Consider the following 60,948-nt stretch of genomic DNA (forward strand, 5'->3'; position numbering starts at 1 on the left):
GTTTTCAGCTGCCTTCCAGGCATAAATAATGTCTTGCATCTCACTTTCGCATTTGGAAAAGCCAGTTACACATTTAATTGGCAGAAACAACGTTTCAAATGACTACAAATTTTTTATTTATTATTACTACATTTGATTTGATTGCAACCTATTTTGAAAAGAAAATTTAACCAGGGCTTGTACAAAAACCTGGAATTTCAACAATAAAGGGAGTACCCAGTGCACGAGGCTCCTGCCACTACGGGGTCTGGGAAGGGTCACAATGTACGCAGCCTTACCCCTGCTTTCGCAGAGAAGCTGTTTCCAGACTCAAACCCGTGACCACTTGGTCACAATGGAGCAACCTTAACTGTTGCACCAAGGTCCGCCCTCAATATTTAGTAAAATCCAAAATCTGAACTTTCTGCTTTTTATTGAACCATGTTCTGAGCAGGAGATTGCAATCAATATTCAAAACTGATTCACAGTCATGATGCCCATAAGAAGGGAGCGAAAAAAAGTTTCACAGAAATCAACTCTATCTCAAAAAAATATCTACACTTCACTTACATGCAAATGGCAAACTTATCAAAGAATACTTCCATGTTTATTGAAGCATGTACCAACCCATTTAAATTTATCTTACAAATGTGTAGACTTGTTAGAGGCACATGATCGAAATAATAGAAACACAAAAAGGAGTGGCAAGAAGGGCCCCAGTGAAGGCTGTACAAATCTCACATTATATAAAAACTAATAACAAATAATAACTACCTAAAATAGTGACCAATGAAATTTATCTTAATTTCACCATACCCTAAGAATAAGAGGCATCTATTGATAGAACCTAATATTAACTCTGTAATATAAACACTAGATGGAAGTAGTGAATCTCCCACCACTCTGAACCCCAAGGGGGTTAGCTCAGTTGGCAAAGACCAACAACAACAACTCAGCCTTATCCCAACAAAATGAAGTCGGCTGCATGGATCCTTACCCTTCAATCAGCTATAATTGAGGTTATAAACTATGCATGTCTTTCCTCGCTTCTTCTCCTAGGGTCATTTTAGGTCTTCCCCTGGCTCTTTTAGTTCCTTAATCAGAATCAAACCAGTCCTCCGTACTGGAGCACCCGAAGACCTCCGTTAAACATGGCCATGCCACCTTAAACGACTTTCTCGTAGCTTATCATGTATCAGAGTTACTCCCAAATCAGCTCTAATATGATCATTCCTTATTTTATCCTTCATAGTTATGCCACACATCCATCTCAACATCCTCATCTCTGCTACATTGAGTTTATAAAATGCTCAATATTCCACACCATACATCATAGCTGGTCGTATGACTATCCTAAAAAATTTTCCTTTAAGTTTTAAAGGAATACATCGATCAAACAACACTTTGGACGCACCGCTCCACTTTATCCATCCTATTTTAATTCTCTGTGAAACATCATCCTCCAAATCACCTTCTTTTTTTATGATTGAGTCCAGATACCTAAAATAATCACTTTGTAGAATCACCCTCTTGTCAATTTTCACCATCTCATTATCCATCCTAATATAACTGAAGTTACACATCATATACACCGTCTTCGTTCTACTTATTTCAAGATTCCAAGGTTGACCTACATAACTCCAACTTGACGTTAATCCCTATTTTTGTCTCATCCACCAAAACAATATCATCAGCAAAAAGCATACACCAAGGAACCACATCTTGAATGTCTCTGGTTAAATCATCTATGATAATTGCAAACAAATAAGGGCTTGAAGTTGATTAACCCAATTGTAACTGGAAATTGATGCAATTATGTGTAGGAATTAGGATTTATTTTTTGAGTTAAAATTTGTAATTTTCTTTTTATTATTTATTCTTGATAGAATCGTACGTTGAGTTAGAGCTAGAATTTGAGTCCAATATAGAGTTAGACTCTATTTCAGTTTCAGGGTAGGATTAGGATTGCTTGAGTCTTTAAATACTTTAGTAACAAGTATTTTCAGATTTGAGAGTTTTGGATAAAAATTATTTGGGTTAAGTCAATGGCTGACATGAGCCTTGCGGGCCTTTCTTCTCCCCTCTTCTGATATCTTCTTCTTCTTCTTCTCCTTCCATTCTTCCTATCATCTTCCCAATCTCAGGTTTTGTTCTGGCAGAAGAACAATTATATCTAGTTATGTTCTAGCAGAATAGTGAATAACAGAGGGTTTGTCGGAACTCCTTCGGCAGAGCTCTATCTGGTCCAATATCTTGATCGAAAGTGGGGCTTTCATAGGCGATAGAAACCCTGGAGTTTCTTTCCCCAAGCCATCCTTTGTAGTGAGCAAGTATACCAGTTGCAGATCTGGTTTTCCTTTACTGCCATATCCAGTTCTGTAGTTGGTCTTTGTTTTGGTGCTTCCCTGATGGTTTTTCTATGATCTGGAAACAATATCACTAAGGATTACGAACCTGTTCGAATCTTTTTGCATGCATTCAGAGCTTGAGTTGGAGGCCTGAATCAATCGCACGGAGCTTCCTTACCGCTGGTTCTGTTGTGCTCCAAGGTTGAAGACGATCTCTATTTCCTTAGGTAAATAAACCCCTTTAATTTACTTTTTCCTATTTTACCCTTCCTAATATGAATCTTATCCATATTTTGTTTTCCCATTCCAAAACTACCCCTTTCACTCATACGCACCTTTCCTTTATTTGTTCAAGTCTTTTGTGCTTCTAATAATTACAAATCTGCCATCTCTCCTTTACAACTTCAGATTAATTACAATACTACCATTCCTATCATAACTTTCAGTTATTTACCATTCTGTCATTGGTTATATAAACTTCTACATATTTACGGATTGCCATCAATCCTTTTATTTGAGTCCTCTATTATTCAGGTAGGCCCATAAGCGAACCTAATAGGATATACTGACCCGTGTTCCGCACCAGGAATTCACCAATAGTTCTTACACTAGTCACCACACCATCATACAAATCTTAATTATGTCTACATATTTACTTGAAACACTACTCTTCTCTAATACTTGCTGGATTAACTCTCTAAGAACTCTGTCATAGGCTTTTTTTTGGTGAATAAAGATTATATGGAAATCCTTCTAGTAGTCTCTAAATCTTTACATTAGTCTCCTAAGTAAATAGCTTTCGTCATGGATCTTCTTGGCGTAAAACCAAATTGCTTCTACGTAATAATAGTTTCTTGTCTTAACATATAGTATGACTCATTATTTTTATGCCTCTATAGTTTTTGCAACTCTAAATATCACCTTTATTTTTGTAAATCAGAATGTTACGTGCAAGGATAATCTAAAAATAAAATAAGAAAACAAAGAGAAATAATAAGGAGAACAAGAGATGAGATAGAGAGATATATAATAGGGGGATAGGGGTTTTGGGGATTTACGGACGAAGCGGGCCAGACGTTCTGGCGCAATTGGGAGGCCACCAATCCTCTTCTCAAGATAAATCTAGAGAGATAATTTAGGATAACTAATTGTGTTGTCTCTTTCATTATCATCCAATAAAGAAGGTATTCCACGTACACACAGTTACCGTAACTTACAACAACTACTAAGTAACTTCCCCATAAGGTAATCCACGTACACACAATTACCGTAACTTACAACAACTACTAAGTAACTCCCCCCTCCCCCCCCCCCCCCCAATTCTCCTACTATCTTAGGTAACTAAGTTCCCAACATCTCCTAACTACCCATACGACAACAACTCATGCTATTAAAAATAATAACTCATAATTACCCACAATAACTACATCACAATGTCTACCTATTTTATAGGCAAGTAACACAGAACCACAACACTTCTCCTCCATCCATTGGGCATTTTGTTTGTGCTCAAGCAATGACCAACACCTCACAATTAATCAACTCGCTTGGGGCCTATCTATCTTAATAATAATAAAAAAAAGATCCATCACTTTGTACATAGTAACAAAATATGGTACAGATATGTCTTGGAAGGAATAAGAGTACAACAGGATGATCCCCTAAATAGAAGTTTAAACTCATAAGCTATTCCATCCTATGCAATAATTATAGCTTTTTCCCCCCAAGTAAAAAGTGGTGGATATGCAGGAACAACATTCCATGGAAAGTAGAAACCTTACATATTGTCTACCCATGACGACGTACCATAGCAACGAATTTAAATGTCAAGAAGACAAATTGCACTCTAATGACTGGAATCATCTAAATCCATGGACAAAAAGGAGTTTTTTCTTCTTTACATGCAGTAGGGAATTCTATGCTAGCTTTCCAAATAAAACCTGAAAAAGAAGGAAAAAACACTGCAGTGTCCGAATAGCTGAAGTTTTGCCTCACGACCTTTCCAATTTCATTTACCATAGTGATGAACACACTATCAGAAACTAGTATCGCTCCTAATTGATTTAACTAAAGCCAGAATCAACATGAAGTAGCCAAGCGCAATAATTACAAACTAACAATAATAACAATAATTCCGAACACAACAACGATAACAACAAAAGCAGCATCCAGGAGAACAACAACACACAAACAACAAAACAACTGCAGATCGAGCTCGCGATCAAGGATTATACCTGCGCTGCAAGATGTAGGAGGATCTTTTTGGAGATCCTTCAGTTCTTTCAAGATCCGCTTGGAAGCCATCGCGAAACCCTAGATCAACTCAGATGGAGGGAGATGAGGAAAGAAGAAAGAAAAAAAGTGTCTTGAGCACGAAAAGAAGAAGCTGGAAACAACACGAAAGCTTGTTTGAGCTGAGTATTACCTGCGAGATTTGATCCTCCTCAGTCCTCTCTGCCTTTTATCGGAATCTCTGGAATTATAGAAACTGAGAAAACATAGGAATTATTGACATTTTATAACCTGTTCTGCTTAGTGCTCTGTCACAATACTCGACTCGACCGACCCCTGATTGGCCATGCTTTTCTGTGGGCCCTACAGTTTTTTTTTCAAAAAACAAATGGAATTTCAAACCGGCTGGAGAACCGGTTCACCCAGGCTGTGCTGTCAGTAACTCCACACTTGCGACCGGTGAATCGGTTTGCTGGTTTGATTGATTGTAGAAACCACCCACTTAATTTTTGACATGTGGAAATTGGAAAGTGATGGGACAATTCTAACCTTTGGATAGACAATGTATGGGTGGAATCGACCACTCACCCAAATTCAATAATTCGTTTTTGTCATATAATCAATTATTGTTTTGTTTGGATTTTGGAATGAATGGGCATTTTCCATTCTACTATACATGGTTTTCCATTCGCTTCTTCCATTTTTTTGAGAACCTTCATTTTTAAAGACTTGTTTTCTCATATGGTCAATTCTTTATTTTTTTGAGACGGCAAAGAAATGAAGACTTCCAGAATACTAAAAAAATGTCAAATTTTCTTCTCTTGCCAAATAATTATATTATTATTTAATTTTATTGATGCCATTGTACGTGTTCTTATTGGCCTCTACATTAATGCAAGGTCACGCGATCGGGCACCAATCTCATGCCCATCTATTTGAATCAAGTTTTGCTTGTAACTCTAGAGGTAAAGTCGAACTTCATACTTAAACAGAGAGAGAATGATGACCCTCGATTCTCTAAACCGTAGATAAAATGAAAATTTCTCCTTCCACTTTAATGTTCAAGTATTTTCGTAACTATTGAATCTAATAATTTTTTAAAGTTTTTATTGCTCCATCTAGTGATACCTTATTTGGGGAAAATCTACCTAAATGACTAGAAACCAGCATGGATAAGGAGGCTTCCAAGTTGTGTTGTGAACTAAGCGAGATCGTTTGGAAGGATTGCCTTGCATGCCACATTCAAGAAGATATAAAAAATATATATATTATAATGGTACTTTTATCAATTCTAATTTTTCAATTTTCATTGATTAAAGTGCTCTTTTATTTTTTTTCCCTAACCCTAGAAGATGGCATGCAAGAGTTATCCATGGGGTTTGTTTTTTTTTTAATGCAAAGTGGGTCTATAAAGGGGAAAATTTTTAAAGCCTCATTCGGCAATAAAGCCCATGGACAAAGCCTACATACATATACGTCCAATAGATGGAGATTTCCTAACCTGATATAAGAGGAAAGGTCCCCCCTCAATGGGGGTTATTCCTACCATATGATTGATTGATTTGGTTTTTCTTTCATTAAAGTGAAAAAGATGTTAAAATTTTAAGGGTGTCAATTGCTTTGGTTTCAGTTATTCAATTTTGTTTGGTTCAAGATACAAAATGTATAAATCAAAATCGAACCAGTAATAGGAATACATTTTCCAAATAAAAAATCGAATTGACTCGATTTGGTTTTGATTTCATATTTGATTTAGGTCCTATTTTAGGTGTTTGGGCTAACTTTTTACATTTTAGCCAACAAAGGAACCATTGGTTGTTAGCGTCATCATCCACAAAAAAAAAATTTGAGCATTTAAAAAATAATAGAATTTATCATCCACATTGATTGAAATATTAAAGAAAAATATAATTCTGTTCGGTTTCTTATTCGATTCAAAAATAAGTAATTCGACTTGGTTCAACGGTTTTAGTCATGAAACCGACTGAAAAAGGACTCCAACTTTTGAAACCAAAATCAAATCGTTTTAATAGGTAGCGCCCACTTTGGATTAGCCATGCATCAAATTATGGGGAAGAACTTCATCGTATGTGTCTCATGTTGCCTAGCTTAAAACAACACAGAGTTGCCGCTCACTCTAATAAATATTGTATCTTTTTTTTTCTTTTTTTTCTTTTTTATGAGAATAAATATTGTATCCTTGAGATTAGTTATATGCTTGCCCTTGTATTTTTATTTGACTTTTCAATCATTCTCATACCATTTTCTTATGCATGTCAAGATTCAACTATAATAAAAACATAACGTATTAAGACCATGTTTGGTATACATTCTCATAATAGACTTTGGGTCTAAACCACATTTTAAAAGGAGAAAATAGAAAACAACTAGATTCTAGAATGCATTTTTGGGAACCATTGTTCAATGGGTTTTATAATTAGTAGATAAACTATGTGCTAATTTGGGATCCCATATTTTCATCTATACCATATTACCCAATGCTTGGCTCAAATTATTAAAGTTGAATTTTCAACTAGTTTGTGGAGTTACAAATACACTTGGTTGCTCCAATAATGGTCAGAACCTTTGTATGCTACCTTGGAAACCAAGGATCAAGTAGTCGTATGGTGAAAACCCTCTTCTATCAACTAGTTTTTAGAGTTTCATATATAAAATTACAAATCCCTGATAGTGTGTAGTAATAATTTTTTAGCCAAGCAAAGTCCAATCACTGAACACATGGAAATGTAAAAAAGCAAAATGGATCATGGTAACATTTCACAGTTCACACTAATGTCACACTATCCCAAAATGCAATGGGCATAAAAAAAGATGACTACTTGTTTCAACACATCCCCCAAAAAAATATATATCACTAATTAGCCACATACTGAAATTAGCATATGATTTCTACTTATGGATCATTTAATAAACAAAAATTATAAGAAGAAGAAAGAAACAACTTATTATACATATCACAACTCAAAACAACAATACAACATTTGAATTCATCAATAAGGTGGCTTTGTGTTACGCATTTCCCTTTTTATGGAAAAGAATGTTATCTTATGTTGATCCTGCAATCAAACAACGACAATGTAAGTCCCAAAGAGATAAAACGTTAGGACTGTTTGTTTAAAATTAAAGATGTCATTTCATGCAAAGAGGGAGAGAGAGGGGGGGTGCTAGAGTACCCTCCTTCGCACGAGGCTCAAGTAATCTTTTCCCAATTTTTAGATGGTACAACTAGGTGTGTAGTCCATAAAACGCCAAGGTTGATGAATCATTTAGGAAAAATTCTAGTAGAAATAGATGTTAATATTTTATATGATTTTATAAAAATTAGTAATTTTTAAATAGAAGAGGGTCCTCTGAGCAAGTGGCATAGAGAAACACCCTATTGGCTATTGCTATGCGATAAAATAGTATCAAATATTGAAGGGCAACAAGGTCATTACCCTATCCCAGCGGCTCAGAGAACATTTTCCCTCTAATTTGGAATCGTAATGTTTCAACATCAAAAGTTTCATGAAGCTAGCAAAATCCTGTTTATCTTTCTATATACATTTGATGTAATTTACTAGATGTTGCATCAATAAACTCAACAATTTTGAGTAGGTTTTCTAGTTGGGCCACCTTAATGTCAAGTGATAGCATCTAATCAAGCCACTGGCTAGGTTAAATGGGGCACAAAGTGGACAAGTAAACCTAATGGTGCAATCAGGCCAGATTTCCCAAAACCTCAGTCCAACCCTAGGTCTCCTTAACTCAATCCAAGCCCAACCTGAGGTCAGATAAGGATATTTCAGTCAAGGCCCATCCCTATTGAGCTCAGCCCAACATAGCCTAGCTCTGATTGATCCTAATTGAGCTGGGTTAACCTTGATTGACCCTAATTACCCCTAATTTTTACCAATTCCGATTCCAATTCTTATAATCATGACCCATATGAAGTCAGTTACCTTCATTAAAACTCAAGGTCTCTATTTGATTGTGTTTCCTACGCTCTTCAATGGGTGAGCACGCCTTGACATCTACCCAGAGGGCCGAGACATCATCTCATGTAACCTTGTGAGTAGGCGTGGGAAACACCACCAAGTGGAGATCTCTTGCCCATTATTAATTAGTAAGGTTGACAGAATTTACCGAAAAAGTTAAAATGAATCATTCTTACCATTTGAAAAGGTTGACGGTGCACTGGGGTGTGTTGCCTGCGCTTAAATCCTTCAATGTGACGCCTCCGCACAAAACGTTCACCGCCAACTTCCCCAACGTCAATTTCTCCACACCTACCCCGAATCTAGTCCGAACCTCCACGCGAACCAACATACTCTTGCTTCGGAACTGAGCCTTCAGCTTCAAACCTTCGCCATCGTCTATCAAAGCGTGCTTCACCTGTGTCGCAAACTTCAAAGCCGTTATGTTCTGCTTCGCCTGAGTGAACCTTGGTATGGATACCGAACCTAAATCAACGTCATTGCCAACGGTCATCCGAACCTCACTCTCATCGTAGTAAAATGTAATTTTCTTGCGGTTCGGATTCTTAGCTTCAAGCCTCACGACCGTTTGGGAATCTAGGTAAGTTCCGTCAGATGTGACGGAGATGTTAAAGCGAGGAAACTGGATGGACTGCAAGCGATAGATTGGGAGTTTTGGATCGAACCACAGGTAGAAGAGTGCACCGGCGGCGGCAATGAGGACGATGAGAAGGAGTAGGAAGATGCAGAAGAAGCAACAGCAGATGCGACAGCAACCATGGCGTTTTCGTTTCGGCTGGAATGATGGAGGAAGAGGCTGTTTCCGGATTTGTGGTTTTGGTGCCGTGGAGATCGGGGCGTTTGGGTCTTTGTAACCTGGTGGTTTTTGTAATACCGGTTTCGTTGCTTCTGTCATTTTTTTAAGATTGATTGATTGTTTTAGCTCCCTCTCTGTCTTTCTCCCAAACTCTGGAACAGGAAAAGTAATGGAAAAATCCTTCTCAAAAGCTAATAAAGAGAGGATTTTGTATTGACTTCCAAGCAAATTGTGCAAATTGGGAAATTTCAGAACGGATTGGGGATTGGATGCGAAACCGACAAGAAACTTCCAGGTTGGAAGAACGATTTCAAATAAACTAAGCAGTAAATTAATATGAATTATTGTCGGAAAGAATGAGAACTAAGGAAGAATAAATATCAATTGAAGAGCTGAATAAAGTAAAATCTGATATAACTGGAGCTGAAAAATACTCTCTTTAGTGAGATCGGAGGAACCTCTTCTAAAGAGAAAAAAAAGAATCACGAGATGAAGAATTTCTTTGCGGTTTAAGTGAACCTAAATAAAACTGAAGAGAACTACTAGATAATTACAGGATTACAAAGAATTCCGCCATGAATGAATCCTGTAGGAAATGAAAAAGGCTCAAACCTCGTAAGGAATGCAACGCTCACATTTCACCTTATCCCCCGCAGACCGATCAGGTATTCCCAAAACCGCTTAAAAATCTCATTTTTCTTGCCAAGATCTGAATCAGGAATAAGCAGATTCTCGTGGCTGCTTCGGATAACAAAAAAAAGAGTTATGCAAATGCAATTCAGTTAGGATCGGACTGGAATGAAAAGTCTGGTAAGTTTCAGAGCAGTTCCGCTCGAGAGAGAGAGAGAGAGACAGAGAGAAAAGCAGTTGCTCTGAAAACTATAAGAGGGAAGGATGTTTTGAGTGGCAGAGGGACCTGGTATTAATCGCGACATTCACGCGCGGCTCTTTATAGGTGACGTGGCGGGGATCTTTTGGACTCTTTGTCTTTGTCCCTCTACTCGACTAGACCTGGTATAGTGGTATGTTCTCTGCCACCCGTTGCAATATAATTGAGGCATTTTATTTTATTTTTATTTTTATTTTTAAAAAATGAAATATATATTATTAAAATATTCATATTAACTTATTTTCGTAACATCAAAGATGGGAAATATGGGATCACCTAATTAGGGCAAGAGAAGAGAATCACTTCTGGATGACATAGTCCTACATTAGTGCAGGAGGCAGGAGCCACTGAGAGTGCGTGCAATGGCATCAACATGGATGGGATTTATAATTTTAAAGAAGATGTTGTGGTAATTTTACGTGCTTCTGTGTGGGCATGGGACCATGCAACTAGGGAGTTCAGATTTGCTACCCACATGGGGACGGGGGGAGACAGATCTGAACCCTCCATGGGGGTGTGGGTCTTGTCCCCATGTGGATAGCTGATCCGGATTCACAACTAGGCGGTGATCTTTTACCCCTTAGAATCCCTATCCGAATGATAATGCACGCCCTCTCACATATTGATCATATGGACTAAGGGTATCAATTGGTCAAGCCTAATAAGTTTTGGTCAGGCTTAAATAGTCCCCACCAATTTAAGGCTCCACACCATTTGTAATCGAGCCTTGTAAGCTAGGGTATGAACATATTTCTATGTGATAGGTTGGTTATCAATCCATAAACGAAACAGGCTGTGCGAATAGACATTTGACACTCATATACACTAGACATATACCAACATTATCTCTCATCCATCATCATGTGATTCCTCTTGTTGATGAAACCCTTGTAAACGCCGTGATTGGTGTAGCATGAGAGATGCCTCTCACACCGGTGGCGTGTAGTGAACCCTCTCCATTATTATTATTTTTTTATAAGTTTTAGGAGTGGAAATATGCAAGCCACGTTGTCACAACATGAGCTGGCACTGAAAATGAAGCACACTACTAACTGACAGACAGGGCCGGACGGATAAAATTAAGAGGAAGAATACCTGAAACACATGTTCTTTCCTCCCTTACAAAAATACTCATTCTTTACTTGGACTTGGACTTGGACTTTGGTTGGTGATCATCAATTACTAAAGACATTGCCTAAATGTCTCTCTATTATTAAATATTCAAATTTTTTGGTGCTAACAATTCAAAAATTGATACACTTGGAATCTTATGTAGATTTTATTCTGATAGGGTGGCAGCCCATTTGTCCCCCCCCCCCTCTTGGTTGTCTTGTTCCAACGTGCGTCCATTTCCATATAAGATAGAGAGATGATCTTGATCTACTTGGACTAGGTTACTATGCTACAATGCTAATATCCTTATCAAAGATTTCCATAACTTTTTTTTTTCTTGTGGGTAATAAAAAGATTTCTATATAAATTATTTATGTAGCTAATTAATTTTAAAAAAAAATTGGGAGGGGGTGGGGGGTACTAGTTGAATATGTGGTGTTACATGGTTATTAATATCGAAAAATCGGTCTTGGTTAATATCGATATCGATTCCAATATGCATTGGTTGTATTAGGTTAATATGGGATGGTCTGTCAAAATTGTTTTTGGACAAATTTACTTTTATTAAGAACTGTTTCACCTATGTGTGATTGGATAGGTACTGATCGATATACCCGATTAACTACCAATATTAAGTTTGTGCTCGAATTCGAAGTTTTATGAATGACTCTCTTTTAGTTTAGCTTCATAATAGGAAAACAAGAAGGAAAATGAGATGGTTTAATAAAGGGTCACCTATAGTATATAAATAGGATATCTCATACAATGTTTCATAATCTAATAAAATGCAATTTTTGCAAAATTTGGCTGATACACCCCCCCCCCAAAAAAAAATGTGCTTCAATGTATAAAACATGCGTGAATTAACAAAAGTCTTATGTAAAAGGTGTCTTCTTCTCTTTTCCTTTGTTTTTTTGTTTCCCCTGGGAGAAGGTCGTTAGAGAATTCTTTTACACTTAAAAGCTATTTTTGTAAATTTTAACCAATGAAAGAATATTAAAGAGAGATTAAATTAATTGCTTATAACAAATTTAGAATATTTACAAAGTATAGAGCACTCTAGTCTGTGGTGACTTGTACTCTCCAACTTCGAAAGTTCGCTTCCTTAGTAATGCAAGAAAATTATTATTATAAATTAAAAATTTATACAAAAAAAAAAAAAAAAAAAAAAAAAAAAAAGGCAAGGGTGCAAAACAAAAAATAGTAATATAAAGGTTATTTATCATTATTTTTTAAAAACCCAAGTTTTAGTACAAGGTTCTATTAAGCTAATGTTTACCAAAAAAAAAAAAAAAAAAGAATTCTGTTAAGCTAATCAACAATAATTATGTAGTCATTTAACTTTAGTGTAAATGTGTTGGTTTTGAAATCCATTATAATGATTTAATTTATAATCTATCCATTAAATGAGATAATTTTTTAATAGTAAAAATACAATGTCAATAACCTAATTAAAAGAGAGGGTAAACAATATAGGGGAGCAACACCAATGAGGCATCATAAAATAATTTCAAACATATGAGGGCAACGAGGTCATTTTATGGTACAAATGAGATGTGATAAAACAATTTCGCACATAAGAGAACAACGAGGTCATTATGTTAGGAAGAGAGAGAGATACTGGATACCGATATTGATCGGCGGTAGGGGTGTCAATAAAGCCCGGCTGGCCCGAACCCGCCCTGAGCCCGACCCGGGCCCGACCCTGATTTTTTGACCCTGAGGGCGGGTTTGGGTTTAGTTATAGTCTGACCCTGGCAGGGTCGGGTCGGGTCAGGGTTTAGATCCTCGGCCTAACCCGGCCCGGCCCGACCCGACCCTGTATTAATTATAGGTATATAATATTACATATATATATATATATATTATATACTTAATATAAGTATTTTCTTGATAAAAAAAAAAACAGAAGAGAATTGTACAGAGATAACTACTAGGTTTGTCATCATCATGAAGTGGGAACCCATAAAAAGAGTAGATCATCTACTATTTTGATCAGGACCATAAAAAGAGTCACTGACATGATTGTTATTTAGTTGTAGCCCCTATAAGCTTCCAGGCCTATTGAGGGGACACAGTTACAACTGTAGAGAGAGAGTTTATACACACGCCATTTTTTTCAACATATTTATTAGTTGTCCCATAGGTTGAGATCCTATGTTACAAAAACATGGTCTAATGAGACACGTGGACGGTGCCATAAATCAAGACCAACCCGACCCGGCCCGACCCTGGCAGGGTCGGGTCAGGGTTGAGAGTTTCTTGACCCTGACAGGGTCGGGTCAGGGTTAAGGCCTCTAGGGTCGGGTCAGGGTTTAGGCAGGCCCGGCCCAACCCGACCCATTGACACCCCTAATCGGCGGACACTATACGGATATTTAAAACCATGCTGGATACCATATATTTTCATGATTTCTCTTAAAAATGTATTTTCTTCCAAATTTACACACACAAAAAAAAAAAAAGGGGGGTTTGGGAATATCAGAGTTGTTTATAGAGGCGCCGTCTAACAACGAACGGAAGTGCACGTTCATCCACATGAGTGCTGTTATCCAAATAATGAAGTTGTCAATTTTAATTGAGGAAGACATGAAAGGTGAGTCCAACCTGTTACTATGCAATTACAAAAATACCCTAGAAAAGGCCCTTTAATTACCAAAGTCAAAGGAGATACAGAAAGAAGATTCTGGAGAATCATTGTGCAGAAATGATTGGGCGTTCATTGTCTTGTGATTTCCGTTTCTTTGTTAAAAGAAAACTTTGCTTCTCATTAACTTTGCTTTGTCATTTAGCTGTGTCTTTTTCTTTTTCTGATGAAGGTCATTTAGCTGTGTCTTCGTTGTCACTGGTGTGCAGTCATTGACATACTACGCACCAACCACGTGTCTTCCCGCCCCCTTCCCCCCCAAACTTCAAGTGCCCGTGTCTACCCAAGGTTGCCTCCGTAATTCCAAAAGGAATAAGGTAATATGGTTATTGCTGCACAGTGGGTCGGGTTTGGATAGCCCAACGCCCGAACTCTGTATCGGTTTGTCTCTACAAGGTTTAAAAACAGGATTCAGGATCTGAATCGGATCATAATCGTTAATAATCGGTTGAAATCTACATGAATCCTTCTAAACCCTAGTTTCTATACAAGATCGGTACAATCTGAATCAATTGGAGCCTGGAATTGAGAGTAGCCTCTGCCAATTCCAATCTGGATCAACCGATCCGACCCAAATTTTCAAATCCAATAGCAATGAAATGAAAAGCAACAGTTAATTAGGGTTATATTTGCTAGAAAATTTCTTTGTGGACTATATGTATAAGTCACGACTTTTGCCTTGCCTTTTGTAATTATATTACTCTAAAGTCGCAGACTGTAAACAATTGCTTGGTCAGTTGGTGGGTGGTTTACCAGTCGAGTGCATAACCCCAAGAGATCAAGGGATCGATTTTCCTGTTTCACATTTGTGCAATAAGGCATCACACTTAGATTGAACTCCTCTCTAGGGAGTGCCGAGGGGGGCATCCAGCCTTAGACTGTGCCGCACACATCCCGATAGCTGACTAGGCACATATCGGGATGTGTGTGGCACAACCCAACCCTTAGATGCCCCCCAAGCACTCCCTAAGCTTTGGGCTCCCTGATGAGGGGCCGGATCCCCACACTCATGCATTCACTTAAATTGTGCTCAGCCAAAAGAAAATTTTGGACATTTGACAACGGGCAACGTTTAAAAAACAGTAGGAGAAAGACAGCAAGAACACTAGAGTAACAAGAGGGAGAGAGGCCACATAGACTGGGATGTAGAATGGCTTAGACAATTAGACGTCCTTAATACTTTATAGGAAAGGTGCTCCTTCAGGCATGTTTGTCTAGAGGGATACATGTAGATCTGTCCAAAGAAGCTCGACAGACATTTGTTTCTTCAAAAGACAACATCCCAGAAGATTGCATATGCTGCTTCCTTGTCTATGTGAAGATTCATCCCTCCAACACAAAGACCTCCCCCTTTATTTGGAGTCACAACCCTACGTAGAGCTATGTCCCTCAAAGACAGAAACACACAGCTCTATATGGACACATGTCCTATAAGCAATGTGGGACACAAACAAACTTGCTTGACAAAATTGAAGGGAAAAAAATTGTATAAAAAAAAAATGTACTCAGTGCACAAGGCTCCCGCCATTACAAGGTCTGGGTAGAGGGTCATAATGTGCGTAGCCTTACCCTTGCTTTCACAGAGAGGCTGTTTCAGACTCAAACCTATGAAAAAATATATATATGTATTTAAATTTTTTATAATCTGAAAAATTATTTAAAGGGGAAAAGGTGGACACTCACCTATGGAATATATGCCCTCCCACAATTTCTTCTTCCTCATTAATGATTTGGTGCCCTTATTGACAAACGACATCCATTGACTCTTTCTCCCTCTGGCACATCCGCACATATGATGTCAAGGTAAGCATGTTGTCTGCCTTTGCTCTCCCTTATTAAAAATACATCAAGTCCCATCTCCAGACAAGGAGATGAGGATTGAGCTCCTCTCTAGGGAGCCCAGCACGCCCAGGGAACATCCAACCATTAAACTGTGTCACATATCTCGGTGCACACCTAGGAATGTGTGCGGCACAACCTAACCCTTGGATGCCCCCTGGGCACTCCCTGGGCGTTGAGTTCCCTGGAGAGGAGCCGGATCCAGGAGATGAAAGTCACCAATTACCCCCTCCCCCCTCCCCCAAAACTTTCACTAATGCAATGATAAATCCAGGCTGGAAGGTCCGACCCCATTTACTTTGAATCCAGATCCAAAGTATTCTAACCAACTGATTGATTAGGGACTCGAATCTATGTCCATTGTCCAAAGGGGAGGAGAGGTGGGAGGGGCTGTGGTTACGTCGTTACCTGCACATGGCAAATCTACAAAATACAAATTTACATTTATTTAAAAAAAAAAAAACTACGAAGTACAGATGAACAGAAAGCCGAAATGAGTCGAGTTCACATTAACGATCTTATCATGTAAAAGAAAACAATAAACAATCAACACATTTGGCTAAGATGAATTGAAATAAGAGCACATAACAAGCTAAAAAAAAAATTAAAAAGAGGGAGTGAGGGAGAGAAGAGTAGAGACTATTAAAGGAAATAGCTAGCCTCACTGTGGGCCGGAAGACGATGCTGGTCCAATAACTGCAGATGATGTTGGTGTTGGTGGTGTTGGTGTAAGTGTTGGAGTTGAAGTGTCTGATTTTATTTCAGGAATTGGACGGTTTCTGGTGTCAACCCTTCGAGTATCCATCACCATTTTAACAACATCAGCCATCTTTGGCCTTTGCTCTGGCATCCTCACCACACATGCCATTGCTGCCTGTAGCATTTCCACCATTTCTTCCTCAATGTTAGGATATCTCATCAGTTCCACATCAAACACTTCTGCTGTCCATTCTTCCCGGACTACAGATTGGACCCACCGCACCAAGTGGACGGCCTCATCGCCACCAGTAGCATGGACAGGAGATTTCCCAGTGAGAAGCTCAAGCAAAAGCACACCAAAGCTATAGACATCAGAAGGCTGGGTTGCTTTTCGGCTGTCTATCACTTCTGGCGCTCGGTAACCTGCAGCACGAGAGATAGGAGGTGCCACTGGGCTCATCAGTGTTGTCAGGCCAAGATCAGACACACAACCATACTTTCGGGAGTTAAGAAATATATTGGAGGACTTTATGTTCCCATGGACAAGCTTCCCATCACTTTCAGTATGGATGCGAGCAATGCCTCTTGCAGCACCAATTGCAATTCTTCGTCGAGTTTCCCAGTCTAAAGGAATCCGGTCCTCCCCTCTATTTCCTGTGAAATAAAAACACGTTATAGGATAATTTCCACTGTATACCACTAAACCTCTTTAGATATTTGAGATGAGAAAAGTATAGGAGGTTAGGAGACGTAGGAGCCACCTTTTAAAGTTCCAAGATTAGAACCTAGTGAATGGTGTAACCTGGACCACCAGAATGTTTGTGACATATTCCTTCTCCTCAGCATCCTTTATTTCATGGGATGCGACTGATAACGAGATTGTGGCCTGATATCTCAGGTCTGTGTTCTGGCAACTGACCTCGTTCTATCTATTATATAGGGGTGGTTATAGAAAAGAGGTGCACCCAGATCTCCTTTTGCCCCTTGTCCGTAATAAATTACCTTCAAGCATACAATATCCACTACTTGTGCTTTTGCTATATGTGAAATAACAAATATCACTAATTTATGCTTCTGTTATGTATTTTCTTTAAGTTCACTAACTTATTTAATACCCTTTAAGTTCACTAACTTGTCCAATATCCACTACAATGCTACTTATGTGAGAAAATAGCTATTTGTTGGAACACTTTTTCTTGGTGAAATTCCCTGTACATTAATTAAGCTCCAAGAATTTAGATCCTATATATAAATTATCATTGATGGAATTATGTGATTTAGTGATGATAAAGAATTTTCAAGAGCAAAAATATACTTCACACATAAATGAGCAATACTAGAAAAATTTGCAGAAACTGAAGCTTTCAATCCTTTTTATTTTCATATAATTCCTATAAGAGACTTGGGAGTTAGCTAACTTTAGCATGTCAGATCTCTAGATGTTCTCATCACCATTTCGGTTTGTGCTCTCACCCATCCCTAGCACAACTATTATCCTAGATTTTCTTGTCAGAAAAGTAATTGCTACTATTGGTGTGTTGCAAATCTAAAAGTAGGCCTAGAGACTAGAATTTGCACATCCCAAACAGTGCATGGATTTCATCGTGTTACTCTAGTCTCAGGTAGACCCTATTATTCTGGGTTTGGATCTGCACCCTTGACAGTCACCATAGTGCACCAGGTGTGCCCTCCTCCCCAGTGCTTTCAATCTTTACTTGATGGGAGATCTGGAGGTAACAATGGTTCAGCTAGCATTGAAGGTACAATTAGAAACTGGATGGGAATTATTTTAGCATATCTGTGCAACTGAGCCCCTTCTCAAGCTGGTTATATCAGTAAAGTCTAATGCCTAGACTACAGACAGCCTGCACTTTAGATTGTACCCATCTGAAGGGGGAGCTGGAGGACGATTCAGCACTGATCATCAAAATGGATTAGTCAATAAGGAGAGTGCCCTGGGAGATACTCTAGCTTGATTAGACAGGCCAGGTCTAGCAATGGGCTAACAGATGCCAAATAAGGAATTTTAGGGACCATATATTCATATGAAAAGATCCATTTATGGAGTAGATATGTAACTGTGTGTGTGTGTGTGTGTGTTAGTATTTTGAATTTTCACACTTTGTACTTGTATGGTTCCTCTAGGCTTGTATCTTTTTCTTATCCACTCCTGCAATAAAATTATCACTCATTAAAAAATATGTTTTTCTCTTAGGGAACGGTCCGTGTCTCTAGAGATTTTTTCATGATTGCTCATAGATGTATGCCTATTAGGGGAGATGTCACATATCTTGTGCTAGTTTCACTAATCTGTGTGTTTGTTCAGACTTATGACACAACAAGGGTATGAGAACAATCAACAGAATGAAGTTGCTTGGAAGTTAACCACAAGGTTTGAGGTGAAGAAATTTGACATAGACCAATATTGGTCTGTGGAAAGAATGTTCAACATTTGCTAACTAAAGATGGACAATATGAGGAGATGAAAAGGAAGGGAAAAAAAATGCTTGCTAATATACTAAAGGATTTTTTTTTGAAGAAGAAGAAGAGGAATTGTTGGCATAGCTAATATTAACAAGTCAAAATTCCAGATTTTTCCATCCCTTCTAGTTTATTCTCCTCGATTTCTGGTATGACAGCTTACTGTAGGATGTTCTTGTTAAGAGGATTGAAGGTTTCGAGGTGGAATAACTGTATAAGTGTAAATAGCAGATGGTAGACAGTAGCTGCTGTAGGACAGCTTACTAGAAATCTAAACTCATCAATTAAATGTGAAGGTAACCTCAAGTAGAGAACTGGAAACTGTAAGAATGCTAAAGGCTAAGAAAGAGTCAGAAATTAATTAGAGAGGAGTGAATTATACAAACAATAAGAAAGAGTGGTTAATAAAAAATAAAAAAAAAAAAATTTTAAAAAAGAAAGAGTGGTTAACTTGCAGATAAAGGAAAACCGGTGGCAAGGAGGGAGGGGAAAAAACAAAAGCCTCACCTTCTTTGACCAAGGATTAATGGCACCAACTATTAGATGTACAGAATCACAATGCAGAAGCATCACAGATGCTTTTAGTAAAATTGGTTATTCATCAATTCATTTCAATACAAGAAATATCTCTTTATACAAAGGAATGAGAAGGATAAAAGATGTCTTTGCATTGATTTCATTCAGAATTTTCTTTTTCTTTCTTTATATTGATTTCATTCAGAGTTTTCTATTTCTTTCTCTTCTTTTATGCGAAGCAGAGCACTGGTAAAAGAGAAGTCCAATGTGGCTTCCTTCAAACTTCATGGAAAAGAGAAGATATACTAGATTCTAACATGAAGACTTAAATAAAGAAAGAGAGAGAGGAATCCCTAAACCTCCAGTATGGGAAAATTTTCCCTTGCCACACGAATGGGGACATGAGAAGAAATCCCATGGTATTGTTCTAAGTAGACTATGGGCAGCAATCAAATTCTCTAAGGTTTCTCTTGAACATTATGTCCAAGATTTCGTCAAACACTTGATCAAGTTTCGTGCCAGCATCTGATTGTTCCCAATGTTAAAACACTTTGGTGGCTGATCAACGCCATTGTCGGGAACAGTGGCTTTTGTTAAAAGGTTTGTTAAAAGTATGTTTTCTAATTGTTTCACTTGTAGATGTAACCTCAGTGAGAGGTGAGCCACATAAATCTTGTGTTTGCTTTTGCTTGTTCTTTCTTGTTTTGTTTTTCTTCTGCTTTTTTGGATCTATCAATAACCCTGCCTTGCGCTTCCCACATAATAGAATCCATATAACAGGACTTGCAAACTAGATTTCCTACTTTCCTAGAACTAGAAATAAAAGATAAGTTTCGGACCAGGAAAAATCAAATTGGATTAAACGGTTAAATATGATTCTATTCAATTTTTACTAGGAAGACTAAACCCCCAACACAGGCATCCAGATAAATGAGTTTTCCTAGTTTTCACTGTTATGTCTTCAAAATAGCATATAGAAGATAACATGGAAGTTCGAATGAATTCACCATAACTAATTACTTCTAGCTCATTTCCTTCAAATGCTGCCAAAAACAATTAGAGTTAAAGTTTAGTTCTTTTATACCTATAAAAGTTGGACCACCAGATGCCTGCCTTTTCAGAGAAGAGGAAAGGAAACGGATGAAAACAGCATTAATGAACCAACAGGTGTGAGGATAATTAGTAAAGCAGCATACCGTGTAACATTGCAGAGACACTCCCCTGACTGTAGTGGTCATACACCATGAGCTTCTCTTCCTTGGAATAGTAATATGCCTTAAGCTCAACCACATTCTCGTGCTTGATACTCCCAACCAAGTCCATCTGCTGCTCAAATTCCCGCTTCCCCACTGTAACCTCCCTCAACCTCTTCACCACCACCGTGGTTGCATCCTCCAGAATCGCCTTATATGCTGTCCCGAACGTCCCCTTCCCAAGCACCTCGGCGGAAGCCCTCAACAAATCCTCCAGGTCAAATGCAAAATTACGACCCCCAAAGAAAACCAACCTGTTATTGTCGTCTTGGCTTCCTGCAACTGCTTTTGCTGGTGACCTTTCGGTTTTCAGCACCTTCCCAGCAGCAGCAGCAGCACCACCACCGCCATTCTTTTGCGAGAAGCAAGCAATCAGTATTAAAGCAAAAATCACAAACCCCAGAACGCACGCGCCTATTATAATACCCAGTAGCGCTGATTCACTGAGTGTAAAACCACTTGGAGACGATGGAGATGGTTGAGGAGCAGGTGGGCCAACTGGAAGAGCTGGAGGAGGGGAATTTGTGAAAGAAATATTGTTACCAAGGAAATCTGAACTGGGAAATCTCTGAAGCGACTTTGGTACTTTTCCAGTCAAATTATTGTTCGCTAGGTTTAATTGTTGCAGACTTGGGAGATTGAGATCGGGGATTTCACCAGAAAGCGAGTTATTAGCAAGGTTTAGAGACGTTAAATGAGTCAAATTTGAAATGGAAGAAGGAATACTGCCGTTGAATGCGTTGTATGAGAGGTCGACGGTGGTGAGATTTTTCCAAGCTGAGAAATCTGAGGGCAACGGGCCCGAGAAGTGGTTGAACTGAAGATAGAGTTCGGATAGGTTTCCGAGGTTGGAGAAATCAGGAAGGATGGGGCCAGATAGAGCGTTTGATCTGAGGCTTAATATTTGAAGCGCGGTAAGGCGACTGAGACTGTTGGGCGGAATCGGACCTTGAAATCCATTTCCAGGCAATCGGAGGGCTATAACTCGAGAGTTATCAGGACTGCAGGTCACTCCGGTCCAGTTACCGCAAACAGGTGACTTCACATTCCAGTTGAGAGTGGGATAGTGCGGGGTATTGTTGATGAAATTGAGCAAAGCTTGTTTATCCCCCACCGGATCGGCTGTTCCTTGAGGGAGAAGTGACCCGAACAACAAAATCGCAGAGAAAACGAATACAGCGTGCATTCTCTCCATCGAATTGTCAAAGGACGAGCTGCTTCTTCGAAACTCAGCGAAGGATCGACCGCTCTTCCCCGGATAAGTATGTGCTTACGAACGAAGAAGTAGAAATGCAGAAACAATCGAGCTTTAGACTTTTGTCATTAAAAGTCAAGCGGTTTCCGAAAATTCTCCATTAAATGATTGTACTCTCAGACTTTAACTCAGCCGTTTCGTTCGAAAAAGACGCTGCTTCAGTCAAATTTCGGCAAAAGAGTGGAGCTTGTTCTTCCCCTATTTAGCTTCTTCTCCAAATCTCACCAACGAGAAGCCTCAGCAGCCACTGTTCTCCAAACTAACTAGGAATGACCAACAGTTTCTGGTCCTCCGCTAGTTCTCAGAGACAGAACAGTACTGAGACCTCTCGCAATCAAAATGGAAAAAACAGGATAGAAACCAAACACATTCTCAAGAATTCAGAGAAGCAGCCAAATCATACATATACTTATCTGCTTGGTTCTTACTTGTTGAGCAATCATTGCGAAAGCGTTGAGAAACAAAAGTAAACAATAATTTTCCACAGGGATATCTACTGTCTTCCATGTGCAAACAGAGCGAAGAACGGGGACAAAGCAATTAAAAGAATGGACGTGCTACGGAGGAGGCGGATTCCTGCACTTCGATTCTGTAATTGAAACATAAAGAACGAAGAATTCGCCATTGGAGCTCTCGGAATTACAGCTCGTTAGGGTTTATACATTATCCAACTTCTCATTCTTCACTGCAACTTGAGAATCTAATACAGAAAACTAAAAAACAAAAATAATTTTGAAAACCCCCAAAACCAAAATTATAAAGAGAGAACAAATGAAAAGCAACAATAATAGGCGGGAGCAGGTAAACCGGTTTTCTCGATTACGATAAACCGCTATAATGCCTGGTCTGGCGGTTTAGTGGACATAGAACTGACGTGGCTGTTACTTGTCCGAATATGGTGGGACCACACCATGTACAGTAATCATTCATCATTCCTCTGCGTTGTCTATATCGATAAATTCACTCGTGGTTATACCTCTGCATATTCAATTAGATGATATGAAAAAGCATCTATCCCTATTCAGATGGACCTGGTTTTCCTCCGGCCATGACACCGTGGCAGGTGGTTGAGGATTCAGCTCAGTCAAAATAAGGGTATTTAAGTCATTTTGTAAATGAGAGAATAATCAAATTCTCATCAAATTCTATTTAGATCTGTCCTCGTCAGTCCGATTCACCTTGATACCAAATATTAAGTACTTGATCGATACATAAAAAGTTTTCTAACATCAATAAGTGATTATAAACATCTAATCTAAATAGTCACATGGTCATCAATTGTGATGACATGGCATATATTTGAACGTTGAAGCAAATGTGTAGATCCACGTCACGCTTTACGTTTTATCCTGTTAAAACAATTAGTTGGAAGTTGGCGTGTTCCTCTGGTAGTGTTGGTTGTACTTGTTTTGTCTTACACACTTGGTCTTGGATTCTTGGAAGCGTAGGAGCTCCAGAGCCAGACGCATTCCAAAGGTCAGAGGTTCAAAAGTTGAAAAGTCAAATTTACGTTACATGACAGGTAGACTAAGAAAATTTTACATCTTTGAGATTAATTTAATCAATTTTTATAATTGATTAGGCGAAAAAATAAGGAAGTCAAAGGCATTTTAAGAGAAATTAATGCGAATCTTAGAGAGATTGGTAAGGGATAACTTAGGTTATGTTTGCTTTGGCTTCTAATCTCAGTATTTTAGAATTATAGAAATAAACCTAGTGTCCAAACAAGGCTTAGAGATAGTGACTGAACCACAATTTCAGAATCTTTTTAGGTAGTGGGTTGTTAAACAGATTAAAGGTCAATGTCAAGGTTACTCATATTCTGTAAGAAGTCATTATCACTAATCAGATGATCTATGTATTTATGGAGATGGGATTAAGTTTTTCCTAAGAATCTCTTCACTAATAGTGATGTGACGCTATGATAGAAATGTGGATTCAATCTTATTGTTCATGGTCGAATACACCCTTCACCATTTCAATCCAATCAAAGGGTCAGATGAGGTGGAGGAAGTGATTCTCTCTTTATTCTTTTTTTTTTTTTTTTTTTTTTTTCTTGGTGTGGAAACGATTCTGTCTTCACCATGTGTGGAGAAACAATGGGTTCCATGGGGAATTTTTTGGATCATACACTCTCCGAAGGTTGTCAATTAGTAGGTTTGATACGATCGGGTTGGATCAGTAAAGCAAATGGTTAATCTAAAATTTGGTTTTTGGACCGATTTGTTTCGATCTTTTTTGGATTTGTTCAACAGTCTCTTGTCTAGTCAGGTATTAGGCTACCATCGATTTGGTTTTAGTTTTTATACATATTGAAAAAATTAAAAATAAAAACCTTATCATTTTTTTTTATTATGTCAACTTTTTCAGGTTTGGTTCAATTTTTAGTGGGGGAAGAAACTAGCTAGGATTTTCGAACTCAAAACCTCGTGGTGAGCATGGGCATGAAGCACACCACACCTTACCAACTTTTTTCCTAATATTCTTTGAAAAAAAGATTCAAAAGATTTTGAATGAAAATTATAAATGGATTTTTTGCATTTAATTTTTGATTTAGTTTTTTCCTTAATAAATCAATACAAAATTGTTTAATAGCAAAATCTACCAAACACCTCTCCACATGTTCTTCATCTACCTTATAAAATATATATTAAGGTTTATATAAAATGTGGGGGTTAGGTGATTAAAATGATCTAATTTACAATTATTGAATTAATTCATATCCATGAAAGCACCACTTCTAGTAAACATTATCATTATTATTTGTTTCACTCCAAAACCACTTCTTATGGAATATGGGACCATGGGAGCAGTTTTAAGGTATTATTAGTAGGTATATATTTGATCAATTATTCATGAGCACAGCACAGCACAGCACAGCACAGCAAAGTGGGAAGTTTAAGGTATATGTCAAGTTACACTAATTTCCATTACTATAAAGCATGTAGACCGTAGATCATTGGTGTCACTGTCCAATACATTGTACGTAGTGGTGATCCTTGGTGGGCCCACCAAATCCCCCACTAGGATCCATTTTTTCCCACGTTGTAAAAGATAGCGTCTACCTTCAAACCATTGGTCACAATCATTGACACGTCACACCCAGTACTTGATAAGTACCTTTGCAACTTGAAAGTTATTAATTACGTATACGAAATAAAATTGGGGAAGAAGTTTCTCACGCAGCTACGTAGGTTTTTTTTTTGTAATTATTAGGGGGAAGCTTTCATACACGCCCGTGTAAGCATGCACGATCGTATCCTTTCTCACAAAGAGTTGAATAAGTCATAAACTCTCACCCATTAATTAATACCTTGAAACTCCCATCCTCTCACATACATCTCTTTCTTTTCCAGACTATATAGGCCCTTAAGGATGATATTCTTCCTTGTAAAGGTGGTAATCGATAAATTCGGTCTAATTTTGATCAGAGTTGAACTGGTTTTCATTTGTTATTGGACCAACCCGAAACCAAACGTTAGGAAAGTTCTTGGCCGGTTTTAGTTCGATGCCTTATTGGTTTTTTATATCATTTTGTGATTGGCTACTATTGGGTTTGATTCGGTTTGGTTTCGGATTTATATTTACTCATAAACATAGAAAATTAATGGGATAGTCCTTGTATTTTCGGGGTTTGATTTCTTATCAGGTTTGGTTTGGTTTGGTTTCAATCGGTGCAGTCGGTCATTTCGGCTAATAATGGTTTCGTTTGCTTTGGGTTGAACTGATCAATTTTGATCAGTCCAATCGATTCAGGCTGAATTTTTACACCATTATATTCCTACATCATCATTGTTGTAATGTGGGAGATTCCCACCACACTAGTAGCATGGGGAACCCTCTCTCTATTAAATGATTTTTACAAACACAAATCCAAGCTCATACGTAGGGTCACCCTACTAATCATATATAAGATGTCCCGTTAATTGGGTTTGTGGTTGGGATCTTCCCACTGGCAAGGTGGAGTTAGTATCGCTTTCCATTTCAATGCAAGCACGAATTTGTGCTATGTGGCCAATTAGGTGGGACAAAAATTTTAACAGGTAAGTCTCAGCCTTTCCTAATATCATCCTTATTATTATGGTAAAATGTTTTGTGCATCATCATATTCATGTATGATGTACGGTCATGCACAAAACTATTGGATGGAGACAATAGTTTTCATTGAAATATTAAAACCAACCCCACCCTTTATTTATAAATCATCAATGGGCCCTTGCCTTTCGTGCACGAATCATTTTCCTATTATTATCTGTATCGTTGGAATTGAAGTCAAAAGATAGGGAAATGAGAGATGCATTTATTTTGCTAAGAAATAATTTTGGGTCATGTATCTCTTCTGAGGTATCATGTAATTATAGATCCATGCGTGAGTTTTAGATATTTATGCATACCATCCTGATTTTTCAAAACAATTAATAAGTAAACCCACTCCGTTGATCTAGGACTAAAAATGTTATAATTTGTCATATGTTGATCAAATTGTCTTTCCTACTAAACTATTCCTCTTTCTTTTCTTCCATTATTTGGTCCATGGAGCAATAACAAACTGAAAGGAGAAGCCCTAACTTGCGATTGCTACTACACCTCCAAGGCGACTACCATTCTTGTCGTTGAGCTAAAACAACCCACCTATCTAATTCTTCATAATTATCGAACACCAGATTCTCCACTTAATGACTGGTTTCTGCTCAACTCAGAAAAATGGTTTTAACAGTTCAGCTATGATTGTCTCTGATGGAAGTTATATTTCATTTAGTGCTTCTGGATGGTGTGCACTTCTTTTGTTTCCAGGCTCATCTCAAGTCCATGATAGATTCGAGAATGGAGAATGTAGCAGTGCATTCGAAGCTGACTTGAAAGGTCTACCAACAGAGTGGTGTTTTCAGATTGCATTTAAGCAGTAAACACTTTAAATTCTTATGTGTTTGATGATTGGGATTGGAATCTGTTTAAAGAGTTCAAACAGTTGCAGGCTCTCATATATTAGTAGGAAACATATTGAACTAGCTGATCAATTAGCTCATAAAGCTAACTTTGAGATACTATTGGTGGAGTTTGAAAATAGTCCAGAAAGAAATCTATGATGTTATTGCACAGTTCTTTTTTTTTTTGTTGCAAATATTAACACAAAGTTTGTGCTGAAACTGTGAAGGACATCTTAACATAGGAGTACAATAGTTTACAGATAATTAAGATCATTAAGGTGGGAACAGTGAGATGGGGCACTCACTCTTGATGCATTTCAGGGGATTCCAGTTGTTTATTTACTCAAGGCACTGGGACCTTGTGCTCTCATCTTCTGCTTTAACCCATCAGATTCAGCACTCTTGGACCCCACCTCCCATGGATTTGATCAATTTTAACACAGATGGGAGCTCCCTTGATAACCATGGTCCGGATAGTCTTGGAGGAGTCTTTGGATGGCTCTATCTCTGTCACTAGAAAAGGTGAGAGATTCATATTCTCAGGGGGAGTTCTTGATGCAGTTATTGTTCAATTTGGGTCAATTGGACCTTAGAAGACTTTATTTTGGCCCATGGTTGGGTTATATAAACCTTAGACCTCTTATTTTTGGGTTTATTGATGTAATGGGCCTAGTTTATAAGCAAATAAAGTGTGGATAATGTTAATACATGGGATTAGTAACCTCAACCTCACTCCAAAGTCCAAACAACTTGGTATAAGGGCTCTTAACGATCCAAGTGAAGCTCTATCACAAGTTTGAGAAGCTAGAAGATTCTAAGGCTGCAGAAATCACAGTGACATACAAATTAAGTCAGCTAGAATATGATCACATTACAGTGAACAGGTATGAAAATACAGTACGCAAGAGCTAGACTTAAGAAAGATTTGTAAGCAAACCTCATGGAAATAGGATCACAATTGGAGTTGTGAAATTTTTTGTGATGATCCATGTATGATTCCAGAAGTTCTTGTCTAAGGTATCATAGTTCTCACATCTTGTTTCAATTGAATGTTGTTTACACCTTTAGAATTAGAACCATCCTTCTAAAACTGTTTTGTATGCTTCTATTTTGAGTATGCCTTTTACTGTGAAAATTGTGAGTTGGCCATCCATATGACATTGGGCGACATTAACTACTGGTAGAACAGCTCATTTATCTGTCACTCACTTGTCCAAACACAACATACGTTATATGTATGAGTAAAATCCATTTATGCAAGCTCCAAACACCTTGCACTTGGAAGCCATATAAGGATTTTTCAATACCTAAAGCCATCTCTTAGAATGAGTATTTCATTTGATTGATACGGTCACATGAAAATGGAGGCCTAGATTATTGTAGACTATGCTGTTTTCATGACAACCAAGAGAGCTGCTACAGGATATCAAGGGTAAGATGTAAGAATCTAGTGTCTTTAGAGAAAGGAAGAAACTATATTTGCTTGTCGGATCCAATGCGTAGGATTAATTGAGGTTCATAATTATAGGCATTGATGCAGCCTAGGCTGTGGAATCAGATGACTTAAGAGTGAATTAGTAAATTGTGTTTGCAAGATCAAAAAAGTGCTTAGGTCCATGGCTATTGGTGTTTGTGAGTTTTTCCGGTTAATCTGGAGCCAATTAAACTCTATTGTGACAATAAGGTTACCATCAGCATCACTCACAACCCTGCACAACATGAGAAAATGAAACACAAGAAGTTGAAAGAAACTTTATCAAGGAGAAACTGAATTTTGGTTTGAATCCCCATATGTAAAAATGGATCCCAACTGGCCGAGATGCTGACATTTTTTCACCAAAAGTAGTGTACACTTTCATAGAATTTGAGCAAGCTTGGCACATGCGACATCTATGAAGAAAACTCCACAAACTCTCTCTCTCTTGCCTTCCATTATCTACTACCCTTCTTCTTCTTCTCTTCTCACTGGTTCTTCCTCTCACAAACCCTAGTAATAACTAATAAGTTATCAAGCAGCTGCTCTTCCTATGGCTTTCTACAACACCCAAACAATGGCCAGCAGTGACACTAGCAGAAAAAGATAATCATCATACACCATCACCCTTCAGATTGCTCTTCCTATGGCATTTGATAGTAATGTGTGAACATAACCATCATCCCTCTTCATAGCATTATTCTTTGAGTGTGGCATATAGGAAAGATTAACGAAGGTGTTGAGCCTAAAACTGAAATGTTGATATCTAATGATGAGGGGACAAGATGCCTTAATTTATTTTTGTTTTCAGTATTTTGGGACTTCTCTTGTTTGTTGAGTCTTTGTTAAACTTTTCGTGTTTTATTTCCAAATTCGTGAAGTATCCATGAGGTTTTCTTGAATACCATCCTTCTGAAAGCTCTTTCATGTAATTGAGTAATGACCTCATTTTAAATTTTCTCAAGATCTGAAGTCTGAGTTTTCCACAACATTTAACAAAGCCAGAGCTTTACCAACAATTTGTTTGACCAAGTTCTAGATTGTACGGCAATCCTCTTAACTAGTACTTCTTTCGCTCAGCCATGGTTTTTTGACTGTTGAGATAGAAAATAAGGTCCTGATTACTGTACCTTGAGTACAGGAGTACAATGAGACGAAGAACTATTTGGAAGCAGCACATACTGGTGCAGGAACAGGATGATGGAAGAAGAAAAATAAAAGGCATTTAAATGATTCTTTTGGGAAGCAAAAATCACTTAAATGATATAAACAAGAAGAACTTCCTTGTTTATCTCCTAAAGCTTTGAGTATGGAACTTAGGTCCACTTGATTTGGTGACGTTGTTATCTTCACCCTAAGATCATGTAGGTCTGAATTCTCTCCTGTAGGGTGTCCCAGAGTTATCAAATGAACGTGTTTGAAAAATTCAGAATAGAAAAGGAAAAAGAAGCTTCCACAAGAAAGTGAAATACTTACAAAGGATAGGTAAACTGATGCCAATTACAACAGGAATTTCAATAATTATGGAGGTCCATCAGCAAAATGCCACTCCATTTATCAGGTAGCTTGTCAAAAAACATTACAAGGGGGAGGGGGAGGAAGCTCTCTACAAGTTGTAGTGGGGGAAAACAAATAAACAACATATCCAAGTGAGTAAGGTTTATTGTGATTGTTAGGCTCATAGGATAGTCATTTTCGTAGGTTGCAGTCATGCACAGCTTCCGGGAGAACATGTTGGGCGGACTATATTGATGTTTTCCAGGTGTGAAATTTGAAGAACACAAAAGATAAAAAGAGAATTCACTGTTTTTACGGATTAGGGCAAACACATAAGAAAATTTTCACGAGTCTTGAGTGAGTTTCTAAATTAAGGGGTTCAAGTGTTGGCTAAGGTTTCACTGAGCAGAAGAGCAATAGAAGAAGAAAAGAGAATTGAGTCTGGAGAGAGAGTGTTTATGGAGCGGAGCCACTTCATATTATTTTTTATTTATGAAATATGGCATTTACATATGCAACAAGTGGCTCTAGATAAAAGATGCAACCAAAATTTTATCTATCCAACTATCTGGAAACAGGATCATTTTGAAACAGTAATTTTGGTGCGATGTTTTTTTTTATGGGCTATGCCACCAAATCCAAGAGATCCCAATCCATAGAAGAGTCTCAATTAATGAGTTGACGGACAGCATTTTACCTTTTGTTCAGAAATAGCTCTGAACTAAGTCCAAATCTAAGATAAGATATCATCCAACGATTCAGTTTCCCGACACTGCATCCATATCTAACTGCCAGAATCCCTTATCCCCCATAAGTCTACTATCTGTTATAAAGAAGCAGTCAACCACAAAACCTCTGCCTTATCTCTGCAGCCAAGACTCCATGGAGAAGTAACAACTATGTTTTATCTTTTAGGTTGTAGAGGGTCCACTCAGCCTGTGGCAATTGTATAGAACCTTGAGTGGTACAGGTTGTTTTTTTGCTCTTTTGCAATGCAATGATTCTTAGCTTAAAAAAGAGAGTTAACAAAGATGCCCAGATGAAAAGAAAAAAGTCAGCACCAACCTTTCATGAGTAAAGAATGAGAGATTGAGAATCACTATTAAGGATACTAAACAACACTATAATTGGCAAAATTCAAGGGAACTTGTGGACATTAAATAGGGAATTACTAATAGGCTTTCATTTATATTTTTCTATCTACATCACAATACCACACAAATCTGCAACAACAACATAGCCTTATCCCAATTAAATAGGGCCGACTTAAAAAGAAACTGAAAGTGAAAACTAACAGAAAATGCAGAAATAGGAATGAGGCATACTAAGCATATCCTAAACTCAATCTTCCATAAATGAGAAACCCACTGAAGCTGCTGAAATTAAAATCTTAAAGCAGATAAACTAATAATCCACACCTACAAAAGAGATCAATCACGAAGAATGACATTAACCTGCAAATTACCGACCATCAGCAGAAGTGAACGACTCTGCAAAGCCATTGGGCCTTGAGGGAATACTTCCCTTGCTATCATCAAGGCCCGTACAGCTGTAATCCTTACCTTCTGCTTCTTGCCAGCCTTTGACCATCTGAGTAAGGGGCAGATTGTAATCAATACCTGAATATTCCTCACTTTCATCATCAAATGGTTTCCACTTTTCTACTAGTGGAACCAGCACATTGACAGCATGTCCCATATCAGGCCGTTGGTTGGGATCCCTTGCAGTGCAATGCCCCGCTAGTTCAGCAATGATGGAAATGGTTTCAAGCGTTTCTTCATTCACATTAAGAGCTGAATCAATGGCAGCCATTAATTTCTCCTTCCTTGATTTGATGTGCCAAAACCATGCAGCCAAGTATCTGGTCTCTTCTGGACGGTCCTCATCAAGTGCCGTCAACCCAGTCAACAGTTCCATCAACACCACTCCAAAGCTGAAGACGTCGACCTTGGTGGTGATCTTACCCGTTACTGAATCAAGCAGTGCAAGGAAGTTAGCATTACTGGGAATTAGATACATAGAACATGAATTATGATGTAATGCTGCAATACATCCCACTTGTATTACATAAAGATGTAGTAGCACAAAAATCAGCACCATCAAATAAAATTTTTTATAGTCATGGAAGACTCCAGCTGTGAACATTTCTCAGACAGTTTAGATAAAGGATAAATATTTTTCATGTCGGCAAAGTCAAATGTTTTAGGCAAGGGTTCGATAAGTTGAGTGGAGTCAAACAGTTTACCAAGAACAATTCACTCCAGAATACATTTGCAAAGTTTATCCTTGGGGCTTTACTGTTGTATTATAAGACAAAGGAAAACTCTGCCTACATTGTATTTGATAATAATATATGCAAAAAAGTTCAGAAAATTAAATGCTTACCAGCATACTCAGGTGCCAGGTATCCGAACGTCCCAGCAAGTCTTGTCGCCACTGATTTATCTCCATCAGCCAGTTTGACCAAACCGAAATCAGAAACCTTTGCTCGATAATCATCACCAAGGAGAATATTTGAAGATTTTAGATCTCTGTGTATAAAGCTCTGGTGTGCAAGACCATGAAGATACTCCATCCCTCTAGCAACATCCAAGGCAATGTTTAGTCTCCTCTTCCAAGAAAGAGGCTCCAATTTCAGACTCTTCCAGTGGAAAAGGTGCTTGCTCAATGCCCCTTGAGGCATAAACTCGTAAACCAAAAGCCTTTCATTACTTTCAACAGAATACCCCAACAGAGACACCAAATGCCGGTGTCGGACTTTTGAAAGAACAGCAATTTCAGCCTGAAATTCATCCAAGCCTTTATTGCTAATCACGCCGGCCTCCATCCTCTTAACCGCTATTTGCGTACCATCATCCAATTCCCCCTTGTAAACCGTCCCAAAACCACCACGCCCCAGCTCATTTTCCTGAGCAAAATTCTTGGTAACATTCCGAAGAACCTGAACTGATATGATCAGGTTCCCAGCCTCAATCACATGAGACTCTGCCATTCCACTGCTGTGTCCCTGAGAACTGCTCTCTGTTAGAGTAGATAAGGCTCCATTTGTGTTATTGGAGACCACAATCTTAACTGTATTTTCTTGATCAGATGGGTCCCTGGGGTGAACCACAAAGGAACTCGGTGCCTGAAAGGTGCGTTTTTTCTTTTTCAAGTAGTACACAGATAGTGGAAGTATCAGAAGAGTCAAGAGTGCAAAACAAGCAACAGGGGCCACAATGACAAGTAATTTAGATGTTTTGGAACTTCTTGGTTTAGATTCTTCCGATGATGTAGAAGGTTTGTGGTTTGAACTACCCAAATTAGAAGGCGGAGACAGGTTGCTGGATGGAGAATGCTGACTCCCCGATGATGAGTTAGACAGCAGTGGAGAGGCTGTAGAGTTATTAGAATTCAGTAGAGAATTACCGTCTAGAACAACCTTTACACTTCCACTAAATACTGGTACTGGAGGCTCAATGTTGTTCCCACTTACATCCAACGACTTTAGATTTTTCAATTGAGTCCAATTCGAGGGGATTGCACCGGTTAGACTGTTTTCTCCCAGATTAATAATGGTTAAAGAATCCAGCTTTGCAACTGCAGGGCTTAAAGTTCCATTAAGGTTAAATCTGCGTAAATTTATAGCAGAAACCTGAGAACTTGAATCACAACTCAGTCCTAACCATAATCCCTGACAAGGATCATTACCAGACCAAGAAGAAGCCAACTTTACAGGGAAACTCAAATGGCTAAGGAAATCTAAAAGTGCTGAAACTTGTGGTGCACAAGGAAGCCCAGGAACGGATTGACAAAATGAGTTTGAGAGGTAAGATGCATTACCAAGATTGAACTTCGGAATTGGACCCATCAGCATGTTGTTGCTCAAATCTAATGCCTGTAGTGGCAAACTCAACAAGCTCTCAGGAATTAGACCCACAAGCTGGTTATTGTTGAGGTTGAGATCACTCAAAGATGACAAGTCTCCAAAATTAGTAGGAATTGTCCCCGTGAAACTGTTTCCATGTAGCCATAGTATTTTAAGCGAGACCATGGATGCAATTACGTCTATTGGACCAGACAACTTACTTCCTTTCTGATCATTCAGCCAAAGAATCTGCAACAATGACTGGCTAAAAGTTGCAGGAATCCCACCAGAGAGAGTGTTGTAGGAAAGCTTCAAGGCTGTAAGAGACGACATATTCCCTAGGAAATCAGGAATTGGGCCAACCAAATTGCAACTCATTAGGGATAGATTGGTTAGCTGAACTGAATCCCTAAGATCGTTGGGAATGGACCATCCAGTAGTGGCATTCAAGGGATTTTCATCCAAAGCCATGACCTTTAGATTTGTGAGACCGTTGAAGAAATCATTAGGGATGGTGTCGAAGGTATTGTAATCCAAATAAGCAGACTTCAGCTCCGACAGCCCACTGAAAGATGGCAAAGCCCCACTGAACTGGTTCCTTTGAAGCCCTAAATTGGATAGCATTTTGAGCTGGTTGAAGGTTGAAGGTAGAGTTCCTTTCAAACCCAATTCCGCAACCTGAATCTGTGTAATCCTGTTACCACTGCAGTAGACATGGGGCCAAGAAGAACCACATGGATCATTTTCACCTGAAGGCCAATTTAGGAGTTCCGGATTATCCAACCCTTGCCTAAAATCATTCAAAATCTGTAAATCACCAAGATGAGTGTCACTAAAAATCATAGGAACAAAGCAGAGTGTCACCATAAGAAACAGCTTCATCTGATTTTCTTCCATGACGACTGATGCAGTACTGCCAGAACCTCCACCTTATTACATCAAGCTGCTGATAATCATTCTGCATTCACACACTAGAACGCATGAACCACTGATGAGCTTCGCACAGGGTCTCACACTAGCAACAACTCGAGCAAACCCACATAGGAAAATCTTGAAACCCACTGAACAAAATTAGACCAGAAAAATCAGATCACGACTGGCTGGAGAAAATATCAAAACTTCAAATTCCCAGATCGGAAATCATAATTTCAAAGTTTTACCACCATTTTGGATTTCTTATCCTTTCAGAGCAAGAGCATGCACTAAAAGACGTGTCCACCACTGTACAAATACAATACAAAATACACACAGACACACTTTATTCTTTATCCTATAAATGCAACTCCATTATCATAAATTTATACTTATCAAAAAAAGGAGAAGTGGACATCTGTGAGTTTCTGGTTCGGTTTGAGATGGTGGAAGCTACGAAGCAAATCTTCTCGAGAATTTGGGAGTGACAGTCTGCAGTGTCCCAAGTCTGGACTCTGGAGTGAAGAGAAGAGAATGATACAAATGTGATTTATTTATTCTAAAATCTAAATTGTCTTTATTGATCAATCTAAAAATGATAATAAAACTGTCTGCGTTAATTGCGCGTGTAGCGTTGAAGGAACGCTATTTTAGAGATCTTACGAGCAAATTTTCAGTTTTTTAAAGTAGAAGATAAAACCGGGAAAACCAACTAACTCTGTACACCAAATGCTGATTTGGTTGGATCGGTCTCTTCTACGGCACAGGGTGCACCACACGTCTTGGGACTTGGATCTTGTGCAGCTGCGGCGGGAGCTGCACTGTGCAGCACCAAAAACCACCCTAAATACAAGGGGAGGGTGGTCATTTCACATGTGGGGCCCAGGTGGGACCCACCTATGAAATGACTACCTTACCCTTATTTTTTCTATCGTTTAGCTGCACAGGTGCAGCTCCCGCCACAGCTGGATAAGATCCAATTCCCACATCTTGTAGCACGGCACCACAGCTCGCCATGTGGACAAGTTCCCCTTTGGACGGCCTGGATCGAGCTGGAAATCTTGATTTTAAAATGCAGAAATCCTCCTATACATCACATGTGGCACCACGTTCAGCTATTCCAACTTGATTCAAGCCGTCCAAAAGGGAGCTCATCTAGGTGGTGAGCTGTGGTCTGGCACCCCTGCCCTGCCCTATAGAGGAGTCCAATCCGATTTGGTATGGTCTAAAGCCATATAGAAGATGACACATCAATCGCCTTTTAATCCTTCTTGTGGTTGCACTGTTGGTATCACTTTGTTAATTATCGTTTTAATAGGTCAATTTATGTGAGAAGAAGAGAGAGAAAAATAAGTACAATTTTAGGAGTCGATATTGGATCAATCATATCGGTCAATTCGTATCGATTTTGATCATGATTGATAATCTGACATTGAGCAACCAATGCAATAGTGTCCGGTAAGGGTGTCAATTAGGTATGGAACCAGGTATTTGGTTCGGATCCTGTTCGGTTTCAAGCTATGGCAATGAGATCTAGATCCAGACAAAGTCCTGGATCGGTTCTAAAATTGAATACTCTAATTGATCGTGGTCAGTTCAATTCTGGTTACAATTCAGTTCTTATCTGACTACGATATCAAAATAAAAAAACTCATAGAGAGAGAGAGACCATTACTTCTATAATTTCAATACATAGTGTTGTAACCTTTGCTTGCCTTGGAACAATGCACTAAGACCAATGGAGGAGAGGAAACGGAAAACTGGAAGGATGATCCCACAAGCTCTACCTTCGGCCTTCACTTTGTTCATTCAGGACTCATGAGCACAAAAGAAGCTCAGAGACAGATTAACTCCAATTTGCATGGAGGTTGAAATTGCAAGGCTGTTGAAGATTGAGGATCACCTATGAAGCGGCTCCAACATTGCAAGAGATAGATACGATGAAGATGTAAAGAGAAAGAAGTGAAGAATTGAAGAGTTACAGAAGAAGTAGTATGGACTAAGTAGAAAGTGAGTCTAAGGCTTTAAGGCACTAAGGATAAACCATCAACGTAGAATCTTAAACCATTAAAACTTTAAACCTAATAAACTATTAGAGTTTTAAGTTAACTTTTTAAGACGGATATTCAATTAAATCCATCTGTTTAATGGGTAGATCCGAATCTAAATCGAACCGAATTATAAAGACATTTTTAGATTAAGGATTTAACCATATTAAATTCGGTTCAGATGGTCGGTTCAGACTATTTGATTAGGATCCAGGTTCCATACTTGGTTCCAGGTTACTCATTGAGACCCTTAGTGTCTGGTAGTGTAACCCATGCGGTTCAAACACAAAATGGGACGAAATGACGTCCAATGAAAAGTATAAATCCTGCCTATATTGATGCCTTAACTTGTGTTCCTATTGGCCCACACTTTGACACATGTGCTACACTTCTTTCCAGAGAGAGAACATGTTCCTTTTTCATGAATAATGTTGTTTTGAATTTTGATGTGCAAGTGATATTGATATGATATGATGACCTAATACAGTCAATGCGTATGAGTATTGGTGACGATTGACACCAGCACCGATAAGTGCCACCGTACCCTACTCCGGTAGCACATAAAACATATTCCTATACTTTTATAAAAAACATATTTCCCTATTCGTTATCATATGACGATTCACGACACGTTAGCCACCGCCTCACATTATTTTGGAAGTCCCCACATGGTCAAAGGGACCAATCACAAGGCGAGTAAAGGATCACTAACAGATCTTTATCACCTCCAGTTTGCTGATCGGCTCAGTTCCCCAATTTCTCTAACAAAGGGGGGCTGAAATGACCTCTTTATCCATGCCCAAACACCCTACCTGGATGGGATCCACCATCCCCCTATTAGAGGAACTGGGGAACTGGGCCGATCAGCAAACTGGAGGTGATAATTTTCCATCACTAACACCGACAGACGTTTTCCGTGTCGTTCAATGCCTTGTGGTGACAAGTGACAACTGTCTATGTTTATTGCCAATTAGTTGACATAAATTAGATTTCTTTATTGGCTTAATGATTCCCACGATGCCGGCTTAAAACAGAATTTGCACGGCCCCCCACCTCCCATTTGGAAAATGTCTTAAATACCCTCTATTGGACATGTTTTTCTTTTTTACCCCCCTCTTCCGCCCGGAACTGCACACCTCACATGAGTGTCGTAAAGGAGTCCGGTACACGTTTACGTACGAAAACCATCCTTGGGACCCCACACAACATCAGAAATTCAGAATCGATTAGACCTCCTACTATCATAATTACATCCCTTTAATTGTTGAAGGTCCGAAATGCCCTTCACATAGAAACACAATGATGACAATTGATGAAGGAGGGATTCCTCCATCCAAACCCAATGATGGCCATAGATTGAAGGAAAATTTCCTTTATCGTGGATTAAGAAAACTTTTTTGATCCACTTGTCTCAACTCAAAAGAAAAGGGAATATTCAGAAAAGAATATCAAAGATCAAATTAAGATCCCACTTTTCTATTTTTCTTCTTCTTGTGGTCCCATTAATGAAAAAAAAAACCTTTAAAAAAATTTATCAGACTTTTTATTTATCATTTATAATTAGATCATTAACAGAAAACGAACTTTAAAATCCAAGACCTTTCCCTTTCAATTTCACTTCTAATGCTCTCAGCTGTGTCTGATTCATAATATCATAATAGAATGAAATTGGAACCAGCTGGATTTGATTCACATACCAATTTCTCGTTTTAGAACATTTACAAGGTTCACCTACAAATCTATCATCATAATTATTTCTCTTCATTTATTGGAGGATCGAAATGTTTTTCTAGGTTTTCAAATACAATCCAATGATAATTATATGCGAAGAAAGAATTCCTTCACTATGGCTTAAAGAAAACTCGATATAATATCAACTACTAATTAAAAATAAATAAAATCTATCTCATTCGAATCACACAATTTTTTATCGAGATATCATACATCATAATAAAGGAGATATTCATAAAAAAGGAAGATCAAAATCATATAAGATCCCACTTTATTGGTGAGGAATTAAAGAATTTTTTCTTTTCCTTGGCTAATCCCATCAAAAAAATAAACAAATTGTAAAAAAAAAATTAAGGTGAAAGGTTTTGTGCATAATCCTGCATGATGCACTATCGTGCACAAAACGTTGGATGAGGACAAAAGTTCCCTTCAAATACCAAACCTCCCTATTTGATGAATTGATTTGATGATTGTGCACAAAATCTACTCCAAAAAAAAAGAGAGTAAGTTTATCAAAATATTAGATCTTTTATATAGAATTGTCTTTAACACATTTTTATATTTGTCACTTCTAAAAAACTAAAAGAAATTTAAAATCCTAGACCTTCTTCTCTCCGTTTCACTTTTATTGTTGGAATTTGTGACTAATGAAAGTGGAAGATGACTCAGACGATACCTCGTCAGATGATTGTATAAAAGATGCCTGGTTACTGTTATGCCAAAAATCCTTGAGCCAACTCGGTGTGGCCAGACAGGGAATAAGACACCCTGTAATGTTATGGCAGCTTAGAGTTTTACTCGTGCCCCGGTATTCCGAGGACTTCTCAAAGATAACATACCAAATGAACTTGACAATGGACTGGAATTGCACTTCGAATTACTTGTTGTGAACGATCTATAATGCAAATCATAAGGGCGCATAAAGCAAAAATACAAGAAAACCTTAAGTTCATGCCATCATGGAAGGAAAAGAAGATAGTAACGGAAAGTAAAGATAAGTAAAATGCAGGTTTTAGTATGTGATTGATTGATGCCACTTTCTTGCTTCTCCTGCTTATTTATACGGTAAAGATAAAGGAACGGTTCCCTTAATCATCGGCCACAATTTCGCCATGTTCACACATCTTCCCAGTCCTAACTGCCAAGAACTGCCAGTGACCCTAATCGTTTGCTTCTTGGCTGATGACCCCGACCCTGATCGAAAAATGCCATTGTACCTCGATCAATCCGCTTGGTCGAGATGTTCCGAGGCCGAGTGCCTCCGCTTGGCCATGAAGGAGTGGAGCGAAATCTAGGTGTAAACAGTTACATAAAAGAATGAAAAAGGAATGAAAAATTCCAATAAATTTTCCCATTTCAGGAGAAAGAACGCTAACCAGTGCTGTGTGTGGACGTGTATCTACGCTCAGACACAGCCTGATGCAAAAAGACTATCACACCCTCTTGGAAAGGAGGAAAGGTCCAAAGGTACGAGTTTTTTTGCGTTAGGCTGTGTTTGGGCGCAAATACACGCCCACACACAGCATTAGTTAGCGTTCCTGTTCTTCTTCCCATTTCTTAATAAAAGAGGCAATTAAACCATTTCAAGCGCCAATTGATCCCCGACTCCCTGCTTTTTGACCCTAATTGCCTCTTAAGTATCGGCGGGTCAGCGGTAGGGTGGTCTGGTCTGGTTTTTATACTCAATGAAACTTGGAGAGTGCGCATCACTATTTACATTCACAATGATCATCACAAAAAGAGGGTTAACAAGTTCAACATATGTCTAATAGGATGTCTAAGCTGCCATTTTTATAAGGAAGGTAACTCACCTTTACTTCATTAACTATTTCTTCTACATATATCACTGGTGAGACAGATCCTTTGGATTGGGCTAGTCCATGGATGATGATAGCTAGTCCTTCATCCATGCTGTTTGATTGAACCTTCCCTCTTCTTCCTTCTGCAACCAAAAATGATGAATCTATTGGAAACAATTTCACCTCACTTAAGTTTGGGAGTCTTCATAGTATCGATACACAAGGCTGTGTTTGGTATGCATTCTAGGTCGATTTTGCATTCTTAGGTGATAAAAACAACTGCTTTTATCATCTGAGAATATAAAATCAACCTAGAATGCATTACAAGAAAGCATACCAAACACTGCCTTAAGGTGAACTAGCATAGGAATAGTGATTTTGGTTTTCCGTAGAAACCTCCATTTTAGATCATTGTGAATTCGAGATATGAAGAAGCCTTCATGTACGTCAAACATTAGACTTGACAGTGAATTTCCTCGAGCTAACTGGGGTCCTAAGGCTTTGTTAGGTTGAAAGTAAAATTTAATAACTAAATATGAAATGATTTGGAGTTGATAATAAAATCATGTGAAATAATGATTCCAAAATTTTCGTTTTTAGGTTTAGATTTTTCATTTCCCTCCGCATTAATTAATTTTCCTTCCACCCAAATAGAGTCATATAGTAATTGAGCATTTTCTTAGTTAACCTCTATCCATCCTGTCAAAAGTCTTTAATAGGGCTGCAAGTTTGGCCCTGTCGGCCCGAACCCCCTGAGCCCGAACAGGGCTTGGGCTAAGATTTCTGGCCCTGAGGGCGGGTTAGGGCAAGAAATTCCTGGCCCTGAGTCAGGGTCGGGTCGGGTCGGGTCAGGGTTGAGACCTCGGGCTCAGCCCGACCCTGATTTTGGCCCTAAAAAAAATTCTTTATTTATTAAAAAATAGAAGTTACTATTCATATAAATAAGTGCCTAGCATTCTTGGAAGGTTGTGGTCCATAAAAGCCAATTGCTACCCAGTGGTCTTGGGTTCAAGCCTCTTCTTTCACATCTTTCCTACATTTGTTATTTTAATTTGCTTATTGCAGGGCTAGGGTCAGGGTCAAGGTCAGGGCCAATAGGTTTAGTCCGACCCAATCAGGACCCGACCCTATTGCGGCCCTAGTCTTTAACATATTCACTTTCAAAGCTAGTAAAGCCCCTTTCTTTCCCTTTCCTTTTCCTCATTGGGTGGATCAGGTTTCAGTAATAGGTATCAGTATTGGTCTTGGCAGATACCAATAGGAATGATTTTTTTTTTTTCATTTTTACCCCTATCCGTACTAATCCACCAAAACAGGATCGGTCAAGAATCAATATTGATTTCCATCGATACTGATATGAATCGATACCGATTTCCACCGATACCAATACGAATCGACCGATCCAATACCGATTTCTCGAACCATGGTGTGGACTGGAGAAACTGTTGGGCATTACTTTTTTTTTTTTTTGTCTAAGATATGTCTTTTTGCCACAAAGGTTGCTTGATTAGGAGAGATCAATTGATCCAAGAGAAGGTTCATTTTGGAAGCAATATGCTTGAAGATAATTTTATATGCCACCGTACATAGGCTTCTGGTCTGTGATCAGATGAAGAAGTAACTTTTTGGCCCTTAGGGATGAAAATCAAATTAGTTCAGTTCAGCTCTTTGAGCAAATTTCATGTGAGAAATGAGAACCATCGCACCAAGTTTTGGGCTGTGAATCCATTCGGCCAGGAGCTTTATGGGCCCAGATTTGAAAGAATAACTATCTAATTGCATCCTCACATTGGGGTTGGAGTAGACCCTTTGCTTGGTATTCATGAGAAGGACACTATTGAGATGTTGGGAATTATAGAAATATATTCCCTCTTCGGTTCTCTGTGACCTTAAAATATGCTTTCTCTTAATGCCTTAAGGTTTTAGGTTAAATCCCCAAGTGGTATTTTATAAGTTATCCTATATTATTTAATAATTAATTTATAAGAGATCCAGAATTTGGGCCCAATTATAAATCCATTCTAGTTGGTATTTCCCCTCCTCACTAGAGTGGACCTTTTATCTCCTGAGGTTCACTGACCGGTACGGTCATGCGGTTCCTCTCATAGGGGGGTTGAAGTGACAATTCCACCCCCTGACCTAACACACTGCTCAGGTGGGACCCACATACCTTTTATGAGAGGTACTAGGGAACCGTACCGGGCAGGGGAACCGCAGGTGATAAAAATTCCACTAGAGTTCACATGGAAAAATCGTGTGTTATTGCCTCTTTGAGTTTATTATAATTTTCGGGGTTCAATCTCCAAAGTTATTCTTCATGATTATAAAGTTCCACGAGCTTCTTCTCCTCAAGATATTGGGATCAACTTTGGAAAAGTTGGGAGTTAACTACACAATCATGTGAAGTAATGACTACAAAAAAATTTATTGGGCAAGAGAACACTATTTGGTCGTCTAGCATGTGCACTAACATGGGGGTCAATAAGAGCGCCTGCATGGGCATTTAATTGATGACCGGTAATTTTGTGCGTTCCTGTGTCTAGGTGTAGAAACCACACAACCAATTAGCTTTATTTTTTCTCAAATTTATTTTATTATTAATTTGGTTTTAATTCTTTACCCTTTATTTCTCAAAGAATTAGGGGCTAGAATTGCATAAATTATATCACTAGGTGTTTTATCAAGTCTCTCATAGATTAAAAATTCCCATTGATTGGTGCTTGGGCCTGTGGGCCGGCCCATTGTTCTGTTTTTTTTTTTTTGTGTTTTTGGATCAAGCGCACACGCCAGCCCAAAAGGGTTAACCAATGTTCTTTATTCTTCGTCTTCCAGCTCTCCCCGACTCCCCACAGGTTACTGCGGTCTGCGGTGAAGCGCTTCGCAACGGTCGACGAGTCTCTTCATACTCTGCTAACCTAAAGTGTCACTTCTCCCATTCCCTTTCTTCCTCTTTCGTTGCCATAGTTCCTTCTCCTTGTCGTGAGGCCTTAGCGCGTTATTTGTTTCACACTCACGCAGTCGCTAGCTCGCTCGCATATTTTCTAATACAGAAGATGGAGTACGTAAGTCCCGAAGGGCTTCGCTTAGATGGCCGGCGCCCCATGGAAGTAAGTATCAAGTTCTACATCTGTCTGTGTTTGTATTTATGTGTGTGGCAAACAATGATCTCTCTCTCTATTTTCACCTTTTTTTTTTTTTTGAAGCTATTTTGTCTCTTCTACTTCCTTCCTCCTCTGCTCTATTACTTCTCGTATACAAATACTTAATCTTATATTGAATTTCAGATGAGGCAGATCCGTGCAGAGATTGGCGCCGTCTCCAATGCTGATGGGTATGCTTATCCTATTTCTTTCTTACTTGTGATTTAGATACTTGTTTGATTCCTTCTTATTCAGTTGTTGAGTCTCTCTTATCTATTCAATCTTTGATATTTTTTTTTAATGGTTTAAAAACTTGTACATTTACGAATATAAGTAATTTCGGGCTCATATGTGCACTTTAATTGCAGCTCTGCTGTTTTCGAGATGGGAAACACTAAGGTCATTGCGGCAGTATATGGCCCTAGAGAGGTAGAACTCTTCAGCCACCCCCCCCTCCCGCCAAAAAAAAAAGAAGAAAAAAAGGCCCCGAACCCCCACATTAATGCACGCTTGTATATGTTTTCGAGAGTTCGAATATTATTCCTTTGTCCATGACTCCATGTACACGTGTGTGTCTGTGGCTTGAATGTCTATTAACACACAGATACGCGAAGAGTTTATATGAGCTTCACTAAAATATAGAGACGTAAATGGTTGGTTTCAGTGGTGTTAAGTTGGTGATTGGTTGAGGGAGTCTCTGGTAGTCATCATGGTGACATGAAGTGATTTGACAAAGTTCTAAGAGTTTCAGTATTTGTTGAGTTTTTCGTAATCTGTAGTGAATTAGTTTTATGCCCTTGATTACTGTGTACATAGGGATAAATTCTGCAATGTGACAATGTTTGTATCTTCATAATGAGATTTTTAGAGATATGTTTGATGCACTTTTACTCTATTCCTTGTTTTCTTTAGCATTAATGAGATTTTTAAGCCTGAACAATTATCCATTCTGTGGATAATGTTAATTCCACTACTTTTTCTTTATCAGTATATAAGGTTTTGACTTAAAATTTTTCTCCAAGGAAATGATGTTGCTTGTAGTAGAAGTACTATGAAATTAGAACTCATGAAACATTCATTCTTTTCTATAGGTCCAGAATAGAAGCCAACAACTTAGTGACCAGGCTCTCGTAAGACACCTTCATTTATCTCTGTCTTTTGTCTTCAGGTACTTATGCTGTAACTTTCTCACTGACTACGTATTACTCTGTACAGGTGCGCTGTGAGTATAGCATGGCTAATTTTAGTACTGGAGATCGTATGCGGAAACCAAAGGGTGACAGGTTATCCTCTTTTCAGCTACTTCTACAATTGTTTGTGATTGGGGTCTTAGATAGGTTTTCTTGCTCCCTGTATGAAGAATTCGACTTGTATGCTTTTAAACATGTTCTAATGTACTTAATTCATAAAACTCAAATGTACACATATAACTGAAAATTTCAGTTTCTGGTTAGAGCAACAAAACTGAAATTTACTTGTATGCTTTTCACCTATTTGTTGGTTTTGTTTTTGTCAGTGGGATATGTTTCATATAGAGCTCAATAAGTTGATATTTAATTCGCCCCCCCTTTAATTATTCTGTCTTAGAAGATGGAAAAATACTCCTTAGCTTGTAAGTTACACTGATAAAATAGATATCCTGCAGAATTTTCAACAAGATTGCTACCCATGGAGCATTGCATTTCCAAGGCTCAAAGAAATACCTTATGTATGTTGATTATCAATATGGATTCACATAAACTGTGTTATATTGATATGGGTTCAGGTATCGGAAACTGACATTAGCTCAAGATGTCAGACTCGGCAAACCCCCCAAAGTAGGATTCTAGGATTTGGGGTGGAAATATGGATTAGTTCACTTTTTGATTATTAGAAAACTAAAATTTAATTTATACCAGATAGATAATTTATATGTGTTAATGATTTTTTTTAGATCAAAATACTTACATGTGTTTGTGAACTTAAGGTCTTAAGCTCTATGTCTTATCTGGTTATCTCTAGATGGGGAAAAGGCTGGGTACGCTGCTAGGGTGTCCAGCATATTTCTTCCTCTCTCCTTCTCCTTTGGAAAAGATCCCCTTGCCCTCTTGTGTCCAGCCCTGTGATTGGTGTATGCCAATAGCTTACCGAAAGCTGGCAGCATGCCCAACCCTCTTCCCTCTAGATATTGCATTTTGGTATATGTTATTTCTGCATTCTAAATTTATTCTTCAAGTAAATTTATTTCTTATTTACTTCTTGCTCTCTCATTTTCTTAGAAAATTTTGGTATATGTGACTGGTGTATGCCACTAGTTAGTTTTGTTTTTCAAGACCTACACCACATCAATTGGTATTATGGTGCTTCTTATCTCACATGGTCCAAATTCAAAGAAAAACTTTAGTTGCCATTCTCATCGTCAGAAATGATTAAAGAGAATTCTGTTGGTTGGAATAAAGCTCCAAAATTTGATGAATAGTTTATAGACTGGATGCGTCCAGCCTTTCTAACTAGATTCCAACAAGAAGACATGGAATTGGAAAGAAGTTTGTGTGACAGAAGTTCTTGATGGGAAGAAGCGAGGGCTTTCCCCCTCATTCTTCACAAGACCAGTTCTCATTTAAGGTAGTCGTTAGAAGGACTTAGGATATCTTTTTTACTCTTTGCCCCAAAATGGCTGTTTATAAATGGAGTATGTTAAAGTTCTGTCCTTATATCTGCCATCCAATGTGAATCAGTAGTTGATTTTGGAATAATGCTATTTCCTACATTACCAAATGATGGAGTATGTTAAGTTCTTCGTGTTAGTTCTGTCGTTCTTATATTCTGTTATACGTGCAGGCGATCCACGGAGATATCTCTTGTTATTCGCCAAACCATGGAAGCATGCATATTGACACACTTAATGCCTCGTTCTCAGGTTCTTTCACCAACTTTTGGTTTACTCCATTTGCGCTTTACGATTTATTTTTAAAGCGTTTTTTTAATGGATTTTGCAGATTGATATATTTGTTCAAGTTATTCAAGCTGATGGAGGTATGCACAAATTATTTTCTGGGAAAAAGAAAAAATGTCTTGGTGGTGATCATTTTGTTGGCCTGCTTCCCTTCCCTAAGTCTTTGTTTGGCCAGGAGTATGCAGGGACATTTTCTTTTCTATGTCTGTTATGCTTCATAGGGGTAATGCAGATAATATATTAGTTTACTTACTTGTGAAGGTTTTTGTTGTTTGGTTGGACAGAACACTGACCATCCATTTATAGTTATTAATCATAAAAGGTTGAGTACCCCCCCCCTCCCAAAAAAAAAGAAAAAGAAAAAGAAAAAAGGCAGAATGTTACATTTTCTTTTTACAAAACATTCCATGAATTCATCCACATAGGGCAGACAGAATTTAACAAAAAAATAACGGCACCACATACACAACTGTATCAATGTGGTACATTGTAGTATACTAGATCTTTGTTATGTTTGTTGCAGCATTCTGCTTGGGGTGAAAAAACCGGGTAAATTTTGTCTGGAACATTTGATGTTTGTTGGATGTAATGTCTATGGTATAATTTTATGGTAGAAGAGGTTGGTAGTATACCAAACATTGGAAGGAGTGGATTCTCTAGATACTTTAATTTCTGACTCCTAGGTAGGGTTGTTCAAACTTCAAAACGGAAAAGAAAGGTCAGGAAAAGGAAAATGTAAAGGAAAGTGGTGCTTCTCAATGAAATGACGTGAACCGTAAATATTGAAATACTAGGAAACAATGTGAAGGTGCAGCAGTACCTATATAACCATAAGAGTCACTCATTAGGTAATCAATACTGTCTTCAATCTTGCAGGTGTTGCTGCTTCTCCTATATGTTATTTCCTTACCATTCCTTTTAGTAATTTCTTCAACATCTCTTTGGATTTCAAAACAACTTCTTTATTAATTTTTAAAGTTCAGGTAAAGCATGGCAAGATGGATTTTGTTTTAAACGTATTTCCTTGTGTTTGAGACTTCATATTGTGAATCAAAATGTTACAGTAACCATTTTGTTTGCAGGAACAAGATCCGCATGCATCAATGCTGCAACTTTGGCCCTTGCAGATGCTGGGATTCCAATGCGAGACATTGTTACTTCCTGTGCTGCTGGATATCTCAATAGCACTCCTTTGCTTGGTAAACCTATGAAATCTTCATGGTCTACCTTGTCTAAATGGTTCTTAGACTTGTTTAAAGGTCTTATTGTTGTTTGATGTACCATATGGGCAGATCTAAACTATGTGGAAGATAGTGCTGGAGGTCCAGATGTCACTGTAGGAATTCTAACAAAGCTGGATAAAGTGACTCTTCTACAGGTCCTTTTCTGATTCTTCATTCTTTGGTTGATTTTTTGTTATTCTTTTTGTGATTTGCTAGTATTTGTTACACTCTGTAAGAGTCTAGGTTTTTTTTTTTTTGCTTTGTTATACTTTTCATTTTATTTTTAACATTTCCAGTCCTCCTGCCACAGCAGATTGCAGTCACCAATAACTGGAAAGCATATGGTTCTGCTTTCTGTTTTCTTTCCTTCTGTCAGAGGAGCACTAGTTTGAGAAAATTCAGGCTATTTCCTCATAAATCTGGAATTGGATTTAGGATTAGAGGTATACTCCTGTCCTGTCACAGAGAGAAAAAGCTGTCTACCCTTGCTGTATGCTCTGCACACATGGAGACATTTCTGATAAGTCCTACTGTAGCCAAATGCTGCCAATGTCTCTAGGCAGTTTCCTGTGGCTGGCTAGAACTAACTAAAACTGAAGGAACATGAAGAAAATGATGCTTCTGTTCGTGTTATGGTAAAAATTTATGCAAGGTAGGCTCAAGGGAATTGTTAAGATTTATGTACAACAGATTGTCCTCAAGCACCCCTCTATTTCAGTTGAGTCATCTATTAGAAGGGAGAGAGACTGAGGATATTTCCAACAGAACAAGACAGGTATGTGACCAGCTGTACCCTGTGGAGTAGAACACCTAGTTCTCTCTAATTTCTCTATGTGATGGCCTGGTAGTAGTGTTGGTGGTTTCCCAGTGTGCTGCGTGGGTTAGTATGTATAGCTTTCTTTCTCCCTTTTCACTCCCTACCCTTTTGAAAAACTTTAAGCTTTATTAATAAATTTATTCAAAACAAAGTTATTAGGTGGACACTGGACAGTTGAGCCAAAAACCGTTCCCAGTATACTGTCTACCTTGCCTACATAGGCATTGCCTGACACCCTGGCCTGTAGGCTGCCTGATTCCAACTTCCAGGCCATTAGAGTCAAGGGGCAATCTCCCAGGTGCAGAAAGATTGACTGGGTACGTTGTCTAGCTCACATAGATATTTTCACTAAACTGATCTACCAATTATCCAAGTTTGCATACATATAACTTCAAGTAACATTGAGCAAGCCAAATGCCTTTGTTCATGGATATCCCAAACCATCTAATTTGGTCCTTTTTTTTGGATGGAGAGAAAGAATAACCAACTACAGGATAAAATTAACTCCCCCCTCTTGTCCCCACCTCATGCTTGAGGATTCTATACTCAACTCATTCCAAGCCTTTAACCAAAAATGGGGAAATCTTGCTTGGAGATTTCTATGCAGGAAGGAAATATGAAGTTCTGGAGCAAACAATGGAAATAATTCCACTAGAAGTCTAGAACAATGACTGCCTTAGAAACAGCATCCTCATAAATTGTAATTTATTATTATTATTTTATATATATAAAGAAAGGTATCATCATATTATTTGAAATGGTAGAGAAATGAGTATCAGCTCAGGGAAATGCAAAGTGTCAATTTTTCAAATGGTTTGGGTCAAGCTAAATCTGGACAGTGTTTGATATAATGACCTGATTGTGATGGGCTTATGGATGGAGGACTACTGTAATGCTGTAGAAGTTTAATACCTGCTTGCATTATGACCATTTTCTTCCATATTCTTACCACATGATTGTTGATATTTAGAAAAACATAACTGTTTTTAATTTTATGATTCAATTCATGTGACCTTATTTCCATTCAGTAATAACACTTTTGTTATTCTTGTTCTCTAATGGTGAACTGCTGTCATGCATGCAATACTCACAATTTGGTAACTGAGATTTTTGCTTCTTTGCATTTGGTGCTCTCTCTTTCTAGTGGTTTGCATGGGAGTGTGAGGGTGTGTGTGTTTTTGGGGGGGGGGGGGGGGTGTGTGCTTGTGAAGCTTTAAAATTTTGCATTATCTGGGCTAGTTTCTTCTTTACCAGATGATAATGATGGGTGAGTTGATCTGTTGCAGATGGATGCAAAGATACCAATGGATATCTTCGAAAATGTCATGCAACTTGCAATAGAAGGTTGCAAGGCTATAGCAAACTACATTCGAGAGGTAATGCAATGTCATCTTGGTTTCCTGTCCAGTGGTTTTCAGTAAGAGAAGGGGTCTCAAGGGACTGTTATCGCTTTCTTTTTTTTGGGTAATAAGGGACTGTTATCACTTAGTTTAGGATATGTATGATGGAGTGTGGGTTTTAATACAGAGTTGGTTTATACTATGGTTCATCATTGAACTTGTAGTAGATGTGTATGAGTTTTAGGCCTAAACAAGGTCGTATGATTTATGTTGCTTCGATAATATTGTTTTTTGTCAAGATTACAGAGGGTAAAATTCCAAGTTGGAATCATTAGGGATGATTTAAAATCAAACCTTTCAAGATAGTTCAGACTACGCAGAGTTTATGAGGTAAATTATGAAACACGGAGATTGATGACCAAGATAGCCTAAGAGATCTTTTCTATATCCTGGTCTAGTTTAGCATTAATTGAGGAAGATGTTGCCTTTAGCACTATAGAAGGGTAAATGAAATCGAGAGGCGTTTGTGGAGTTTGTTGCTATTGATGCATGTGAGGGCGGACCTCGGCGCAATAGTAAGGTTGCTCCATTGCAACCTTGTGGTCGCAGGTTCAAGTTGGGGAAACAGCCTCTCCGCGAAGTGGGGGTAAGGCTGCGTACATTATGACCCTCCCCAGAACCCACAGTGGCGGGAGCCTAGTGCACTGGATACACCCTGCTATTGATGCATGCCTGGAGGGAGATTTTAGAAGAAAGCTATAAGACCAACAGTGCATTATGGAGGAAAATTTTTAGCAATGGAGAGTCTATAAAAAATGACAATAGCTGAGAGTATGATGTTGAAAAGAATGCATGATGAGTCTTGAAAGGGTAGAATAACAAGTGAATGCATCAGCAGAAACTGACAGATGGTGCCAATAGGTGAAAATGAGTGAAAATTGACTATAGATGATTTGGTGGTGTTATGAAGACCAGTGGCTGTACTGCACCAGTGAGGATTGATATCATGCAAGTTGAAAGCTCTAGAAGGACACAGGGAGAGCCAATAATGACTTGGGGTTGAAGGAATGATAAAATACATGAGTGTTTATGATTTAGGAAATATGTTCTAAGTTGAGTGAAACAATAGAGCAGTGCTTGTGTAACTGACTCCAAAGCAGTTGCGGATTAAGCTTTTGTTGAGTTGAGTAGGGTGGTTGAGTTCATCTACCTTATTTGTGCTTTTACTGTTATGAGCCAATCTTGATAGTACTTTCTCATCCTCCCTATTCACTCACTACTGCATTATTCAATGTCAAGAGAAATGACGGGCCTTCCAAGATTTTCTGAAGGAAACCTATTTATCATTATTGAGCCTGTTGGTTTGATTGACAGGTGCTGCTGGAGAATACAAAGGAATTGGAGTATCGGCGGGGCATATAATTTTTTTAAGGTATGGAGCTTAAATTCCTATGTTGCAGGTTATGCTCCAACAACTTACCTCAACACTTACAAGAGGTGCAACCACTGTTTTAAAAAATGGAATTGGATTTGGCGAATCGGCCGAGCCCGATTCCTGCCGTTCTAGAGCAGCCGATCCACTCTGGATTTCTAGGGTTCAGACAGAATCTTCTGGCCGATCCGGAACGGAATCAGCTGTGAACCCGATTCAGATACCCATTCCTTGTTTTAAAATGCTGGGTGTAATTCACCAACCGAGTCTTAATTTTTGAATTTTTTTTCTTGTTTTGCACGTCACCTATGGACTTTGAAGCGGCCAACTGTAAGAGAATGCACTCTGGTTCTTTTTGGTGTGAAATTGGAGCCCTCAACTGTAGGGAGGTTGCACTCTTATTTTCTAAAGAGTAGAGAGCTTGATCAAAGAAAAGTTAGTGGAGTCACGAAGGAAATCCTCTTTGTTGTTTTTGCCTCTTTATTATTTATGTTGATAAAGGGAAAAAATATGTCATTGTTCTACCAGAAAGATTTATTACATATTACAATGTGTATTTGTTTTTTTAATAGCCTGTCTGAATTTTAATAATGGATAGGTGGATGAGCATCATTCCATTGTTCTGTTCAGAAGCTTCATATATCTTCACTGATGTGGGCTGTTCCTGATTCAAATGGTTTGCCTTTCTTTCAGCATTTTTCAGCTGCTTTCGCTGTGTTCTGTAGAAAGCGTATTTCCGTAAATGTACAGCCAGACATAGTCGCATTTCATTCTGTATTTTGAAAGTATCAATCAGCCTTGAATACGAATTCCTGGCTTTTATGATTACTGGATGAGTGCATTCTTCCTTGCGTTGGAAGAACTTATAAAACTGTAACTGGTTGGTAGTCGAAGAAGAAATTATTTATTATTTTATTGGCAAAAGGTCTTTTAGACCGGCGGGTACCAAATTTTGCTACATGAAAGGGTTATAATGTTATATGGTATTTTTAGGTGTATGGATATTTAGGAAACGGTTTGGATTGGTCACATGTCAAATTTAAAACTCTGGTTCAATCGTATATTCTTTCAAGACGGTCCAATCTATTATGTGATGATATTTGTGCTAGTATGAAGATACCCTTTAGACCAACTAGATTGGAAGAAAATTTTCACTTGTTTGGTTGGCTTTTGTCATGAGATAGGATATAATTTTGTACGAAAAAAATAAAATATTCCCTTTATTGTAAAATTCCAAATTTACTTTTCATTTCCCATAAATTTACAAATGTGTGCGATCATGTGAACAAAGAAATAGGATGCTCTCTGTCGTACAGCCAGCCACCTCAAATTGCTTTGTCTCTATATAATTTCAGATGTTTTCGATTGATTTCCTATGAGGGTGAATTTTGGATCCAAAGCCCTTAGTTCACAATAGTTTGAGGTACACAACTATTTACCAATGGGGGGATCACACACCGTACTAGGTCTTTCATGTTACCTTGTCCACGACATTGTATTTTCACTATATTCTATAGACCAAATTGGACCACCTCTACAGGCTCTCTACTATTCAAAGAAGGATAAAATAGTCATGTTTACACTCTTGAGTGTTACACTTAGCAAATTCAAATTCTTATGAATGGGGTACTTTTCAAATTCAAATTCTTATGAATAAGGGTTCTTTTAGCAAGCGGCATAGGGGAGCGCATCAATCAAGAGAGGCTTCAACGACTTGGCAACAAGGGATCGAAGGAGAGAGAGAGAGAAGAGAGAGAGAGAGAGAGAGAGAGAGTCTTCTTAATCCTTATTTCGGTTAATCTACGTGTAACCATTCTTGATTACAAAGAGTTTCACCGTCTACATGACATACAACAGACAGTAACATAACATGAGATTTATATAAACTTATTGACATCTCGATTATCCAAAATATTTGTCCCTCTTAAAATTGAATCAAAACGATGTTATGTTGATTTATTGATGTTAACTCTATGTAACCATCGTTTGGTACTTTGGTTGCCTTGAGCATGACTCTCAAGATAATTAGGCAAAATGCATTTAAAACTTTGAATATTCAAAAGTTTCATTATGTAAAGCAAAGTTGGTACTTCTTGATACGGTTATTTCATGCCAAGAAAGTGAAGAAACCCTAAACTACTGTCAGGGGGCATCCAACGGTTGAGCTATGCCGCATACATCTTGATGCATGTCTAGGGATATGTACGATACAATCCAACGACTGACAGCACCCTGGGTGTGCTGGGCTCCCTGGAGACGAGCTAAAATCGCTTAATTTTGATATCCAAGGGTAAATTCCAAAGTTATTAAAATTGGTTCCCGGTTCCGGATTTTGAGACGCTGGTCCAACGAAAAATTATCTCGTTGGCTTCGTGGGAACTGGTCCAACCGTCCACTTGGCTTCGTGGAATGACAATTGACCACGCTTAAGCTTGACGGAGAGAAGTTGCTTCAAACTTGTTGCGAGTTTGGCAATCCAATCAAACGACTCCAATAAGTATAAGAGAGAATCGTACACGTGACAACTCGAAAAATCGGTTTCTCTGCGAGATATCGCATTTCACAATAAATGACAAGAAAACTACGAGAAAAAAGCTGGGGAAAATCTAAAAAAAAAGCAAAACCCTAAACTGCGAGATGTTGAGATATCGCGATATTTGTTTCATTTCTAGACTGAAAATTCGTTCGCGATAAATAAAATCTATTTTTGCAGAATCTGCGATTTCCGGTATCTCTCCATCGAGAAGATGTCTCTCTCTCTCTTGTGAGTTTGCAACTCTTTTTTTTTCTCTCCTCATTTATCGATTTTTTTATTGTTGTTTGTGCTTTTTCTCTTCAGTCTTGACTCCTGACTCTTTAGTGGTATAATGTCTGTTGAAGCTTTTCTTCCTGAGTTCCTCATCTCCTTGGGGTTCTATATCAGGATTTTAGGAGTTGGGGTTTTGAGATACTTGTACTGAGATTGCTTGATGAATTTGGTTTTTATTGTGTTATATTGTTTGAGAATTGTGGATCTGCTGGGTTCGGTTTTCTGACTTGAACTTAAGTTTTGGAGCGCAAAAATGGGGAAAAAAATGAGACCTTTCTGGGCTGAACTTAAAGCAGAAGAATTTATGCCTGAAAGGGTGGTCATTGGTCAGATTCAAGTTTATCATTTGATGATTCATGTTTAGCGGGATATGTGGAAGATGGGGAGTTGGTGTCATGGTTATGGATTACACTAGTGGTCTCCTTTAGACTGTTAAAAAAACTCAGACATGGGCTTCACTAGAAGTAGCAGTTTCCCCTCATTTGGCATATAGGGTACATTGCCTGTTGGCTGTTGTTGATGTGATGTGCTTTAGTGATCTCAAGAAGGGATGATTATGGTAGTTGTTTAGGGATGTGGTGTAGTCACATGGCAAATAAACAAGAACTATTTAATTCAAGATAAAAACTTATTTATCTGATGTTTACATGGAGGAATACTGAGAAATCAAGTTCAAAAAATTGAAAGACTGGAAAAATAAATTGTTTTAGTTTTATCATGGTAGGAATAGTTTGTCCATGGAGGCAGCATGAGTAAGAACAAGGTTTCAGGTCAGGACCGTACCATAAGGAGAAATTTCTTCCTAGAGTTGGAATGCTGGGTAGGATTTTGTGCACTAGTGCTACACACTGTGTTCTAATTATCTTCTGATTGCAAAGGAGTCCTAAATTCCACTATGAGGAGTTTTGGATGGCACCTATCTGTTTTAATCATAAAGTTGTTGGCTTCTTCTATTCCTATTCTCAATCTAGGTATCAGATTTCAGGTTGGATTCCTTATGTGAAATGAGACCATTTCAGTATTTCATAGGAGAACTTCTAGCGTTGTAACATTAATGTTTGCATTGTGGGGTCATTCATTGAGGAAGGAGCTTTGAGTGATGTTTATATATAGCATCAGTAAGATGTATAACTGTGAATAGCATCATTTTCTATACATTTGTTGGTTTTCAATTATACTTGTTTCCTCCATAAATCTAAGCTTCTTTATTTTTTATTTTTTCACCTGAGGTTTATAAGAAAAGTTTGAATGAGGTATAAAAAGTTCAGTGATCTTTTTATCCTCTCAGACTACAGATGTGGCGTCACAATGTCGCTTGAAGAAGAATCTATTGGGCATCTTTTACTGCACCACTGACTCTTGTGGTGGATTTAACATTCATGTGATTTATTTGTTCTCTTCAGGTCTGTTATTGTTTGTGTAACTGTATTATGGGAGCTGTAAATTTGCTCTATTGTCAGCTGCAAGTTATCTATATTGAGTTTTCAAACAAATTGTTATTTCTAATATTCTAATCCTCTTTATTCTTGAATCCTTTCCGCAGAGATGGTCGATTCATTAGGTGGTTCATGTTTTGAACGATTTCTTCTGCTTTTTTGGTCACAAATTGGAGGAAGATATTTTTCTACATCATCAGTAAGTTCAATTTCGATATTTGGTTATACATTATGCAACACCATACTGCAGTTCCTTGGCACTTAGAAAAGCCCGACTCATCTGCTTAACAATCAGAACAATTTTTTTGAGTAACAATAAAACTTGGATACCTAACTGTCTAAAAGAGCTACCCAGTGCAGGAGGCTCCCACTACTGCAGGGTATGGGAGGGGAAAATGTACGCAGCCTTACCCCTTGCTTTATAGGGGAGGCTGTTTTCAAGTTTTGAACCCGCAACCAACAGGTTGCAATAGCGCAACTTAACCGTTGTGTCAAGGCTCGCCCACTTTTTGGATACCTAACTGTCTAATCTATAAAATTCTTTGCAGTTCTCTACTTGCTAGTAGAGTTGCCATGGGTTGTGTTGTGTCAGGTTTATGTCGTGTAGAGACATCTAAGCAAGTATGCCTCAAACTAGACACTAACTGTTAATAAAAGGTGGAAGCACCGAGGATAAACATGGCATGCGTAACTTGTTCAATGAATGTGCTGTTTTTGGGTTCATATGAATATGACACAACAGTGAACAACCCCAGTATGATCTGTTTCTGATTGAAAAGCTAAGATTTTGTTAATATTTTATAGTAAGATGAATTGATCTCCTGACCTCATTTACTGTAAGATTATATTAAGATGAACTGAACTCCATTACTATATGCCACTGTTAAAATTTTAAATGGGTCAAAGGAGTTGGACACTGTACTTGCCCTTAACTGAAACACAACCTGTTTAATAAAACAGGTTGTGCATGCACAAGTGAATCAGACATGATTATGGCCTACCCAACCTGTGATTTCCTATCGTATTTGTGTTGGGAATTGCCACCCATTCTATTCTATCAATCATTGCCGATATTTCTACATAGCTTTCTTGATTTGGCCCATTTGATTTCAGGTTTTGGACTGCATACATTTGCTTTGGTTTCTTTGAATATGGATCAGTCACCGTCTTTGGTGGTGCTGACTGCTGAGGACTATGCTATTTTCTTCTTCTTTTTTTTTTCATAAGAGGATTGCCAGTAAATCCATGCATTTGAACTTTTAATCCAGTTGAAGGAAAAGAATATGTTACATAATCAAGCTGCAGATCATATTTAAGCTGTATTTGATTGTGCTTGGTGCGTTGGTCAAGTGCTCACTTGTTGAACGCTTGGTCATGGGTTCAAGTCCTGGAAACAGCCTCTCTGGAAACAGGGGTAAGGCTGCGTACATTTGACCCTCCCAGACCCTGCTAAACGCGGGAGCCTTGTGCACTGGGTACGGCCTTTTCTCTCGTCAAAATGCAATTTAAGTGTTTTTGTAAGAAATAAAAGTTCCATGTTTTAGCATCTTTAATCTGAGTCTGGATCCATTTGTGTATGGACCAGATGGAAAAATATCTTATACCATGAGTGATGAGTGGTTTAGTACCAATATTTGTTTGAAAAGGCCTTTGTCAAGTTAGCTGCTCCATACACCTTTGTAATATCTTGCTTTACTTAACACCCCCACCCCCCCATCCCAAAAAAATAAAAAGAAAAAAAGAAAAGGTGCTAGACTCCTTTCTAGTCCAATGTTTACCATAATCGATCCAGTCTTCTTAAATCCATTGGGTGTTATACAAAGTCAGATAATCAAAGAAAAAGGTTAAAGCTCCTAAATTACTACTGACTCATTATGTACTTCTGTCACGGCAGTGGTTCGAGAAAAAGATGTCTGTTGGGAATACTGTGAGAAGTTAGAAGGAAATAAGGTGAGATGTAGATTTTGTCAAAAAGTTCTGAATGGGGGTATTAGTAGATTGAAACATCATCTTTCTCGACTGCCTAGTAAAGGTGTTCATCCATGTAGCAAAGTAAGGGATGAAGTAACTGATAGGGTAAGGGGCATTATAGCACTAAAGGAGGAAGGGAAAGAAGCTGCTAGTGCTAAAAAGCAACGGCTTGCAGAAACTAAACCTCCTGTAAATATGCCTGCAAGTAAAACTCTCATTTCTATGGAAGCAATGACACCGATCACAAAAGTATTTCCTTCTGGCACACAGATGGCCCCATCACCTTCGTTTGACAGGGAAAATGCCGAGAGAAGTATTGCTTTGTTCTTTTTTGAGAATAAACTGGACTTCAGTGTTGCTCGTTCTTCTTCCTATCAATTGATGATGGAAGCAGTAGCAAACTGTGGTCATGGCTTTCGAGGCCCATCCTCAGAAACCCTGAAGACCACATGGTTAGAGAGAATGAAAACGGAAGTGAGCCAACAATCAAAAGAAATTGAGAAAGAGTGGGCCACCACTGGTTGTACGATCATTGCAGATACATGGACAGACAACAAATCAAGAGCTCTGATAAACTTCTTAGTGTCATCGCCGTCAGGAACCTTCTTCCACAAATCTGTAGATGCCTCCACCTATTTCAAGAACACAAAATGGCTTGCGGATTTATTTGATTCAGTCATTCAAGATTTTGGCCCGGAAAATGTTGTTCAAATAATCATGGATAATGCTCTGAACTATGTTGGTGTTGGGAGTCAAATCATGCAAAACTATAGCACCATTTTCTTGTCTCCTTGTGCTTCTCATTGTTTGAATTTGATCTTGGAAGACTTCTCTAAAATTGATTGGGTTAATCAATGTATCCTACAAGCACAAACTATTTCTAGGTTTGTATACAATCATACATGGGTGCTTGATCTAATGAAAAAATTCACTGGGGGGCAAGAAATTGTTCGGACCGGTATCACAAAGTCTGTGTCAAATTTTCTCTCCTTGCAGTCCATGTTGAAACAGAGGTCAAGACTGAAGCACATGTTCAATAGTCCAGATTATTCAACTAATCCTGCTTATGCTAATAAACCACAGAGCATATCATGTAGAGCCATCCTTGAGGATAATGACTTCTGGAGAGCAGTTGAAGAGTGTGTGGCTGTTTCTGAGCCTTTACTGAAAGTGTTGAGGGAGGTTTCTGGTGGAAAACCTGCTGTGGGGTCCATATATGAGTTTATGACCAAGGCCAAGGAATCTATTAGGACATATTATATTATGGATGAGAATAAATGCAAGACGTTTTTAGACATAGTGGATAGAAGGTGGCAAAACCAGCTCCATTCACCTCTACATGCAGCCGCAGCATTTCTGAATCCTAGTATTCAATACAATCCTGAAGTTAAATTTCTTGGCATGATAAAGAAAGAGTTCCTTGATGTTTTGGAGAAACTTCTACCAACACCCGAATTGAGGCATGATATGACTGGACAAATTTTTGCATTTAAAAAGGCACAAGGGTTGTTTGGTTGTAGCCTAGCAAGAGAGGCACGCAATACAATATCACCTGGTATGCATACACATTATTTCTCAATATTGATTCAAGATGAATCTTGTCATTTTGTTTCTCCAGCATCACTTTTCTTGATATGTATTATGTAATGCATGTGGTATGATTTTAACATACTACCAATTGAGTAATTTTTTTTTATTCTAGACCATTGGTCTGCTTGTCTGAAAAAGAAGAGGGTCCAATTACATTTGATGGATTCCGTTTCTGATGGGTGAGTTTGGATTTGTTGGTCCCCTAATAAGGTTCATCTGTTGAAAAGTCTATTTGATCAGCCAGGTAATGTGCAGTCGACCTCGAACCAGGGAAACCAGCGGGAGATCGATTGCAGCAGGATCAATAAAATAAAAGAACAAGCTAAATAACTGAAACTGAATTTTTTAATTGCTATTTTCTGTTTACATATGAAAGAAGAACATCAAAGGATAGGAAAGAGGAAGAAAGGGATATAGAAGGGGGAATAGGATCAGCTATCTCAGCCCATCATCCTCTCACCCACGGTATCTCACCGTTGCCGCATCTCACAGCTTCATCAATAGCTCTTTTCTCTTCAATCTCCGTCCCCTTCTGCTCAGCCGCATACATGTATTTATAATAAAGCAACCCAATCCTAATCTAAGTAAGAAACTAATTAATAAAACCTATAAAACAGAAACTAGACTCTAACTAGGATTCCCAATTAGGATTACAACTCAAATAAGAAACTAAACTAAATAAGTGTCTAATAATAAAAATAACACCAAAAATCAACTCCCCTAAGCCAGCAGTCCATATCAGCCCCAAAATTACTGTTCGTATGAACAGTGTCACGTGAACAGTAACTCCCCCCCCCCTTTTTCCTTTTTTTTCTTCTTCTTTGGTCTTCTTCAGGCTTCAATCTACATCACCGGGGAAGAGGGGTTAATGCTTTGTACATCAAAGTATGCTTTCAGCATAAACCTTAACTTACATTCATCATTTCCGAAAGCATGTCATGTTTGTAAACTGTCTTGATATTGAGTTTCTGGGGGTTTTTACATCTGTTTGTCTAATCTTTTAAATGTCTATTAATGTTATGAAAATTTGGATATGTTGTGAATACACCATGCAGGTCTCTGGTGGGAACAGTATGGTGATTCTGCCCCTGGACTGCAACGGGTTGCCGTTAGAATTCTCAGTCAAGTTTGCAGTGCTTCCACTTTTGAGAGAAATTGGAGCACATTTCAGCAGATCCACTCTGAGAAGCGCAATAGGCTTGATAAAGAGACTTTGAATGACCTTCTTTATATAAATTACAACCTCAAGCTAGCAAGCCGGATGAAAGGGAAGCCCATAGAGACTGACCCTATTCTAGTTGACGACATAGACATGACTTCAGACTGGGTAGAAGAGTCAGAAAACCCCAGTCCAACTCAGTGGCTTGATCGGTTTGGTTCTGCTTTGGATGGTGGTGACTTGAATACAAGACAATTTAGCAATGCCATGTTTGGTGCAAATGACCACATCTTTGGTTTGTGATTGTGCCAACTTTTATTGCCTAGTACTTAATTTGTGGGGTTTCATTCATAATTTTGTTTTAGTGTGCCTTAGTTTGGATCCTCCTTTAGCAGTTACAGTTCTTTATTTATGACATGTATATTAATGAAATATGTAATATTATCTTGTTAAGGAATCTGCCTTTTGCTTTCTAGTGAGAAACATCGCATGAACAGAATGTTGCTAAAATTATAGAAAATGAAAATTTTCTTTTGTGCCTTTTCTGATTGCACAAAGTTATAAATTATGCTTATGCATGGAATTCTTAACAAATTTCTGAAGCTTAAATTATGAAGGGACATTGGGACAATATTATAAAAGCTTCCAAATGCTGATGCAAGCACATCCATTCTGTGATCTTCCATTACATGGTACTCATTTTACATTTTTGAACTTTGACCATCTTTATTTGCCAGCAACCATATGATACCTTCCAATTATAGCTTCTTTTCTCTGCATGGGAGAGGACCTCCTTAATTAGGCAAAGGAAAATC

The 60,948-nt window shown here is 38.3% G+C and overlaps 6 protein-coding genes across 7 annotated transcripts in view; 2 read left to right on the forward strand and 4 right to left on the reverse strand.

The window, feature by feature from the left end:
* Positions 1-4,771, reverse strand: part of LOC122664639 (ubiquitin-conjugating enzyme E2-17 kDa) — a 9,974-nt gene extending 5,203 nt beyond the window's left edge. The window contains exons 1-2 of one of the 2 annotated variants that reach the window (XM_043860550.1): positions 4,753-4,771; positions 4,562-4,649 (exon numbers count right to left, since the gene is read on the reverse strand). In XM_043860550.1, the coding sequence (XP_043716485.1) occupies positions 4,562-4,631 (70 nt within the window). In that variant the 5' untranslated portion in view covers positions 4,632-4,649; positions 4,753-4,771. Of the gene's footprint in view, positions 1-4,561; positions 4,700-4,752 lie in introns of those variants that run through there. The other variant, XM_043860549.1, reaches the window with a different exon arrangement.
* A 2,738-nt stretch (positions 4,772-7,509) lies between these two features.
* On the reverse strand, positions 7,510-9,482 carry LOC122664638 (NDR1/HIN1-like protein 6). The gene is made up of 2 exons (XM_043860547.1): positions 8,734-9,482; positions 7,510-7,636 (listed from the first exon to the last, which is right to left on the reverse strand). Exons 1-2 carry the CDS (start codon positions 9,450-9,452, stop codon positions 7,621-7,623), a joined length of 735 nt encoding a protein of 244 aa, XP_043716482.1. The 5' UTR covers positions 9,453-9,482; the 3' UTR covers positions 7,510-7,620.
* A 6,842-nt stretch (positions 9,483-16,324) lies between these two features.
* LOC122665374 (probable inactive receptor kinase At4g23740) lies at positions 16,325-22,241 on the reverse strand. Its single transcript, XM_043861507.1, has 2 exons — positions 20,734-22,241; positions 16,325-17,194 (listed from the first exon to the last, which is right to left on the reverse strand). Exons 1-2 carry the CDS (start codon positions 21,983-21,985, stop codon positions 16,503-16,505), a joined length of 1,944 nt encoding a protein of 647 aa, XP_043717442.1. The 5' UTR covers positions 21,986-22,241; the 3' UTR covers positions 16,325-16,502.
* Positions 22,242-31,210: 8,969 nt separating this feature from the next.
* On the reverse strand, positions 31,211-34,688 carry LOC122664488 (receptor protein kinase TMK1-like). Its single transcript, XM_043860326.1, has 2 exons — positions 32,330-34,688; positions 31,211-31,914 (listed from the first exon to the last, which is right to left on the reverse strand). Exons 1-2 carry the CDS (start codon positions 34,686-34,688, stop codon positions 31,406-31,408), a joined length of 2,868 nt encoding a protein of 955 aa, XP_043716261.1. The 3' UTR covers positions 31,211-31,405.
* An 8,538-nt stretch (positions 34,689-43,226) lies between these two features.
* LOC122666311 (exosome complex component RRP41 homolog) lies at positions 43,227-51,735 on the forward strand. Its single transcript, XM_043862510.1, has 13 exons — positions 43,227-43,271; positions 43,322-43,388; positions 43,566-43,612; positions 43,790-43,850; positions 44,513-44,551; positions 44,637-44,704; positions 46,242-46,320; positions 46,400-46,436; positions 47,439-47,555; positions 47,649-47,734; positions 49,683-49,772; positions 51,111-51,240; positions 51,424-51,735. Exons 2-12 carry the CDS (start codon positions 43,335-43,337, stop codon positions 51,156-51,158), a joined length of 726 nt encoding a protein of 241 aa, XP_043718445.1. The 5' UTR covers positions 43,227-43,271; positions 43,322-43,334; the 3' UTR covers positions 51,159-51,240; positions 51,424-51,735.
* Positions 51,736-55,357: 3,622 nt separating this feature from the next.
* On the forward strand, positions 55,358-60,710 carry LOC122664094. The gene is made up of 3 exons (XM_043859782.1): positions 55,358-55,612; positions 57,308-58,939; positions 60,030-60,710. Coding segments are annotated over exons 1-3 (2,040 nt in total). The 5' UTR covers positions 55,358-55,611; the 3' UTR covers positions 60,437-60,710.
* Positions 60,711-60,948: the final 238 nt, after the last annotated feature.

The sequence above is a fragment of the Telopea speciosissima genome, chromosome 6 (assembly GCF_018873765.1).
Source record: "Telopea speciosissima isolate NSW1024214 ecotype Mountain lineage chromosome 6, Tspe_v1, whole genome shotgun sequence".
Classification (NCBI taxonomy): Eukaryota; Viridiplantae; Streptophyta; class Magnoliopsida; order Proteales; family Proteaceae; genus Telopea; species Telopea speciosissima.

What these genes read in the sequence shown, in the direction of transcription:
- LOC122664638 (XM_043860547.1), bottom strand. Translation starts at nt 9,452, where the DNA reads ATGACAGAAGCAACGAAACCGGTATTACAAAAACCACCAGGTTACAAA.
- LOC122665374 (XM_043861507.1), bottom strand. Translation starts at nt 21,985, where the DNA reads ATGGAGAGAATGCACGCTGTATTCGTTTTCTCTGCGATTTTGTTGTTC. An exon ending in TGTCTCTGCAATGTTACACG is followed by an intron (nt 17,195 to 20,733) that starts GTATGCTGCTTT and finishes TTTATTTCACAG; the next exon opens with GAAATAGAGGGGAGGACCGG.
- LOC122664488 (XM_043860326.1), bottom strand. Translation starts at nt 34,688, where the DNA reads ATGGAAGAAAATCAGATGAAGCTGTTTCTTATGGTGACACTCTGCTTT. An exon ending in CCTGGCACCTGAGTATGCTG is followed by an intron (nt 31,915 to 32,329) that starts GTAAGCATTTAA and finishes TGCTTGATTCAG; the next exon opens with TAACGGGTAAGATCACCACC.
- LOC122666311 (XM_043862510.1), top strand. Translation starts at nt 43,335, where the DNA reads ATGGAGTACGTAAGTCCCGAAGGGCTTCGCTTAGATGGCCGGCGCCCC. An exon ending in CGGAAACCAAAGGGTGACAG is followed by an intron (nt 44,705 to 46,241) that starts GTTATCCTCTTT and finishes TTATACGTGCAG; the next exon opens with GCGATCCACGGAGATATCTC. An exon ending in TAGCAAACTACATTCGAGAG is followed by an intron (nt 49,773 to 51,110) that starts GTAATGCAATGT and finishes TTTGATTGACAG; the next exon opens with GTGCTGCTGGAGAATACAAA.
- LOC122664094 (XM_043859782.1), top strand. An exon ending in ACGCAATACAATATCACCTG is followed by an intron (nt 58,940 to 60,029) that starts GTATGCATACAC and finishes TACACCATGCAG; the next exon opens with GTCTCTGGTGGGAACAGTAT.